The sequence below is a fragment of the Saimiri boliviensis genome, chromosome 15 (assembly GCF_048565385.1).
Source record: "Saimiri boliviensis isolate mSaiBol1 chromosome 15, mSaiBol1.pri, whole genome shotgun sequence".
NCBI classification, from domain to species: domain Eukaryota; kingdom Metazoa; phylum Chordata; class Mammalia; order Primates; family Cebidae; genus Saimiri; species Saimiri boliviensis.
This window is the reverse complement of record NC_133463.1, coordinates 61,110,207-61,182,295: the sequence shown is the minus strand read 5'-3', so window position 1 is coordinate 61,182,295 and position 72,089 is coordinate 61,110,207.

Below are 72,089 nucleotides of genomic sequence, written 5' to 3'. Positions count from 1 at the left end.
CAGGTGAGATGAGTCTTTCTATTATTTATTGCAGTATAATAAGCCATTCTTCAACTTAGTGGCTCAGTTTTTTACTGTTGTATTTCTTCTTACATTGTATGGGTTAATTCACTCAACTGTGTTATTCCTACTTGACATTTTACATATTATTTTGTCATATAGTGGATAGTGCTAGTTCTATCTGAAGGGCCAATTGTGCTGAACACCCTAGAAGGGTTTCTTTATTTATTTATGTTTTTCTTTCCACTCATATGCATAATATTTCAGCTGAAATGGATGGAGCAGTCAAGGGCTGGCTGAGTATTTCAATCTCCTTCTATCACACATCTTCACATGTGTCGTTTGGGCTTCTGGCTTCTTCACAAATACTAGTCTTAGGGTGTTCAGACTTCTTATGTGGGGACTCAAGGATTTTGAAAGTCCACAGAAGCAACTATAGCATCTTAAAACTGTAAGCCTGAAATGCACACAGAATTACTTCTGCTACAATTTGTTAATTGAAACAATGTAGCAGTTCCAGCCCAGATTCAGGGTAGAATGGGACTATGAATGGTGACTAGAAGTAGGCAATGATGTAATTGAGGAAACTTTTTTGGAAACTAGTTGTAATACTGGGCTGCTCTGCATAGTACATAAAGTAAAAACAAAATTAATATCAAATATGAGACTATTGTCAAATAATCATTTATTTATTAAATTGCTATATTTTATGTTGATATTAGCCATTGATGTTTTTAGGTAATAGAGTTCAATGAATGACACAGATAGTATTTATAACAAATAACCAGAAGACATTACCCAATTTGATTTGAAAATGTGTATGTTGTTTTTGACAGGTAATACCTATTGCTTGTTGATTCTAGAGAAAAGTTAAGCATTTTTCTGGATCTACTCAAGGTCTAGTTGCTTGCTCTTTGGCTTATCATAAGCAAAATTTTGAGACCATAATAGGACTGATTGGAAATTTAACTGTTTTATATATATATCCTTGCATTGCATTGTAACGTCGTCTTTGTGACAATTATTTAGATTGTCATACAGTCACTGACCTTCTGACTAGATATACTGAATTTATATTCCGTTGTCTTTTTAAAACATTTTAACAATCTTATAGAGAACATACATAACACCACTTTCATCCTTATTAACATTAACTACAACCCAAATCACTATCTATTCATTTCTATCACTGTTGTAATTACCTCACACTTAGTGACTTACAACAACACATATTTATGCTCCTACAGTTCTGAAGGTCAGTCTGAAGTCAGTATTACAAAGCTAAAATCAAGTTGTCCACAGAGCTGGTTATTTCTGTGTGCTCCAAAGAAGAAGTCATTCTTTGCTCCTCTTGCTTTTAGTGACTGCTGGAATTCCTTAGTTTGCAGCCACGTTATGCCAATTTCTTCTTTTTTCACACTGCATTCTCCTTACCCTGACTTTTTGCCTTTTTCTATGACTATATTAGGCTCAAACAAATAATATGAGGTAATCACCCCATCTCAAAATTCTTCATCACATCTGCAGAATCCTTATTACCACTTAAGGCAATATGTTTACATAGTCAAATATTCTAACATGGACATTTCTGAGGTGTCACTATTCAGGCTTTCTCATACTATCTCATAAACAACTATTATTATTGTCTCAGAATACGTAACCCATGGTGTTTCCATAAGATAAGCCACCAGTGACTAAGTCAATGTCATTAAAATATTAGTATCCCCAAAGGAAAAAGATGCTGAGTTATACTGTTTGGGTCCTTAGACATTATCAATTTTCAAAAAAAAAAAAAAAAAACCAAAGAAAGAAAAAAAGACAATGAGAACATAGAGTTAATTATGTACATCCCTAGGTAAATTTTTTAGTACTTCTTGATTTATCTCAAATCATTTTTGCTTGCATATTAATACCCCAAATTTATTTTGTAAATGAAATATTTTATTATTGAAATATAGTTATGTGTATGTGTATCTGTATATGTGTGTGTTCTTATTGAATATGAGTGTGTGTATGTGTGTGTGTGTGTGTGAAGAAGGGGGTAAATAATAGATTCTTACTCATTTTGTTTAAAGTAGAAAAGGAAAGAGCATGATGATATTAAAGAAAAGAAATTGAGAGATGGCTCAATATTTTGCATTACAAGTAAGAAACTGGAGAATATAGACAGCCTACAGGTTCTCAATATTTTCCTTCAGTGCTTCTCATGGGTAAGTCAATTGATGTTCAGCTGAGTGAGGCTAAATGTAGTTCTGGAAAAACAGAGAATTTTTTATCCTGCAGCAGCAAGTAGGGATGACTGTGCTTCACAAGATCTGTAAAGAATTCTGAATTTTTTGTTACTTTTTAATGTAGTTCACTGTTCTGATTTCCTTTGAAGAAGGCAGTCCCCTGGAAGTGTATATATAACTATACACAGAAGACATACATAGGCAGAGAGCCTCCACAAGCATGCTCATGTGGAAAGCCCAGATGAATTATCCTCCACTTGTAAATTTCCATATCTAAAGAGATTCGGAATCCTGAAATTTACAAGTTGTGAGGTAGTTTGTTGGTCCCCAAATTAGATCACTCTAAATAATGTTTGCACTCTACTGCAATAAAACTCTGTTCTCATGTTAAATGTAAGCAAATAATAAAAACATAGGATTTAGTGCTCATCATAATTGAATCCAAGCTATTATTACACATTAAAAGCATTTGAAAAAGTCAATAGTTAACTTCTCAGTGTAAATATTCCCATTTGCATGTGAAAGTGACTAGAAAACCATTTTTTCTATATTTTTTAAATCAATTATTAAAGATTGGTGTACTAATCAATAGACATTCTTTTATACCAAAGCTTAACTGACTGATTTTGCCTTAAGTGTTTTGTGACTAGCAGTTTCACAGCATGATATCTAAGAATGGCAACTATAATAATGGCCAGTTGTTTAAAAATCCGTCAATACATCTCATCAAAATATGATCACAAGTAAAAAAATCATAAAGTACAACTAACTGAACAGAAGAGATAATTCTACATAAATAGGGCTATTGCTTACATACCGAAGAGGACACACTCTGATTTTAGGAAAGAAAAATTAACTAAATATCTCCATCTAACTGTCTGTCTATCTATCTAGAAGAAAGCCTTATAAACTATAAAATGGCTACTATAAAATAAAAAAATATTTTATTTCTTGTTTCTATGCAATAATTTGGTTTAGAAGACAAAGTTTATCTAGATTTCTTTACTGAACATGCATATTTTTAGAAATTGCTTCAGTACAGACCATATAGGGGAAGGAAACATCAACAAAAACAACAATAACCTGACACTAGCAAAATTAATTTAACAACCAAGCAAATGTGTAAACACTAGTTAAAAATGTAATGTCACAAGTGGTCAGTGACTTCTATAGATATGCTCTAGAAGCAGAGAAAATTGAGGGAATGTTTTGTTTGGGTATTTCTTGGAAGAGGATATGCTTGAAGTGAATTTTTGAAGTATGTGGTACAGTCTGTCAACAGTACCTTTTAATTTGAGAAGGAGAGGAGATCAGTGTGGAAATATTTGTAGAGCTGAACTTCCTCAACAATAACAAAGTTCTGTTAACTTTTAACAATCCCTCTTTGATGTTATATAAACAACACAAACATGTAATCTTATAACTTAACAGGTCAGAAATACAACATGGACTCTCATCAGGCTAAAATTAAGGTGTCAGCAATGCAGCACTGCTTTCTAGAAGCTTTACGGGAGGAACAGTTTTCTTGCTTATTCAGTATGTTGGTAGAATCCAGTGATTTAATGCCATAGGAACAAAATCTCTATTTTCTTGCTGGCTGTTAATTGAAGGCCTTTCCCAGATTTTAGAGGCAACCCTCATTCTTTGGCTTCCTTCTTTCAACGCCAAAGGCAGCAATGGTGCCTCGGTCAAGCCCATCCTTGCTTAATCTCTCTCCTTCTCTTTCTCCTCCTTCTCTCTTATCTTTCAGATTTACTGTTCTGCTTTTCTCTTTCACTTTTAGGCCTCATGTGCTTAGACTGGGTCCATGAGAATAATCTGGGATAATCTTCCCATTTCAGCATCCTTACTCTTAATCAAATTTGCAAAATCACTTTGCCATGTAACATAATATATTCGCAGGCTATTGGGCCTAGTGCGTCATTAGAGGGTGCGAGGAAACATTATTCTGCCTACCACAGTTACCTTTGACTTCTAGCCTTTGACCTGTAATCTCCACAGGGAACATAATCATTTTTATATAGCCTGTAATTCTTGTTATACTTTATGAGTTTTGATGGATAGAAAATATAATGGATCTTCTTTGAGAATGAGAGTATTGAAACAAAATATAAAGAATAATCAAGTGTCACTAGACATGTCTACTGTTACATAAACAGAGCTCATGACCTCATACTGTGTTTTTTACTTAATTAAAATCTTAATAAAAATCAAATGAAATAGTTATTTTTTAAAAATTTGAGTTACAGTTTAAAAATAACATTATTTTATCTTATCTGATCCTCACCACAACTGTGTCATCTATCATAGATATTATTATTATTTATTATTATACTTTGGGCTCAGGGTACATGTGCACATCCTGCTTCCTGCAGGATTGTTGCATAGGTACATACATGGCATGGTGGTTTACTGTCTCCATTCCCCTCATCATTGCCAGCATCAGGCATTTCTCCCAAGGTTATCCCTCTCCATCCTCCTCACCCCACCACTGTCCCTCCCCTCCTCTCCTCTCCACCCCTGCACCTAACCTAGTGAGTGTTGTTCCCTTCTCTGTGCCCAAGTGTTCTCATTGTTTATCACCCACCTGTGAGTGAAAACATACGGTGTTTGGTTTTCTGTTCTTGTGTTAGTTTGCTGAGAATGATGGTTCCTAGTTTCAATCATGTCCCTGCAAAGGACATGAAGTCATCATTTTTTATGGCTGCATAGTATTCCATGGTGTATATGTGCCATATTTTTTTTCCCCAGTCTATCATTGATGGAGATTTGGGTTGGTTCCAGGTCTTTGCTATCATAAACAGCACCTCAGTGAACATACATGTGCATGTGTCTTTATGATAGAACAATTTATAATCCTTTGGGTATATACCTAGTAATGGGATTGCTGGATCAAATGGAATTTCTATTTCTAGATCCTTGAGGAATTGCCACACTCTCTTCCACAATGGTTAAACTATTTTACACTCCCACCAACAGTGTAAAAGTGTCCCTTTTTCTCCACATCCCCTCCAGCCATCTGTTGTCTCCAGATTTTTTTAATGATCACCATTCTAACTGGTGTGAAATGATATCTTGTATAGATTAAACAAATCAGGTTTGAAGAAAGTGGTGGTTTTCTCAAAGTTGGTGGAAGTATAATGTTGGTACAAAAGTAATTGATGTTTTTGCAATTAAAAAGTAATCTTGCCATACAAATGGGTGAAAACAAATACAATCTTAGATTTGTGCAGCTTCTAGATAAACCTTAGAAGTTTTTTAGTTTAGTTTTGTTTTGTTTTATGGGTGCCATGGGGAGAGGTAACAATTGCAGTCCCTTCTATATTTTACATGAGGGACAGAATAGCATTCAAATGTTTGTTTAATAATGAATCATGTTGTAATGAATAATATTGAAACTAATATTAAAATATTAAAATAAGGAGCAAAGTACATTACTATTGATTTTGAGGGAAATGACCATGATAAAAATGAAATAATTTCAATACATAAAAATTTAAGCTTAGAGCTAGTGAATGAAGTGAAAATATATCAAAATATTGAATTGTTTTATATTATTATTGGCACATGTGTATTAGGTAGTGAAGCAGAGAACTTCATTTAGATGAATACACAAAACAATTTAAAAAGCACTAAGCATGATAATGGGGAAAATATAGATTAAAAATTATAATTACACAGAAAAGAGAGGTCATTTGAAACAACACTGGCAACTTGAGTAATGTTAAAATACATCAAAAGGCCAATGTCTTAAAAAACAGAACTTGGTTTTGTCTCTCATCCCCTCAGCTAACTAGAAAAGTGTACACATGTATGCGATTTTGTTGTTGTTTGTTGCATCGTTGTTGTGAACACACCCAAATTATCCCTCTTTACAAATTTATTTTATGGACTACTTTAGTCTGGGGGATTTTATTTTGGGGGTTGTTTTTTCTTTTTTACTTTGGAGTAAAGGTCTTGACTTTTTTTTTTTTTTCATCATCCAAAGAAATAAAAATATCTGTGAAGCCATGTAATCCTTTTTTGAGTCACTACCATAGGGAATCAATGGTACAGATGAAAGAATATTGTGACTTTGGCAAGTATTGGAGTGGGAGATTTTTATAAGTATCTCCCCAAATTCATGGACAATCTAGTCTCATCATTCACATATTATGTTTTGCTAATTTCTCTACTTATTGCAACGTACTTTTGACCCCCAAATTGTAATATTTTCCTGTTCCTTGTGGGACATGCTAGAATGGCAAAGGGTTTGATTCACCATTCATGTATTTTCCCATCTCAAATCTGACAAGAGAAAGCTCCGCTTTCTTATTTCAACTCTCATAAAAGATGACCAGAGGGTGGAGATGGTAGAGTCTGTGCCAAGTAATGCAAAAAGTCTGGATCAGCTGGCTCAGATTTGAATCACAAGTTTAAGATATTCAATTTATCATTAAGACTTTAGTAATTTTTTATGTACTCTCACTACTTAACTTGTTGTTGGTGTATACACCGGTGCATGCACATGTGTATGTATGTATGCATGTATGTATATGTGTGTTTATAGTCCTGGTTAAAAATTTTTTAAAAAAGTAATAGAGATTAGTTCAGAGAGCAAGAATGCTTAACTTCTCCTAGTATTCATGTCTATCCACAATCCTCTCTTCTTAAATGTACACAAAACTTAAGACTTGTTTCTAACTGACAGGATACAGCAGAGATAGAATGTTACCCCCACGATTATATTATACACTATTGTAACTTTTGTCTTCTAGCAAACCCCATTCCTTTGTGCTTTTGATGAAGCAAGTAGCCATGTTGTAAACTGGCCTATGGAGAGGCCCACATGGCAAGAAATAGAGCCAAAAGCCAGGAAGAATTTGATGCTTTTGGTCCAGAAGTTTGAAAGAACACTATTCTTTCCAAAACCACATTAATAAGTTTAGAATCAGATCCTTCCCTGGTCAAACCTTTAGGTGGTACCACAGCTGTATCCAACAACTTTGTTACAGCCTTATGAGATACCCTGAGCAGAGAACCTATTTAGGTCACACAAAAGCTATTGACCTATAGATAGAAATAATAAAATGATAAACATATACTGTTTTTAGCAACTAAAGTTGGGGTACTACATTATGGATTAATAGAAGACTAACAGATATATATTTTATCAATATTATTAAGCAAAATCATTATATCTAAGTGTTTTCATTTGGTGAAGCAAAGAAGGAAGAAAATAAAAGAAGGGAGGAAAAGAGAGAGTATGGGAAAGAATGCTTTCGTATGTATTAAGCTAATTGTAACGATATTTAAAACTCTAAAGTGTCTTACTCCAATTTAAATCTTACTGTTATTTTGACAAAATTTCAAATTTAATGTTTGGTTTGTGGCTTCTGTTTTATTTATTTACTTATTTTACTTTAAGCTCTGGGGTGTATGTACAGATCTTGCAGGATTGTTACATAGGTATACACATGCCATGTTGGTTTGCTGACCCCATTCCCCCATCACCTACGTTAGGTATTTCTTCCAATATTGTCCCTTCTCAATCTCTCCATCCCCTGCTAACCCTCCCCTAGCCCACCACCCCCCAACAGACCCCAGTGGACTTGTGTTTTATAGAAAGGCAAGGGGATGTTAGCTTGAATTTCCTTTAAAGTGTCTTTCAACTGTGAGATCCCAGGCTTATATTTTTTCTTAACCTATCAACAAGGATGCCCTTATAATATTTCTTCTTCTACTAAAAATTAATTTTTTCATTTTTTTGTTTTTTTAAACGTGGTTTTAGATTTTTAAAAATTCTCAGTGTAGTAGGTGCAAAAAGTTAAACTATATCTCAAAGGGTTTTTCTTTTTTCACTTGTTATGAATTACAAATCTCTCTTACAATGAAAATTTTTGTTTATTTTTTCAGAATAGAACTTTAAGTGGTTTGCAAATACCACTGAATCTTGAAAATGGCAAATGCAAATAAAAGCCTTTCTAAAAGGAAAGCAAACTACTTAGACTTGTTCAAGTATAATCAAAGTGAAGATGTTTTTCCTGTCAGGTACCAGGAAAGTTTAAAAAATTCTATTATTTGGTGAATAATGGATATAGCTTTTGATACAATACAATCATAGTAAAATTGTTTCAGAGATGGTGTTGGAGAAATAATGGATTTTGAAACAATGTAATCACTGCAAAGGGAATTTCAGGTCCCTGGGCATCAAGTAATTTTATAAATAGCATTACTTACTTTGATAAATGTGTAAGCTTTAAGCAGAAAAAGAAAGTTATATAAGTAGAAAGTGTGATTTAAAATACCCTTCACAAATTACAATAAAATAATTATCATGATCAGAATCGAATTTCATAACTTTGCTATTCAACTATGGACATTTATCTTTTACTTTTAATTATATTAAAACAGAGTACAAAAATCCCATTCTCGTATTTGTAATGAATTTTATTTTCTGGACATAAATTAGGGGCAATAAAACTAATACATAATTGACTTTTGAATAGAGCTGTCTCTTGTATTGGTAAGTAATCCTTGTTTTCATATAATACAAATCTTAATTGGACATACACAAATTTACTCTCAGGTTTTTTTTTTTTTTTTCCAGATAATCCTTTAAGGAAAGTATCACATTCAATGCTTTAAAATATTATTTAACTTTTAAATTTTATATCTTTAAAGAATATGCTTTTCTGGCCGGGCACGGTGGCTCAAGCCTGTAATCCCAACACTTTGGGAGGCCGAGGCGGGTGGATCACGAGGTCAAGAGACCGAGACCATCCTGGTCAACATGGTGAAACCCCGTCTCTACTAAAAATACAAAAAACTAGCTGGGCATGGTGGCGCGTGCCTGTAATCCCGCTACTCAGGAGGCTGAGGCAGGAGAATTGCCTGAACCCGGGAGGTGGAGGTTGCAGTGAGCCGAGATCGTGCCATTGCACTCCAGCCTGGGTAACAAGAGCGAAACTCCGTCTCAAAAAAAAAAAAAAAAAAAAAAAAAAGAATATGCTTTTCTATAGCCAAACATTTGCCATCTTCCATTGCTTTTAGCTATTACTGGAGATATTACTGTGATTTAATTTGTATATATTGTTTGGCCAGAAACTAGAAACTGTCCACGCCAGATTTATTCTTCTAAATTAAAGCTAGCCCATACACTTTGTTGATACAGTTTCCTTATGTAATGCTAAATTCTTTCACTATTTATTAACTATTAAAATATAATACTTAGGACTATCTTCTATCCCTGTTCTACAATTGTTGCACTATCATCTTGTTAACTTCAAGCAGTTTGTGTCAGCTGATTCAATAATTAAATAAAATTGTTAAGCTTCTAATGGGTTAAAATAATCATGTAGTTATACTGTATAATCCTGTGTTTTATGCAAATCAGTACCAATTTTCATTCAATTTAGGATCAGTACCATATTAGACATCTCAGCGTGGAAGAAAGTTGAATAGTATTAATTAGCAACTTTCACAAAATTTACTATAGGACCTTAGGTTTCCTTAACTTCAGCACTATTAACATTTCAGAATGAGTAATTCTTTGTTGTGGGGAGCTGTCCTGTACATTGCAGGATGTTTAGCAACCTCCCTGACCGCTACCCACTATGTGTCAGAAGCAGCATGTTCATGTAGCTGAAACAAACAGAAAAAGCATTGCCAGATGTCTCCTGAAGAAGAATGATGTGGGGATCGCTGGATGAGAACCACTGCTATACAGAAATAATTCCTCATGCTGTTGTTTGAGAAAATTTTACTTTTGATTATAACCCTAATAGAATAATTGCCTGATATACCCAGCAAGTCTTACCAAGTTGCAGCAGAGTTTTAATCATAGGGTTACTGATGGAGGAGGTGAGAAGATACGGCCACTCCACCTCGGTGAAGAATTTGCGGCTAGTGTTTTTAAGGATTTGGGAGTGAGCCAAAGTGTAGAGATAGTCGATTGGACAGAGAGTGGGGAGTGAAGTCTTGGATGGGAATATGAAGAAGCTGTATTTTCATGTTGATCGCTTTCCTCTGCAGAGGTCTGAGGTCTCCAAACTAGTTGCTGGAATTAGGAAACTGAAAAATATCTTAATGTTTCCTTAAACCAAAACCTTATAATTCTGTAGTCAGAGATCCTGTTTATAGAAACAATGAAGACACTTATCAATTCTTAAACAGTCTTTTGGTCCTATTGTCCAAGATCCTATCTGTAGGAACAATGGAGACTCAAATGGTCAGTGTTTGGTTCTGTATGACATTGGGCAAAACGAAAATGGGCCAAAGCGCAGCTGGGTTAATACTTACTTATAATTACATTTCTTTCCAGAATCCAGCATGCAATTCTTGGCAACCCTGTGGAGATGCTTGTTTGATGGTTTAGGAATTTACTTAGAATTCTGCACTTAAAATTGAATACAAATTTAATAAGTTTGGAGTGACAATGCTACTTATTTTTATACTATGTTTTATAAAATCAATATGGCATTTATTTCTATTCTGATAGGGTTGGTGATGAGTTAGGTTGGCTAGACACAATGAAAGTGGTTTATATTGATACTTGATTAGCCATAGTACCATGCAAATAGTCAAATATCTATTAGATGCTATAAATATATTTGTCTCTGCAGTTTTCTTGTATCTTTACTAAACACTTGACTTTATATGAGATTAAAATTTTATCTCACATGAACTCATGAAACATTTATTACTATTTATGGAAAATATGTGTGAACAAAATAACTTGAAGCTTAATTATTTTAGAACACATTGGCCTGAGTTATATATTCTCTACTTGGCTACAGTGTTCTGTTTATACTTAAATCTATACATGTTTACAAATAGATATTATAAATATATGCATTTGGAATTTTAAAAAATAAGTTGTAATAGTTTAAATAAGTGGAATAGTAAAACTGATGAGAGTTGGCAGTTTTAGATAATAACATGTCATTTGCTGAATATGTTTGAATTAATAAGTGAAAGATGTGAGAACTAATAACAACTAAAAATAAGAGAACTAATATTCTTAGTTGAGAGTAAGGGAAAAGACTTCTCCTCTAGAATATTTACTTTAGAAAATGTTGTTATAAGAACAGTCTCCTTGTTTTGAAATGTATGTAGACTTTTGAAAACTAGACAGGTCTTTGCCAAGTTTAAGAACCAGCATTGCCTTTCTCAGGAACTAAAACAATTAAAGTTATTTTTTTCCACAGCTATATTCCATAAATAATAATAAATGTTTCAAGGTTTCATATGAAACGAGTTTTAATCTCACATCTCTTTGAAATATATATAAAAAAAAGGAGGTAACAAAATGTATCTTCCCCTTCTGTGGCAGAGTCAGAGCCTAACTTGCTCCAAATTGCAAAATTACCTCTTGTCACAAAAGATGTAGGAAGTTTGTGTTCTACCGTGGATAAGCCAATTAGTCAATTATGGTGACATGGATGGTAACCATAATTACCAGGTGAGTTTGGAACAGACTATGCATGATCAATGTTCTATTAAGTTGTCTTACTTCAAGACTACTTATTGTTTATCTTGAGAAAATGTATGCTGTGAGTTGTATCTGGTTGGCTACATAAGTGAGTTTTGTTTTTTTTTTTTTTTTTTTTGGTCTTTGCAATCTCTTAGTAGGTTTTCCTGTTTAGCACAGTACATTCTGGTTTAATGCTTATTCAATAATAAAAGTTTTTTTGTTTGTTTGTTTGTTTGTTTTACCATGATTCCTTTGTGGAGAGAATTTCTAGGTCAGGAGAATATTTTTTAAATTAAATTTCCAAAACAAAAGGGATTAGTAAACAGGAATTGAATTGATGTTATGCTACATGCATTTTAGTTTTAGTTTCACTCTGCTTTAATTCCTTTTACCTGAAAACCAGGAAGAAAGAAATTAGGTTTGTTATGCCTAGGCCCAACTGCTGATATTCTGGTGTGTGGGTGAATACTGTCAGAGAAGCATTACTGAAAGAATATTCACTTTGCTGGAGAGGGCTCTGGTTTTTACTGTTGCTATAGGTTAAAATAAGATGTATTGGGAAAGAAAATACTGGCAGATATGCCCTGGAGAATAGCCCTCCTACTGAATCCTCTGCCACCTCTACTGTTCTGCTAAATAAGTCCAGAAATAAGGCGATAAAAATAGTGCAATTGGGTCCAGAAACATTAAGTTAGAAAGTGGAGCTTTGCAGATGTCAAAGGCCTTTAGGCAAAACACCTTAAGAAGTTTTTCTCTCCATTCATTCCTCTTCTAACCCACTCTCCTTCTTTTCTCTCTTGTGTCTTGTCTTTGTGTTTATTAAAAAGCCTCAGATAAGTTAAAGATGTATTAACTTCATTGAAGCATGTGGCAATTTAACATCCAGGCACTATCCTTGAGGCTATTTCCTGTGGATAGGTAACAAAGAATTACTAAATTTATTTCACTCAAAGTAGAAAACCCTGACTTATGTAATTCTTATAAAAGCCTACCTAATATTAGGAAGTTCAGCTGGCTGGAATCTTAACTGCTTTTTAATTTACTATCTCTCCCAGTTTTCCATATCTGCTGATAAAGTGGTTTATTTAAAGATTTTCAGCCATTTTTCAAAATATTTTTGAACTTTGAAAACTATTTCTAAAATGCTATACAGTGGATTTTTAAATCCCACAATAATTATGATGTAAAAATTATTCCTGTATTTCTCCATAACACTGTACCTATGTTTCTGTTTATGGCAGTCTTCAGGATTTTCTTCCTTCCACTATGATAGAAGCAGTCACTATACCTTTTGGTGGCTGTTAAATAAGCAGAAGTAGTGTCTCTCTTGTTGTGATGTGCCGCTGTTGGCATGTGTGCCATATTCCAGACACTACACTAACATATCCTACAAGGAGAGAGGAATTTATGCAGTTTGCAGAGGATTCATATTAGTTTTCTATATTTGAAGTTACTGAAGATTATTTTTCAATAAGTTTGCTAATTTCCTTCTGAAATAAAAGCAGAAGAAGAAAAGGCAAATCCAATATAGCAATTTGAAGTAATTAAAAAATATATTTTAGTACAATGGGCTCTTCATTGTGTAGTAAGTGTTCATATTCATTTTGTAAACACAGTCTAAATGCTCTATGCACAGACACCACAAAACAAAGATAAATAAAATTATTCCCAATTTTGGCTTTCTCTGTTGATCCTAAAAACTTAAAATGTCGAGTCTGGCCTATTATTTGCTGCTGGTTTTTTTTTTTTTTTTTTTTTTTGTTTTTGTTTTTTATTGTTGTTGTTGTTGTTTTCCAAATTACTTATTCCTCAGCATCTTCATATACGTTATTTTTCCAAATAAATGTGAATACATTTTGGTCTCAAACATTATAATTTAACTCAATGTAGTTATTTTTTAAAAAATTTCTTTACTGTGTACATTGTTTTGATTTACTAATAAACATAATTTAAAAGTAATAAAATGAAAATAGAGCAATTTGCATAAAACATTTGTTTTTTGTTCGGACATTTTTATTTAAAAATTTGAATTTAGTCAAATTACTAAGTAAGACTTAACAGTGATTGAAAAAAATATTCATTCTTTATTCAGGATTTACAAAATTGCTATATTGGTGTTTTTTTAGTTCTTATTGATTATTTTTGTATTATCTTGAACCTATCTCTATGACATTGAGTTTGACAGAAAGTAGTTATGTTGATTACCTGCTGGTTATACAACTAAGGATATTTTCCCAAATTCATCTAATAGTACACTAAAAATTGATAAATTTTATTGTATATAAATTTAGCCAAATAGAGCTTATTTAAAATAGAGAAATAATAAACTGCCTATACATGCAACAATAGATATGAATCTCAAAAATGTTTATATTGAGAAAAAAAAGTCAGATGTCAAATGAAAGCTAATGTCAAACGAAATTAAACATGCAAAAATAATTTAGAACGTTAGCAATCAAAAGAATGGTTGCTGAAGAGAGTTAGGGATTGACTAGAATGGGACACAAGTAAACAGTTGAGGAAAAAAAGTCCTCATTCATATGCAGATTACATTAGTACATATATTTGTCAAAACTCAATGAATTTTATTCTCAATATTTGTGCCTTTTATCTTAACTTTAAAAAATAGTGTAAACATATCCTTTACCCACTTTTTGATGGGGTTGTTTGTTTTCTTTTCTTGCAAATTTGTTTAAGTTTTTTGTAGATGCTTAATATTAGCCATTTATCAGATGGGTAGATTGCAGAACATTTTTTCCCTTCTGTTGGTTGCTGGTTCTTTCACCAGTTAGAATGGCAATCATTAAAAAATCTAGAGACAAATGCTGGAGACTGTGTGGAGAAATAGTAACTCTTTTACCCTAGTAGTGGGAGTTTAAATTAGTTCAACCATAGTGGAAGAGAGTGCGTCAATTCTTCAAGGATATACAACTAGAAATATCATGTGACCCAGCAATCCAATTACTGAGTGTATACCCAAAGGATTATAAAACATTGAATTATAAAGACACATGCACACGTATGTTTATTACAGCACTGATGACAATAGCAAAGACTTGGAACCAATACAAATGCTCATCAATGACAGACTGGATAAAGAAAATGTGGCATAAATAAACCATGGAATACTATGAAGCCATAAAAAGGATGAGTTCAGCGCCGGGCGTGGTGGCTCAAGCCTGTAATCCCAGCACTTTGGGAGGCCGAGGTGGGTGGATCACGAGGTCGAGAGATCGAGACCATCCTGGTCAACATGGTGAAACCCCGTCTCTACCAAAAATACAAAAAATTAGCTGGGCATGGTGGTGCGTGCCTGTAATCCCAGCTACTCAGGAGGCTGAGGCAGGAGAATTGCCTGACCCCAGGAGGCAGAGGTTGCAGTGAGCCGAGATCGCGCCATTGCACTCCAGCCTGGGTAACAAGGGCGAAACTCCGTCTCAAAAAAAAAAAAAAAAAAAAAAAAAGGATGAGTTCATGTCCTTTGCAGGGACATGGATGAAGCTTGAAACCATCATTCTCAGCAAACAAGAATAGAAAACCAAACACCACGCATTCTCACTCATAAGTGGGTAATGAACAATGAGAACACATGGATACAGGGAGGGGAACATCCCACACTGGGGCATTTTGGGGGTGGGGTAGTTCGAGAAGGGATAGCAGGGGGTGGGGGAATTGGGGAGGGATAACACTAGGAGAAATACCTAATGTAGATGTCAGGGGGATGGAGTTAGTAAACCACTATGGCATGTGTATACTTATGTAACAATCCTGAAGAATCTGCACATGTACCCCAGAACTTAAAGTATAATTTTTAAAAAAGGGAAAAAGTAAAGTTAAAAAATGAAAAATAGTGTAAACAATTTTAAGAAAAAAATAATAAATTTAACTTTGTTGGGTCTATCACCCAGCTTTACAGTTCATTACCAATTCCTTAGAAACCCCTTTGCTGCCTCTGTTTAATCATCTTTTCCTCCCTCATGTTCTTATGACCTCTGGATTTTGATGATTTGGAAGAGACACATTCTCAGCCAGCCTCAGTTGCACAGATTCTGCATTTCCTGGAATTTACCTTCCTTCTAATTCCTCTATCAGTGTAGGAGCAGCTCCCTGTCTCCCACGACATTATAAACACATCCTCAATATTGTAGTGAAATCATTCTATGACTTTAACAATGTAAGTATAAAATTATGGATTCAAAATTTGGATTTCCAAATCCAGTTGGTGACAGCTAATATCATTCTCTCAGAGAAAAAGGAGAGCTACTGAATATACACTCAATTCAAACATATTTCCTCTTGAGAGACATGATTTCAGTCAACTTGCCAGATTTAAATTGGAGGTACATTTAATATCGGAGCCAGTGGTTCTAGTCCTAAAAATTACTTGAAGAATTCCACTACACTTGTGCAATTTGTGGTGATAGTACTATAAGTGGTTTTCTGATTTTGACTCTGAAGACTCCAAGATCAGAATTATGCCTGGTTTTTCAGAGCCAACTGACAAATAAGTCATATAGTCTTGCTGAAATTTAAGCAATTGACTGTGGGCCCATCAGCAGAGTCCTGCTGTTTATATTGCAACAGACTCTTTGTGACTCTGGATTTTTGTACTTGAAATAAATACTGTAATATTTGGGGCTCTGAGAGCCTTCAAATAATATTATACCCACCAATCTGCCAACTGAATTATAAAAAGGCTGTGAGATAAAACCAAAAAGGACACAGAGAACAAAATACCACCTGTAGTATTCATGAAGAAAAGCTGCCAGGTGAAGCTTAGTAGAAAAGTCAAATGGCCCATGTATTAGATGTTCACAATGAGTCAAAGTAACTCATAAGACACCAATACTCTCACTAAATAAAAAATAACTTTGGCTATTTCAAGCAGTGTGCTTCTGAGAGATATTGAGTGAGTTCTCAGGATATCTCATGGTTTCATAACAGACTTCCTTCTTTGCTCACACTTTTCCTTCCTGCTTCCCTGTTAAAAAAAAAAAAAAGTGCCGTTCTTCACCTCTGCCTACTGATATGATTGTAAGTTTCCTGAGGCCTTCCCAGCCATACAGAGTTGTGGATCAATTAAACCTTTTTCTTTTATAAACTACCCAGTCTCAGGTACCTTTTCATAGCTGAGTGAGAATAGACTAATACAGTAAATTGGTACCAAGGTAGTGGGGCACTGCTCTAAAGATACTTGAAAATGTAGAAGCTACTTTGGAAAAGCAGAGGTTGGAACAATTTTGAGGGCTCAGGAGAAGACAAGAAAATGTGAGAAAGTTTGGAACTTCTTGGGACTTGTTGAATGACTTTGACCAAAATGCTAATAGTGATATGAAAAATGAAGTCTGGGCTAAAATATTCTCAGATGGAGATTAGGAGCTTGTTGGAAACTGGATTAAAGGTCACTTTTGCTATGCAAAGAGACTGGCAGCATTTTTTCCTTGCTCTAGAGATCTGTGGAACTTTGAACTTGAGAGAGATGATTTAGAGTACCTGGTGGAAGAAATATATAAGCAGCAAAGCATTCAAGAGGAAGAAGAGCATAAAAGTTTGGAAAATTTGCAGCCTGATGATTCAGTAGAAAAGAAAATCCATTTTTTTTCAGAAGAAATTCAAGTCCCCTGCAGAAATATGCATAAGTAACTAAGAACCAAATGATAATCACCAAGACAGTGGGGGAAAACATCTCCAGAGCATGTCAGAGGCCTTCAAACCATACCCTTCCATTATAGACTTGGAGGCCTAGGAAGAAAAAATGGTTTCATGGACTGGTCCCAGGAAACTGCTCTATGCAGCCTTGGGACATAATGTCACTGCTCTATAGAGCCTCAGGACGTGGTGCCCTGCATCCCAGCTGCTTCAGGTCCAGCCATGGCTAAAAGAAGCCAAAGTACAGCTCAGGCCATTGCTTCAAAGGGACAAGACTTATCAGTTTCCATGTGTTGTTGAAACTGTGGGTGCATAGAGGTCAATAATTGAGGTTTGGGAACCTCACCTAGATTTCAGAGGATGTGTGTAAAAGCCTGAATGTCCAAGCAGAAGTTTGCTGCAAGGGTGGAGCCCTCATAAAGAACCTTGGCTAGGGCAGTACTGAAAAGAAATGTGGGGTTGGAGTGCCTACAGAAAGTCCCCATTGGGGCACTGCCCAGTGGTGCTGTGAGAATGGTAGATCTATCAATAACTTGCCCCATGCACCTGGAAAACCACTCAGTGCTAGCCTGTGAAAACAGCTGGGAGAGGGCTGCACCCTGCAAAGCCACAGGTGCTGAGGTGTTCAAAGCTGTAGGAGCCTACTTCTTGCATCAGCGTGACCAAGGTGTGAGACATAGAATCAAAGAAGATCATTTTGGAAATTTAAGGTTTAATGACTGACCTTTTGGATTTCAAATTTGCACAGGGACTGTAGTCCTTTGTTTTAGTCAATTTCTCCTATTTGGAGGGGGTGTATTTACCCAATTCCTGTAACCCCATTGTATTTAGAAAGTGACTATCTTGCTTTTGATTTTATAGGCTCATAAGTGGAAGGAACTTGGCTTGTCTCAGATGAGACTTTGGACTAGGGCTTTTAGATTAATGCTGGAATGAATTAAGACTTTAAGGACTGTTGAAAAAGCATGATTATGTTTTGAAATATGAGGACATGAGATTTGGGAGGTGTAAGGAGTGGAATATTATGGTGTGGCTGTGTACCCACAAAAATCTCATCTTGAGTTGTAGTTCTCATAATCCCCACATGTTGTGGGAGAGCTCTGGTGGGAGGTAATTGCTTGGAAATTGTTACCCCCATGCTAATTTCTTGATAGTGAGTGAGTTCTCACATGATCTGATGGTTTTATAAGAGGAATTTTCCCCTTTGCTTTGCACATGTCCTTCCTGCTGCCCTGTGAAGAAGGTGCCTTTTTTCCCTTTCATTTTCTGCCATTATTATAAGTTTCCTGAGGCTTTCCTGAGCCATCAGGAACTATGAGTTTATTAAATCTCTTTTCTTTATAAATTACCCAGTCTCAGGTATTTCTTCAAAGAAGCCTGAGAACAAATTAATACACCAGGATACACACAATGCTGAAGCACATTCAAAAGCTATGCCAATGCTCTGTATTTAGTTCTATGGCAGTAATTTTTAGGGTTCTATCATTTTTTTTTTCCTGTACAATCTCAGCTTCTCTCAGAACCTATTATGAGTGAGAGTCCTGAAATGAAAGTAATAATAGCAATTTTGTATTCCAAACTCTGCAGCAAGATTCTTTCTTTTTGTAACTCAAAACTCAAGGAAGAGGCGTGATAATGTAATGAGTTTCAGAAGTCTGAAAAGAGCTTGAATTTGTTTTAGAAATTGAATAAAAACAGAAGAGTAATTTTTGTTTTTACTGGACAGAAGAGTGAAGAAAAATGAATATTTAAGTGTGCTACATTGTTTTGCATGATCAATAATTATTTTTCTAAGATTATCACAATATTTTTTTCTTTATAAAGTTAACATGTTGTTAAAGTTTTAAATAAGATACTCTTTTTTTTTTTTTTTTTGAGACAGAGTTTAGTTGTGTTGCCAGGCACCAGGCTGGAGTGAGGTGGTGTGATCTTGGCTCACTGCAACCTCTGCCTCCCAGGTTTAAGAAATTCTCCTGCCTCAGCCTCCCAAGTAGCTGAGATTACAGGTGCGTGCCAACATGCCCAGCTCACTTTTGTATTTTTTAGTAGAGACGGGGTTTTGTCATGTTGGCCAGGATTCTCTCAATCTCTTGAACTCATGATCTACCCACCTCAGCCTCACAAAGTGCTGGGATTACAGGCATGACCACACCCAGCCCATTACTCTTGATTTTTAAAATCATCTCAATTAATTTTGTTAATATATTAAATTTCACTTCCACATGTGTTTATATTCATTTTCACAGTAAAAAAAAGAATAATGCCTTTATTAGTTTTATCTTAATTAATTTAATTGTATGGGCCACATAATTTGTAAATATAATGATAGCACACAAAACTACTAAGTGTAGAATGGCCACATGATATCAACATTAGAGATTTCTGTGTTTAAAATACATTGAAGCTCACATGATTTAAGTGCTAAATGTTATACTGAAAATAAACATTAATGCAGTAAATAATTTTATTCCAGTTGCTAGTATGACATTGTTTTATTAAAATACAAATATTTTATTATCTTTAATTTTGTTGGTTATAGCATTGCCATGTTTATAATAGCTGCTTTGCTGAATAGGACCAATATGACATTTATTAGCAAGAAATAAGAAGGAAAAAAGGCAACTGCCCTACTTTTTGACATCATATAACCATTCGCCTTTTAAGATCTTAGAGTTGCAAAAGAAGTGTTAAGAACTCAAAAAGTCATACAGCTGAGGAGTTTAAATATTATCATGACTAGCTCCCACCCTGATTCTTCAAGTATTTTAAATATATTTAAATCTTGTCTCTGAATTTCTCAACTAATAAGAAACATATGTTACCAGGTATTAATTGCTGCATAGCAAAGCACCCCAAAATTCATTAATTCAAACAAATAATGATTTATTATTTCTCACAAGTTTGTGGGTTGGGTGGGTGGTAATTCTTATGATTTTTTCCTGGATTCATTCATAATGCTACATTCAGGAAGGTCCAGGTGTCCTTACTCACATGCCCAGCATTTAATGTGGCTGAGCTGGTGCTTCTTTGTTCTGTACCATGTGGCCTCTCATACTCCAATAGATTAGACTGAGCTGCTGCTTTTGCATGTCAGGATAGCAAGGAAGCACACTAGCAGTAGTTGCAAGCCCTCAGCACTCACAGTCCCAAAGTTTAAACTTTTCTTTTTTTTTCACATTTCATTGGTCAACACAGCCCATAAAGTCAGCATAGATTCTAGTGTGGTGAAATAGACTCCACTTCTTGATGGAAGCTGTGAAATACAGTGGCTCTGTTTTCAATCTACTACAACACACTTATCTTCTCTACATTGAGACAGCAATGTTTCCTATGAGTAAATTCCAGTCGTTTATAATTTGTCATTCATTGGGCAGGGGAGCTATGGGAAAACAGAAACATTTTGCTTATTCCGTTTGGAGAAAGAGCAGTTAACCAGCCATTTTCCTACCCTCATATCATTTTACGTATTAAAGTTTCTTCAATATATGGAGTCTTTTGCCCTACAAATTTTTGAGCCAATTCTAAACAAATTAAGAAGAGTGTTAATATTCTCAAACCTAACTTCATGTGAGATTTCTGAGTGTTGTTTCTGCATATGTCCAGTGAATATTATCCTTGGTTATTACTCTGAGTATCTGTGTTCCACATTGTTTCTGCCTTAGTTGTTAGATGCACATAGCTTTGCTGGAATAAGAATTTTATCATAAGCCCTAACCCTTTGATTTTGGTACTGTGAATCTAGCCAGATGCATTTATTTGCTAACCTTAGTGACTGTTTGCCTTTACTAAATAGGGTAATATTTTCACCATTGACTCTGTGTCAATTCTATTACCTAGAGAAAAGTTTGCACACTTGTAGACTTTAGGAGAGATTTGATCTGCAGTTCTGTTTACTTTAGCCAAATTGTGTTTAAAATAAACTTCATACATTGTTAGTTTAAAATGTGGAAACTGAAATTTTAAAATTTTATACCATTTGTAATGACTTTAAATGAAATACTAAATTATAAAGCTAACAAAGAAAATACAGGGCCTATATGCTGAATATTATAAAATACTGATAAAAGAAATTAAAGAAGACCTAAATAAATAGAAAGGTATATATTCTGTGAAGTTGAAAGTTGAATGTAGTGAAAACGTTAATTTTCCTCAAATCGATCTACGGGCTTTGTGCAGTTGCTATCAAAATCTCAGGAAGATTTTGTAGATGCAGTTAGGCTTATTCTATAATTTATATGGAAGGAAACAAATCCTAAAATTGTGAAAACCTTCTTAAAAAAATAAAGGTGAAGAAATTACTATATCTGATATTACATTCAAATAGCTACACTAGTCAGGGCAGTGAGGTGTTGGTAGAGAGACAGTCAAATAAGTCAATGAAGGTAAAGAACCCAGATATAAACACACACAGATATGGCCAGCTTATTTTTAACAAAGCTGCAAAAGTAATTCAGTGAAGGAATGATGGCCTTTTCAAAATATGCAGGTGGACTGATTAGACATTGGTAGACAAAGCAATCTTAAACTAAAGCTTATAAATTATGAAAAATTAACTCAAAATTTGTCAAGTATTTAATTATAAAAAGTAATGCTATACTTACAAAAAAATAGGAGGGAATCTTTGGGACCTGTGATTAGCGAAATGTTCTTAATGTGAAATGAGAAGCAAGACTCATAAAATAAGAAAAATGATAAAATTAGACCTCATCAAGATTGACAATTTTTGCTCTGCAAAAGATCCTGTTAAAAGATTAAAAAGATAAGCTAGAAACATGAACCCTGTGAAAAGGAAGAAAAAAGAAGCCAGAGAACAAGAACCTATTTACAAAACATATTGCATACAAAACAGTAGTAGCTTGATTATATAAAGTACACTCAAAAATCAACAGAAAAAACACTAACAGTACAATTAGAAAATGAGCAAATGGTATAAACAGACATTTTACTGAAAAAAATATACACTTGGTAAATATGCACAGGAAATAGTTTAACTTCATTGACTATTATAAACATGCATGTTAAAACTGCAAAAAGAAATCATTATACATCCATTCAAATGGCTAATATTAATAATAGTAACAACACCAAATGCTGGAAAGGATGTGGATAAACTGGATGACTCATACATTGGTGGTGAGATTGGAAAATGGTACAGCCATTCATGGAAACAGGTTGAGAGTTTCCCATAAAATTAAATGGGTAACTAACATATTATCTAGCAATTATACTCTTGGACATTAATTTGAGAAAAAATGATAATTTGTGCTCATACAAAAATCTGTATACACAAATTCATATTTATTCATAATGCTGAAACACCAGAAATCATCCACATTTCTTCAATGGTTGAGTGATTACACAAACTGTGGTATGTTCTTATTGAGGGATATTACTTAGCAATAAAAATAATAATTTGAATGAATTATTGATACATTCAAAAACTTGCAGACAGCAGATCATGAGACTTCTCAGCCACTATAAATGTGTGATACAATTCATATAATCAGTCTCTCTCTCTCTTTGTGTGTGTGTGTGTGTGTGTATGTGTGTGTATACAAATATATATATATATATATATATATGTATACACATATATATATTTCCTATTGGTTGTTTATCTGGAGATCCCTGACAAATACACATAAAATTAACCATGACCGTTGGTTACATAATATAGAAACTAATTAGGAAGTAATTGTGATATATTTTGTGGAGTCATAGGGGAAGAGGATTGAGAGATGTATATGTGAAAAGCTTTGAGGGGATGGATGTCTACTGCTGTCATTCCTATGCAGTTTGAAACATAGCTGTCTTTTGCACTAGATAAGAGGTTAGAGTCCTCATTTAGTAAGTACCAGAATCTTTAAACAGAAAAATTATTTTTTGTAAGAAAATTTTAAAGTATGTTCTCTAGGAAGCCATTCGTGCATTCTTCAAGTGCCTTCAGAGCAATATTTTCTTGGGTATAAATTCTTAGGATGTGTGAATTTATTATTTAGCCCTAAGTTTATAATTTGATTTCATTATCCTTTAGTAGAGAATGCTAAAATGATTGATAATAACTTTCAGAAGTTTCAATATTTAAAGTTCTAGACTACTGGCTAAACATAATTTTCATATGGCATCATATATTTTCATAATGCTATGATGCTACAAATCAAATATGTTTATATAATACAATATTCATTTTTTTTTGCCAAGGTGATTTCTGTGTAGTCAGAGGCCAAAGTTTGTGTGTTTAAATTGAAACTCAGAATTACAAGGCTAAAGTTCTTACCCCAGTGCATAAATTACATTTAAAAATCTTCTGTGAGATGCTTTCTGATCTTAGATAAGGTTATAATATAATATACTGTCTAAACTGAGACACTATTTCAGAGACAAATGTTGAACCAGATGGGATGCTGGAACAACAGGTGTAAATTAGGACTAGTTTGTGAAAACTGGAATATATATTTATCAGAAGTGTTAGAAATATTAGAAAACATTAAAATCTAGAAAAATACATAAGATCTTAAAAATGAAAAAAATATTTAGCAAAACTGCTAAATTTTTGGTGTAACATCTTCTACAGTTTAAAGTCTCAAGTTGATTGCATAGTTGCTTATGTCAATGCAAAATTACATATAAATTTTGCTATAAACTTAGTGCTGTGTCCCTCCTAAAATTCCTGTGTTGTACCTTAATCTTTGATGTGATGGTGTTTGGAGATGGGCCTTTGGGAGGTGAGTAGGTCATACCGCAAAACCCACCTGAATGGAATGTGAGCTCTTATACAAGCTAATAATGAGATCCCAGAGCACTATGTGATGTGAGGACACAGAGAGAAGTTAGCTGTCTGTGAATCAGAAAGCAGGCCCTGACCAGACACGACAACTCCTGGCACTGTGATTTCTCAGCTTCCAGATCTGTGAGAAATACATTTCTGTTTTATTTAAGCCACACATCCTATAATATTCTGCCTTGATTTTTCTCTTTTTTAATTATACTGCTATTCTTTGTATTTCCAAATAGAATTATAACTCTCATTGTACATCATAATGGTAATGAGAAAGATGAAAATGTTATATATGGAAATTATCAGCAATAGAATTTATTCTGATACTTTAAGATCTCTCTTGTGGGCAGAAAGTTTGATAGTTATGCCTTGTGAAATTTTAGATATCAAAAGAATATATGTTAAAGATATATTTTGCTTTCTTAAGAGGGAATAAAAATAGACTTTTGGAGACAGACGTGAAGGAACCTGAGTAAACTTGAAAGCAATAAGTTGATGTAAAAATATGTGAAATGACTATGAATAAATTTAAAAAGACAGTCTCATAATTGAAACAAGTATTGAAAATGTGAAAGAAAATTAAATTTTGGCACCCCAACCTCATTTAGCCAAAGGAAAAAGTCAAGCTGGGAACTGGGTCATGCAAGCCTGCTTAGCCCTTTTGGTTCCTAAATAAGATGGTTACAAGATGGAAAGCTACACGCCTCCTCCATATTTTGCCCACAAAAAAATTCCTAGTGAGCTTTAAGATCTTTTAAGGTATTTCTGTTAAACTTTCACCATGGCAATGTAAATTTATAGCTTATCTTTACGGGGGCAGTCACTCCCCTGCCCACCAGACACAAATACATACCTAATTGCTCTCAGCCCCATTTAGTCTACGTTATCTTATGCAAAATGCAGATTCCCTGCATTTTTCCTCTGCCCCATTTGTCTCTGTCACCTTATGTAAAAAATTCAGATTCACTGAGACAGACAAAGGCAGGAATGGTTATTTTTCTCTAGCCCTTCCGTTAAATGAAATCTCTCTGCTTCTCAGTATCCCACCCTTCCCCCCTTTAAATTTGGAGCCCTCAAAATCATCTTCAGAGAAAGGCATAGACCTGACTTCTGGGTGCGCAACCTCAACTTCAGCAAATAAACTCCTAAAATGATTAAGATCTCTCTTGTCATTTTTCTCAATTGACAAAACCTATGCCAACCATAATTAAAACTGTGCAAATAAAGTTTGAAAACGTAACCTTGGGAGGTAGAATTCTTAGCAATGTGTACTGGTTTAGCAAAGACCAGATTTACTCTTAGTACTTACATCAACTTCCCTTTGTTTTATCTCTCTAGTCACATCTATAAAATACTGGCCTTATAAGGATTTTACAAAAGTTTATTTGGTTGTTTGAATCAGTAACTTAGCTTATGGCTTGCTAGCCGTGGTGCAAGTGCTCAGTAAATTATAGGTCTATTATTATTAATGAATTAGAATTATAAAAAGGATGACAACAGTGGAAAATCCTTTATGAATAATAATTGTGGTTCTCATAGAATAATTTAGAAACAACAATGAAATAAATAATAGTATTCTAAGATTTAAAAATTTTAAATTTAAAAGACATCACTCTATTTCATAGAAGTGTATTCAAAAGAGACTACTATTAAGCTGGAATTTAGGAATTTATTTTTATATCAAGATAAAAATGTTTCTGAATATCCCATCATAATAAAACTATATTGTTTTAACTAATTAGTTACTTAATTAAAATTTGCTTTCATGTCATTATTTTTAATTGATAAATGAAAATTTGTATATGCTTATGTTTCTAATGTGGTATTTTGATATATGTATACATGTGGAATTACTATATCAAACAAACTAATGATTATATCCATTAGAGCACTTTTTTTTTTTTTTTTTTTTTTTTTTCAAGATGGGGTTTCACCATGATGGCCAGGCTGGTCACCATGAAACTCCTGACCTCAGGTGATTCACCCACCTCAGCCTCCTAAATTGCTGGGATTACAAGTGTGAGCCACCGTGCCGGGCAAAAGCACTTTTTAAATAATGAAAGTATAGTTATAATTTAGATTAAATTGTAATTAATTTAATTAAAACTTCTTCTTAATACCAAATGCCAGATGAAAATGAGACAATCCTTTTTATACTTCAAGAGTCTATATTCAAAAAGGCTGTGACACCACAAATGACATATAACTGAATTGTTTCTTGGAAAAGTACAGTATGTTATTCTAAGAGATACAGTCATTCAGGAAATATATCATTTAGCTATGTTCTGAAAAAATTACTTAAATTTAATGCTGGTGCAAATTAGAAAAGAATCAGAACATTAGACATTTCATAAAACTTGGAATGCTATAATCAGGTAGAATGGGCTAGATGAAATGACAATTATAGAGAAGTCCCCATTCAGCCTGTTGTGGGGTCAGGGACTAGGGGAGGGATAGCAAGGGATGACAGGATTGGGGAGGGATAGCGTTAGGAGAAATACCTAATGTAGATGATGGTGTGATGGATGCAGCAAACCACCATGGCACGAGTATGCCTATGTAACAAACCTGCACATTATGCACATGTACCCCAGAACTTACAGTTTAATAAATTTAAAAAAGAAAAGTTCTCATTCGGGTTAGTCGGCTTTTCTAATTATTGGACCCAAAGGGACATGGAAATGTGTGCTTCATTATCTCGAGGTCCCCGTTGAAAGCACAGTTTTGTAAGTGGCATCTAAAAGAATTAGCCTCAAGGCCAAGGATCGTGTAGGTAAGGTATAAAGCTCCAAGTGTAAGAAATAATCAGGAATGGTCATCACCCTAGCAATGTAGAGAACATGTACTTCATAAGAGCAGCCTCTCCTGAAGTCTATCTCTGTAGGCAAAAATATGTAAATACAACTAATAAAACATACATAACAAATAAAATAGCAGCTGAATTTTAATATACCCAAAATTTCCAGAAAAGATTGTAGTGTTTCCAAATCTTCTAATTTTATTGAAAATGTCAAAAAATTCAGATTTTATGTAAAATGTGATTTATAAATGTAGAATTTATTTTTTTCTTTTTTAAATAAAAGTAGATACAAGTCTTTTGTTGGATATGTGGTTTGAAAATATTATTTCTCCATTATGAGTTTTTCAACCAGGTTTTATACCAATACATCTAAATAGAGTTCGGTTATTAGTTTGTATTGGTTACATAGTTTGTGTACAAATTATAACTGTTATATATTTTCAAATTTATGTATAATTAGCTTTCAATATTTACTCTTAAATAGAAAGTGTTTTTACCTGTCTCATGTTTCTATGATAGAAATCCTGGGTAATATGATTTTTGCATCTTTAATCATTTATTTTAAGTGTCAGCCAGTCAACTAACATGTTATTATGGTAAGAACAAAATGTAAGATCTACCCTCCACTTTAAAAGTGTACAATGTAATAATTTTAACTATAGGCACAATGCTTGCAGCAAATCTCTAGAACTTACTCATCTTACGTAACAGAAACTTTATACCTGTTGAAGCGAACTTCCCATTTCTCCCTGATACAGTTTGGATACTTGTCCCCATCCAAATCTCATGTTGAAGTGTAATCCCCAATGTTGGAGGTGGGGTCTGGTGGGAGGTGATTGGGTCATGGGGGCAGATTCTTCATGCATGTCTTGGTGCTGTCCCTATGGCAGTGAGTTTGTTCTCATGAGATCTGGTTATTTAAAAGTGTGTGGCACTTTCCCTGTCTCTCTATTGCTCCCACTCTTGCCATACGAGATGCCTACTTTCCCTTCACCTTCCACCATGATTGGAAGCTTCCTAAGGCTTTCACCAGAAGCAGAGGCCAGCACCACAATTCTTGGACAGCATGCAGAACTGTGAGCCAACTAAAACCACTTCTTTATAAATTACCTATTTTCAGGCATTTATAGCAACACAGAAAAGGCCTAACATACCCACTTTCTCACCACCTGAAAGTCAACATTCTACTTTCTGTTTCTATGAGGTATCTAAGATAAACAAAGAAAATGATTCTTGATATTGTCAAATTGCTCTCGTTAATGCCAGCACCAATTCACATTTCCCTCGGCAGTACACGAAGAATCAAATTTTCTGAGTAAACTCACCAAACTGGAGGTATAAATTATGTTCATGGACAAGATTTACTATCATAATAATATAAGTTTCCTCGATCTATAAATTAAACGAAAGTTCAGTCAAAATCTAAAAACTTGGAAATTGATCTATAGTCCTAAATATCCAGATGACAGAAAAAAGGTTCAATGACATATCAGATAATTTTGAAAATAATAGTTAAGAATGGGAGAGTTCCTAACATATATTAAAATGTATCATCAAGCTAAAATAAATATGTCAGTGCTACATTTTGTGTGAGAGGCATTATAACATTTCTCTCTGCAGAATTAATGGAGACAGGCAATTTCAAGGCCACTGTAAAGTTTGTATTTCTCCACCCCACCACTACTGTTCTGAGAGAAGAGTAAGAAGTCATTTGCCTAACCTTGGATCTGAAGACCCTTGTGTCATTCCTCTTTCTGTGCCCTTCCGGGGAAATGTGAAAACTTGAAGAACATGCTCCTCTCCATTTAAAGCTATCCTCTGTGTACCTGGAATTCTACAATTCCTTAAGTAGAGTTACCAAATCATACTTTGTGAAGCTTGTATAATCATGTCTCAGATTCTATCCTCCAGGGACCAGAATACACCACTGGTATTCACACCTCTGGATTATAGTGACAGTAACCATGTGAGTGTTTGCAAGTGGAGTGGTGAGAATTTTAATGCATTGGCTATCTGGCAATTGCTAGGTATAGTTATACCAATGATATATTCAATGACCAAATATTTAATCACCAGATGGAATCCTTGACTCAGTGAACTCATAATAAGCCAGCTCTGGGATGGGCTTACTTTTATTGAAAAGAAACTACTGGCCGGGCGCGGTGGCTCACGCCTGTAATCCCAGCACTTTGGGAGGCCGAGGCGCGTGGATCACAAGGTCGAGAGATCGAGACCATCCTGGTCAACATGGTGAAACCCCGTCTCTACTAAAAATACAAAAAAAAAATCAGCTGGGCATGGTGGCACGTGCCTGTAATCCCAGCTACTCAGGAGGCTGAGGCAGGAGAATTGCCTGAACCCAGGAGGCGGAGGTTGCGGTGAGCCGAGATAGCGCCATTGCACTCCAGCCTGGGTAACAAGAGTGAAACTCCGTCTCAAAAAAAAAAAAAAGAGTTTCAAAAAAAAAAAAAAGAAACTACTATGAAGCTTGAGTTTATAGATTTAAAATGGCCAGTACATGTCTCCACTCTAATACAAGGATCATGATGAAATTTTGTGTCCTCAGGTGTCAAGTCAGACTGGGTCCTGTATCGAGAAAATTTTCAGTAAAATATATTTCCATAGGTCCCCATAGGAGGAGGACTCAGGGAATCATTAACCTATTCATTTGTTGTGATATTTCCAGGTTCTTCTTTCTGGAAATCTTACCACTCCCCAGTCATTGAGCTGCAGATAAGGAAACTAGCTCAGTTCAAGAAATTGGGTAATCATGAATGCTTGATTTCTTTCAGATTTACAGACTGAGCATAAATCTTTTTGGGTGCCCACCTAGCTTTCTTCTATAGACATTGTGTTCCATAAAATACTTTCAGTGTTCTCTACAGGCCAGCTGCCACTTCAACTTTGCTATAAATAAAATTATTGAACTTCATGGTTTATGATACAACTGAGCATTACCACTTGGTTTCCATTACTTTGGAATCTTGCATACCAAACCTATTAGTGACTGTTATCTTTTACTGTCAGCCATGAGCAACAGAGAAGAGCCAGCTTCAAGATTTTACCATCTAGATCTGCTATCACTCTCACAAGCAAATTCTTTCTTTTTTCATATCATCTCCTATTTTAATGAGGGAGGTGAGTATCTTATAGCATTCCCATAAAAATAGTTATCTGGTGGTTTTTTGGATTTACGTAGAATATTCACTGTAGCATGCCAAATTCTTGGAATTTTTAAAAATTTTCGATTTCATCTAACAAGACTTGCCTTCCTCAAGTTTTGAGGAGACAACTTTTTGGTGTCTTTGCACTGTTCCATGGTCTGTGCCAGAATACTGAGTTCTTTATCTTGAGAGAATGCTACCATATCAATAAACACCCCTTCTCACACAACTTTGCATGCCATGTGTCTTGATCTAGTGTACTCAGAATACAGTTCTATATGTGCTGTCTTGGAGCCTTCTGGTATATGCTTATTAGACACTACAGTTCCTGTGGGTCAATAAGTATACCTTACCTTTCTTCCTAGGCTAAGTACTTTCTCCATAAGTCAGTTCTGTGATTTAATTCTAATTATTAATATGGTAGTCAGAAAGAAAGGTGAGAGCAGATTCTGGCAGAGTGAGAGTGTGCTGCTGTCCTGCACAAGGAAGGTGACTGCATCATTGTAAAGTCATTTAGTTAGTGTAGTAAACCCTTCTCTAGGCTTAGAGGACTTGAGAGAATATAGGAATTCAAGATTTTTAAGTATATTAACCAAGACATCTCCATCCCATTCTGATGGTCCAATTATTTACCAATCAGGGCCTTGATCTTGGTAAAACAGACACACTTATAGTAAAAATTTAATGCTCTCTGGCACTCTGCTACTCTTTATAATTGAATTTTGCTCCTGATCCCTAGCTTGCTCAGCTTTCCATCAACAAGGGATTGGTATCCCTTTGTATACTGCCAAAAAAATCTCTCTGGCTTTCACACATAGCTATTAATTGAGGAGTTTTGCACTATCTTTCTCTCAAGCATCAACTAACCCCAGCAACAGCTATCCAATTTTATTATCCTTGAAATGATTATTTCTGCCATATTTCTCGAATGCCTACTAAATCTCATTCACTAATGCATGGATCATTGAATTTTTCTGTAAGGAGCCAGATAATAAATAGCTTAGACTCTAGAGGAATACAGTGTCTGTAGCAATCAATCCAATCTGTGGTTGCAGCATGACAGCAGTCATAAACAATATATGGCTATGTTTTAATAAAACTTTTTTTTTTGTACAACAGGTGGTGGGCTAGGATTTGCTAACTCTTGCACTAGTGCATGTGCTTTTTTAGTGTAGCATAGCAGTTCATGATGTGTGGAAGTTTTAACAGATTCCCTGCCACTGCATGCTGGGGCTGTCAGCCCTCCACCCCTTACAGTCATGGGTTTCTGATTATCAGCAGATTGGGAGGGGATCCAGTTCCAACATCCAATTTTACTGCTTATTATTCAGATCCCTCTTCTGGTACCAATCAAGACTCCAGGAAACGGACTCTGGAATGGAGGTTAGCATAAAGGGAAGGAAGCAAGATTATGAAAAAAGAGGAGGCCGGCCATGATCCACTCAAAATTGTCAGCCAATTATTGGGAATGTTTGAAGCAAGGCTTTTTAGAGTTGTTCTAGTTGGAATGAAAGGAACATAGACTTAAATCTTTATACAGACAGGTTGCTAAATAAGATTATCCCTGGTCAGAGTATGGCTTTTTGCAAGGTGGCTCTTTTTTTAGCTTAGGGAAATTCCTAGAGAGAGCCTACAGCTAGAGAGCTGACAGCTAAGGACTGTCTATCCGCATGCCTCTCTACAACCAGAGGGATATGTCCTGAAGGGGTAAGTTGGTCATGTATGATGTTGCCCACTACAGATGTAGTGTCAGACATATATAGTCTGTGAGTTCCAGCTTGTCCTCAATCTTTGTTAATTTCATGCCCAGTTCTTGCATCTGTTGGGATTGTAGGAACCTCAGGTACATTGCTAGATGCTTTTTGCTTACCTACAGAGAGCCAACAATTTCCCACAGATTATGTTACCTAACCCCATTCCTTATTTTCTCTTGGTAATTGTAAGACTTGGTTTCTTGGGATGATGTTTGGAGATGAGTTTTTGATCCTCCATTTCCCATTTCTAGGCCTTTACCAGCTACACCGACAATCATGAAAGGTATAATCCATACAGCATATGGGTAGTCTATATTCCCCTGACTGAACCTAACTGGAGATTGTAGTAGTTGTAAGCAAAGCTATAGTTCCATGAAAAATTAAACTGAAAATATTCCATATTTTATATATTCATATAAATGCATACCAATTATTACTGCTATTTAACATTCATTTATTTTCTTATGTAGGTGTTCTAATTGTGGCTCATCTTATTTATCTGTACTTAACACAGATATTAAAAGTGAAATGTGAACTCATCACTACAAGATGAATGAAAGCTCTCATGAGACTTGTGTATCTACCTCTGGAGAGAGGTTTAATGTGTTTGCAATAATACAAGTAGTATAATGATAGATAAAACCTAATTTTAGTGTTATTTTATGGGAGTTAAATATGATCAGAAGAGGTGTTTATGGATGCCATGTTAAGATAACTTGGTTAAACTGGGAAATATATTTCACGGCATCACTTGTAATGCTTCTGCAGAAGAGAGTGAATGTGAACAAGAGCTGAAATGTGGAAGTGAAGCTGGGTTATTACTTTCTGGAAGTCTTTTCATACTCAGATGAAGTCTCAATGGACAGAATCAGAGGTGCCTAGTAGATTCCGTAACTCTCCTACTTTTTGCGCCGACTTTGTCCTTACCGTTGGCCTTCTTTAGTTAAAATGACCTCAGAACAACCACCAGATGCTTGGTTGTGTTTCCACAGAGGCAACAGTAGCACAGAAGCAACAGCTTCCCATAAATCTCTCAATATACATAATCTTTCATTCTGAAAGATGATAGACCGTATTTTGTCACATGGTGGCAGCAGAGTTCCAACAGGGCAAGCCCCAGTGCAAAAGGACTTACCAAGTCTCAGCTTGCACCACTTTACTGACGTTCCATTGGCAACACAATCACCACCAAGCGTAGAGTCAATGTGAGAAGGGAACACAAAAAGCAGAAGTATTAAAGACACAATGCAAATCGACTTCAGCTGAATTTTACATTTGTTTTAATTACATATGTGTTAAAATCCAGAGATCTCATTTTTCTTCTGACCAGTGAAACGTCTTTCTCTTATTTGTGTTTATATCTTCTTAGAAATAAAAATACAATTAAGTAGTGGTAAACCTATATATTTGATTATACATTCAGATTAGACCCTTCATGCAGGATCATGAGCTGCCTTTGAACTATAAATATATTTATCTACCATTGTCACTTTTTTTGTATCTTATGAGTTCGTGTGGTTTATCAAAAATGTTACAAATGTGTTAATTGTAACCCATTTTCTTTAATTCAATCAAATGTTTATATAGCATATATGCCTTCATTTTAATTGAACTAATTGTTTATATAACGTATACTGTTATTTATATGGCATATATGCCTTTTTAAATGTTAGAACAAAAAGACATCTCTTTGAAGAAGTCTATTATTACTCAGTTTGTAGAATCCAGTGTTTTTTTTTTTTAATAACTTTTTAAACCTTTTTTAAATAGAATAAAATAAAAGTTTATTCACGTTCTCTGCTATTTTTCATGTTTCAAAAAGTTCAGAAAAACAGTGATACTGAAGCATCTGTGTTGTCTGAGGTATATACCCCGGGGTTCGATATCATGTGCCAGCAAAATTCAGGACAGGTACATATAGGAGTTTAAAAGCAGATATTTAATAGACAGAAGAGAAGAGAAAGAGAAACAGCTCTCTGCACAGAGAAAGGGGTCTTCTAGCAGAAAGATTCGGAGGGATGCGGATGCGTCCAATTTTGTAGTCAGATTTGAGGAGGTGGTGTCTAATTTACATGGGGCTCACAGATTGGTTCCATCAGATTATGATGTTTACATAGTGCATGGGGAAGGCTGAGTCCCCACCCTAATCTTATTATGCAAATGAGCCTTCCAGTTGATCATCGCCGTATTGTCTACTCCTTACTGCACATCTGGCTGACAAAGAGAAGGGAAGATGGAGCCACCATTTTGAATAGGTTTATTCCAAATTTCCTGCTGGCTTTCACTCCTGCAAGCTCCCAGCTTGCTTTTTCTATGTCTGCAGCTGACTTTACAGGCTACTCTTTCTTAGAAAATGATTTGGGGCTGCTTTTCATTAAAAGAAAAGCCTTATTGAGGACTCCCATACCATTACTACCTGCCTAAGTGATTTCTTCTTAAATCCTTTATCAATACTATTATCAATACTGTAAATAGGACTGACATGTCTGGAAATTTTTATTTCCTACTTTCAACAGAGAAGCACTTAAACAATGTAGCAGGACAATTAGGAATTAACACTAAACTGAAACTGAAAATGAGACTGTCTTTGCTATCCCACTGCTTTCTTCACTAGCAGGAAAGTAAAAACAAACAAATAACCCTGATATCAAAGGAAAAATATGATTTACTTTATTATTTTATTTCTATTTTTAACATTTATTTTCTTATAGTCTTATGATTTAGGGAAAAAGATAATAATCTAGAGGCAAGAATTCTTAGCAGCTAATGCCCAGATGGATAAAATGTCTTTGGCCAAGTAAACTGTCATAAATGTAGCAAAGCTAGAGAATGAAATGAACTACCTTCCCCCTGTGATTAGATGGTTATTGATTCACAGGTGTATAATAGGTAAAGAAAATAAGAAACAACACACGCCAAGGCGAAAGAACACTTCAATTATTGTCATTTAAGTAATTTAAGTTTCTACTGATGAATTAATTTACATATACCTATTTATATAAAAGTTCTGTCATAATAAAGAAGCAGAAAATCAATGTTAGATAAGAGAATTCTGCAATGAAAGAACAGTTTATTTCCACCTTTCAAATATTTAGGAATAATTAAACATATTTCTTCATTGCATTTTTACAAAAATTGTGTTGTTTTGAGACATAGGGTTTGAAATGTGTGAACTTTTAATCTTGTTTTGGTGAATTTCATACCAAATAATTAAATTACTTTAATTCTAGTCTTTACACATTATTCATAAAACCAGGTAATAATTATTACTTAAAGTACAAAAGCTAAATGGCATTGCATTAATCTTATGTGAAATACGAGCAGGGTGTTTTTTGCCCTTTAAAGTTATAATATTATATCCTGTAAGAATGAACAACAATACCCTTTATCTTCCTAACATCAAAAGGAGTTGTTGCCATCAGTTTCAACTTTATACTTGCAATAGCTGGGCTAATCACCTCAGGCCTTCTTTGACTTCTTTCTCCTTTGCCCCCACACATGAAAAATGTTGTCAGGGCTGCCATTCTGCTCCTCTGTAACATAATTGGTATTGCACTTTTATTTTGCTATGCTAGAATTTTTATTCAGTTTACTGTAACTGGTCTAAATGACCTTTACATAGCATATATAGATATATTTATTTCTTTATTGTCTTTTCTCAAGTATGATATAAAAGATAGGAGGAATATTTTCCAGATTACTCAGTACTCTATGGCAAGTGCTTAAAACTGTACTTCGTATATAGTGGATATTCATTAAATATGTGCTGTAATAATGAATTTCCAATGTATTATCTCCAAGAAGTCAAGAATAATGTTTCATATTATATGCTGAAGAATGAAACAATTACCAAAGACTAAGACATACCATGTAGTGGTTTTTGTTTATTTGTTTGATGTTCCAACCTTTCTTTAGTTCTCCCTATTTGGCCTTCTGGCTATTTACAGAAAGTAATGTGGCTTATCAATTTTTTAATGTGGTTCGTGCCATCTGTGATGGTTAATTTTATGTATCATCTTGACTGGGTGACAGGGTGCCTATATATTTGGTCAAACACTATTCTGGGTGTTTTTTGAGGAGGTTAATATTTTAATATGTGGATGGACCTCATATTCAAGTCTGCCTGAAACTCTTGTCTCCTCTCTTAAGTATCCTTGAATAGTACTATAATATCAAATAGTTTTTTTATTGATATCCAAATATTTTACATATTTATAGAGTACATGTGAGTATTTGCTGCATGTATAGAATGTGTAATGATCAAGTCAGGGTATTTGAAGTATCCATCACCTTGAGTATTCATTATTTCTATATAGGTAACATTTCAAGTCCTTTTTTCTAGCTACTTTGAAATATACAACACGCTGTTGTTAACTATAGTCACCCGACTCTACTATAAAATGTTAGGGTTTATAGTTGTTATTTTTATGAAATAGAAATAGATATAACAGAGATTTTCACAGGAATTATTGGATCTCAATACTCTTCTTCATTTGAATAATTCATCTCAAATTTTTTCAAAGGTTTTAAGTGGGTATTCAGTAAGCAATTTGGCTTACAAACTGTGCATAGTAAAATAACTTCCCCTTTAAAATACGGAATGTGTTTCATATTTTTGCCTATTCTAAACTAATTATATATGTAAGTTGGATTTAGATAATTGTTTGGTGAAGACTAATGCCAACTATTCAAAATAATTAGACTATTAAGAATAATTATAAAGCAAGAGCTCTTTCCTGGGGCCTTTTACTGTTGTGATCAGATATTGTAAAGTAAACAGAGTTATTTAATTCGAAGTGAGAGGATTCTTGAAATATGCAAATGAAAAGATATCATCATAGGAATAGATTGAGAGTAGCAATGGCAATGCTGTTTATGTCCTTAAAACATAATAGTTTAACAATTGTCACATATATTCTTGCATTTGATTATCCTATCTTTAGAATTGTTGTAAAATAGTATCTTCATTTTACAGATGAGGAGGTTAAGGTTTTAAGATATGATTTTTCCAAGTTTCTTTATTAAAAAGCACTGAGATAGTTCCAAAGCCAAAGTTCTTTGGGTCTTATTTTAAAGCTCTTCTAGAAATAAATGTTACAAGGATAAAATAAGCAGGATAAATTGGATAAAATAAATCTGGTCATAGATTGGATTGTGTAGACTACTTCTCAGAAGAGTTAAAATTTGAGCAAAAAATCTTACTAAAGTTAAGTGTATGAGCCATACATCATCCAGATCTAGAATGTTCCAGGAAGAGAAGACGTTAAAGGCAAGTTCTTTAAAAAGGTGTTGTTTTAAATCATTTTGCTAATTTGTTAAACAGCAAATAATAACTGATATACTGAGCTTTAGTAGGGATGTTTGAAAAAATACTTCCATATAATAAAACTATGTAAGTTGCTAAAAGATTCTTTTTCATAAACTTGACTACATCTATCAAAATTTGAACATAATTTTAGCCCAGCAATTCTATTTATAGAAAAGTATCCTATAAAGAAACCCAAATGTTGAAATATATATATATATCACAAACAATGACATATGCATAAAAGGTATTTGTACCAGTTAAAAAAAATAAGAAACAAACTATTCATCCAAGGGACTGATTAAGTAAATTATGATCATTTTTATCATCTGTAGAACAGAATATAATATTCAGCCTTTAAAATCAATAAATGAACTCTCACTCTGATGCTATAAATCAGTGTCTACAATATGACGTGGGTTAAAAAGCAAGGTTTGAAAAGTATTTAAACATGAGTTTAATCACAAAGGTTTTTTCTATGTGCATATAATACAAATATTTATGAAGTACCATTTTTTAATACTATCTGGAAATGTCTGTACATAGGTTTCATGTGTATGTTTTAAAATGTGCATTTTTTCCCTAATGCGTGTATGAATGAATGAATAATCTATAATGTATGCACATAATATGTGTATATGTATGAGTATATAATGCAGATGTTAAATTGATGTATTGATATGGATATACACATCATCAATGAATCCATGAAGATCTTGTTGGTTTCATAGGCAATGGCTTGGGGTTGTATATATTGTAGATTTCAAATCACAGGACTTTGAATTAAAATACTGCATATATGAATCAGCACTGTCACCCTTTGACTTTAAGAGATCTTTCTCCCTCTCTGACTCCCCATGATCCCATATTTATGATGACATTAGCAATATTGGTGGTGTGATAAGCAGGAAATTTACATTCACTAAAAGGACTCATAAAAAAATCTTTGCAAGCCAAATAGTACATGGAAGAGAAGCCCCCCTCAACTTCCCAGGAAGCTCTGCTTGCTGTTGAAAACCCAAGACATTAAGGCATAATGCATCCTAGTGACCAGACAATGTCAAGGAGTTAGTCTTAAGTTGCTCCCTATCCTGGTAGAGAGAGGTCCTGATTGCTTGATGGTGGTGAAATTGGATAAGATTACTCCTAAGGTCATTAAGGATGTTTAGCTTATTAGTGGACAAGACTTATAAACTACCTTTGCTTATAAACAGAATATATATTTCCAGAGACTATTGTCTCATTGAGAAATAGATTATTATCTATAAAAATGTTGAATAGTTTTGCCTTTCTCATATACTTCAGATAGACCACTATCATTTTTCATTAAAATAGCTTATTTTTCAAAAGACTTAAATTAAATTTATTCAAAAGACTTAATTTGTAATACATTCTAAACATAGTGATATTTGCTAATATACATCCATTTGACCTCATTTACTGTATGAAGTTCTTTCTTATCACACTCATTCATCAAACATTTCAACTAGCAAATTCCTGTTTATCTTTAAACACTGAATATTTATCCTTACATAAATCTGGGATACCTATTAACTTGTTATATACAAAGTTGTGTGTAACAACAACTGCTTAAACTTTTCAGTGGATTGCCAGAGTCTAAAAGACAAAATCCAAATTCCTAAGTCTGGCATTTATATAGATCCCATCCCTATGTCCAGGCTTTAGGTTTCTAACACTGCTTAAAACTTTTATTTCCTGGATAAATCTGCCTCATTACTGAAGACCTTATCTATAGCTTAAATTCCTCAGAACTCCTTTTCTGAAGTTCAGAGCTCAACTGTACTCACTTCTGTCGTAGCCTATGTTACATTTTCTTGCTTTTATCTTGCTCCATAAAAATAGTAAGCTTTACACCACAAGCACTGTGATCTATATTTAATCATTACACACACACACACACGTGTGTGTGCGTGTGTGTGTACACAAGACACTCTGCTAGGCATTGAAAAGAAAGTACACAGGGGTCAGATATTGATTCTTTCCTAGCAGAACTCATGCTTTAGAAGGAAGGAGAGACATTCAACACTTTGGTTATTAAGACACAATTATAATCAGTGTCCAGAAATTATATATAAACAAAAATTGATTTCTTAATGAAAATGGCAAGGATAGTAGGAGTAGATATTATGGTGAAGAAAGAACATTGCTATTATTTCATTTCCAGGTGATGTAAACTGGAAAAGCTCTGGGGAAGTGGAGAAAAATGACATATGTTTTGCCTAATCTTCCCAATTATCTTTTCAAGTGAGTAATATTAACCCATATTTGACATATATTTAATATTGTGTCCTAGGTCACAAAGGTAAAAAGTAGTGTAGTAAATTCCAATCCAGGCCCACAGGGTTCAGAAATCCGGCTTTTTATATTAAACATCTGCTTCCTTGTAGATTACTATACAGGAGTAGTGGAAAAGATTCTTTGGCATCAGTTTTACCCTGGCAGCTGTAGTCTCCCTGTATATTCTCCAGATCTTTTTTCCTTATGCTACATTCTCTGGCTGCAGTTTTAAACTCAGAGAAATACTTACTTTCTAGAGTGCTTTGACATCCAAATTTCATTCAAAAAGATAATAGATTGGAAAAAATGAAAGTATAATAGTCACTTTATGACACTGAAATTTCTATCAATAGATAAATGATAGCATTTATATTAGCAACCCTAAAAGGAAGTAAACACTACTTATAATGTATGGGCTCCTGAAGGCTCAGAATCTGAATGTACCATCCAGGTAGCTGATAAAACTCTTGTGAGGAAAGAAGACTGAGTTGGTGCTCCGGGTAGAAGAGATCAGTTAAAAAGAAAGAGAGGCCCTAAGAAAAGGAGTGATTTTGAGTAAACTCTAAACCTTAGATTTTCTCTTGCTTTGGCCAGGTCAGGTAAATACCAGACCTGACCACTGAATTAGAAATTATATGTTACTGTCCTAATGTGGAATTTATAGAAAGCATTAAGGGGAAATTTATGCTGAACCTTTTACATTCTGATGGACTTTGACAAGCATAGCCTGGACATCTCTTTCTACCATACTGCAGATAAATTAATGGTTTCTAGACTTACCTATATATTACAATGGGGGAGTGTCTTAGTTTATTTAACTATAAAGGAAGACTAGAGGCTAGGTAATTTATAAAGAGAGCCAGTTCTTCAGGCTGTACAAGAAGCATGGGGCCAGCATCTACTCTGATGAGGGTTTCAGGTCGCTTCTACTCATGGCAGAAGGTGAAGTGGAGCTGGCATGTGCTGTGATCACGTGGTGAAAAAGGAAGAAAAAAAGAAAGCAAGGAAGTGAGAGAGAAAAGATAAATGAGAGAGAGAGGAGGTACCAGGTTCCTTTAGAATGAGGACTTGCTCAAACCCTCCCCCATAAACGGCATTGGTCTCTTTATGGGAGCTCCATCTCCATGACCTATTCCCCTACCATTAGAATCCACCTCTAGCATTTGTGATGAGATTTCAACATGAGGTTTGGAGGGGTCAAATATCTACACTATGGCAGGAAGTTAAAGTTTCTAAAAGTGCTACAGACTGACCTCTTAATTATCATGTATTGGTTCACAGTAGGATCCAGTCATGGTTTTCTATTAAAAGTGCTCGAGGTGAGACTAATATGGAGCCTGGTTTGAGTTTGAAATTCTAACCAGATGAAATATTATGCCCTCTAGAATATACCAGTAGGTTGCATATTGATCTTCTAAATGAATAGAGCAAAGATTGAGTTCCAAATTGTTGGATTACCCTATTGACAAATAAGCAAATGTTGTGCAATCTTGTCATTATCAATATGTAAAGATAGCAGCTGTTTGCACACAACTGTGCTTAAGTTTGGTGACTATAGCTCTTAGTACCATGGGTTGCTGATTTTTGGCTCCAAAGAGCAACACATTTCTAGAAAGTCCTATTTTCTTAAGAAATTGACAATATGAGAGATACACCAAGCCTCTGATATCAAAGCTGGAAGAGACAGAAGACCATGGTGCAAACCTGAATATTTCATGCTACAAGGAGTGATACCAAATATACTCTCCCTCTGGGAGGTTTTATAATATTCATCCCAAGTGACTGTGGGATAGGAAAGTGTGGTAAACCACTTAATGGGAAGAGCAGCATTTTTGTGACATAGATCGGTTTGAATTCTAAGCCCTACCAGTACTAAGCAATAGGGAGCCATTTTTAGCCTGTATGCTGGCCAGATAATTCTATTTCTGGCGAGAAAAATAAAAATCAAAACAAACTTGGAAGCTAGCTGCTAATGTCTAGTCTAGTGTTTCTCGGTTTTCTTTTTATTATCATGTTCCTGAAAAATGTTTTCAGATATTTTTTTTTCTAATTGCCCCTCCCTGCCCTACTTAAAATTTTAATAGTACAGCAATACCATGTATCTGCTTATGTACTAGAGAGCCACAGACCACTGCTATATCAAAGACTGTTTCACAGCCAATAAACCATTTTTGCTCCCTTTAAAACACTATTGCACCTCTTGAGAATGCATGCTTTAGACTGCTATATTCCATGCTGGCTATAAACATTCCTCTGAATGTAAATAACAATTAGACAATGTCACTTTGTGATCATGGCGGAAGAAGATAACAAATCCATTTATAATCACGTGTGTATATGGAACAAAACAAGGACAAACAACAAAAAATACCTGAACCTCTTCCAGCATCCCAGCTGACAGGAGTGACTACTACTGTTTTACTAGTGGCAACTGTAACCCTATTTTCTAGAAAATCATTATTAAAATGCCTAATCACTGATTGTTCCTACCTTTTGATAGTATTCAATCCAAAATGAACCCCCAACTTCTTTAACCCTTCCCCAAATAATCCAATCCAAGGCATCTACAATAAACCCCTCCTAACTTTCTCTTGGGTACCCTGGAGTTGCTGAGGAGCATCTTCCTTTGCTGTCTCAAGTTAAACAAAATCTAAATTTGTGTAGCCACAGGTATCTTCCTTGTGGTCTTTGATTACAAAACTTTTATTTTTTTTATCACAAAGTTTTAATTAGATTCAATAATTTCCTTTCTAAAGATTCATCTCTGAAATTTATGGGACTTTTTGTCCCATAATAGAAAGATATAAAATAATAGAAAAATGTACTTTTTTAACAGGAGAACATATCCTAATAAAGAACAAGGTTTTGAATAAGTTAAGAAAAAAATATATAATTTATTCAGGAGGTTTTCAGAATAGGCACTCTGGAAACTAAAACTTATTATCAGTTTTCATGTTTTTTAAATACCGTAAAAGATATTATTAGTAACTTTATCATCATCGTTCCTAAGCAACTTATGCAAATAACCTCCAAGTTCCTTTTTAAAATAACATTTGTTGTTTGAATAATAATAAAAAAAAGGAATAAAATTATTTAAGTTACCCTTTAAAGTTTCTTCTGGATCCACTTCTTCTTTATCTATTTAGGAACAGCTCACCCTTTTTAAAAGAAAGAAACCTGGGAAAGTTTCTAATGAGTCCCTGGGAAGACGAGAATTAAATTTTCTCATGAAATTTAACCTCTGACTTCTCAGCTTCACTTCTATTTTTTTTTTTTTTAATACACAAAACTATCTTTCATTGCTGGAGCCAATTACCTGATAATTCTGTTCAAACACATTCAAAGTTGATATAAAACACCAAATGCGGGTGAAGACTGATGCCAATATTTTTCCCTTCACGGGTATTGGGCATTATATTTAATAAGATATAAAACTTTGGTGTAAAGATTGATCATTATCTATTTCTAGCAATCAAAAAATGTTTATGCCATGGTGAGTAGAAGAATCGAAGTATAATGTTCTCTAGCTGAGAAAAAGCAATATTCTGTAAATTTTGGCAGATTCCATAATGAAGCAAGTTTATGCAAACCGCCAAATAATAGATTTTTTTTTATGCTCAAAACGTTATAAATATTCATATTAACCTAAGAATTCACAATACAGCATTGAAGAAAGTTGCATTAAAATCAATAAAATAAACTTGTTTATTATCATTATTGCATAGTATTATTATTGCATTAAAAGTTTAAGCTAGGCTGGGAGTGGTGGCTCACACCTGCAATCCCAGCACTTTGGGAAGCCAAGGTGTATGGATCGCTTGAGGTCAGGAGTTTGAGATCAGCCTGGCCAACATGGTGAAACCCCATCTCTACTGAAAATACAAAAATTAGCTAGGCATGGTTGTGCTCACCTGTAATCGCAGCTATTCAGGGAGTCTGAGGCAGGAGAATTGCTTGAATCTGGGAGGTGGAGGTTGCTGTGACCTGACGTGGTGCCACTGCACTCTAGCCTGGGTGAGAGTAAGACTCCATCTTAAAAAAAAAAAAAAAAAAATACTCTTTTCCAATCTAACACTATCATATTAGTAGAGTGAATATTGTATTGGATGTAATAAAATCTTCCATAAGTATAAACAATAACATACTTGAAAAAGCTTAACTGAATAAAATGGAAAATTGTTCAAATTAATGAAATATTATATAAAATCCAGTACATAAATATCAATCACAATTAAAATACTAATATATCTAAAATATTAATGTACTTTCAAAAGATAGTTCCATGATTAACATTTTTGAGAAAATACTCATTTAAAGGAGCTTTAAAAATTCAGCATTCTGATAGTCTTACTAAGCTGGTGTGTATTTCGAATCTCCAAGTTGAGTTTTAAAATCATCAGAATTCCTTATATTAAAATTGTTCACATCTCTGAACATCTGACAATACCAAACAACCTCTTGAAAAACACTCCTGATTTTGGAATACAACTATAAAATGCTGAAATAGAATATACAAAGTAGAAAGAAAAATATTTTATGGCAAATAATTTTTAATATTTTCCAAATCCTTTCTTAAATTTTTCTGAATATTCTCTTGAAAAGCAAAATATAAAAAAAAAATCCAGAGAGTGAATGGGGAAACCAGGAGGATGAGAAATTGGTCAATGTATACAAGGTGATGGATATTAATAGTAAGGTATTGTATATTTACAAAATAGCTAGAACAGAGGCTTTTGAATGTTCTCACCACAAAGAAATGGTAAATAGATGAAGTGATAAATACACTAACTACCTTGATTTGATCAGTATACAACATATGTATCAAAATAAATTGTTAAATATGTACAACTATAATGTGTCAATAAAATGATAAAAAATTTAAAACACAAATACAAAACTAAAATAGCAGAAAAACTGATAAACAGATAAATACATTTCTAAATAATCTATCCTCCATAAAAGTGCAGTAAAATTTAGGAAGAATAATTCTTTCAACTTACCACAAGCTTTCTGCTTTCTTGTCTGCTTTGTACAGTTCCTAGAAATTCCTTGAAGGTTGCTAATCAATCAGTGGAATAGAGTTGAATCCGGGAGGTCAAAGATAGTAGGAATAATTTAGTGTACTTTTGTCTCTGCTGCTGCACCTAATTTAATTTGATCCCTTACTGGATATTTTCTTCCTTAACTAAAACATAATCAGTACCTTTGCAGACTTAAACTAAATCTGTGATATTCTTTCACTCCAACATCTAGCTCTTGAAGATTTAATGAATCATGGAAATGAAATTCATAACGTTTGGATTCAAATATCTCTGAGCCTCCATTTCACACCAATGAATATCAAAGTGAAGACCACTAAGGTCATTTCTGTTTCTGACATGAAGATTTTATTTTAGTTAGGTACAATGTAAATGGTTCCACCAGAGCCCTTAAGGTTGGTAATCTAGGTATTTTGATGCTCTTTGTGCGAGCTAATTCAATGGCAGGAGGGATAAGGACAGCAGCCAAATGTTATAGTAGGCTGAGGATGGATGAACAGTCATGAAAAGAAGATGAAGTGTGTAGATAATTTTATTCTGGTAGTTGAGAAGAAAATTAGAAAGTAGTATTGAGTGGGTTATGTAGAGTGATAGAAAAGTCTTATTTCAGGTGAGGGATTTTAGAAATCATTTTTATTAGCTAAGAATAATACTATAAAGTATGACAAAGAGTAACTGATGCAAAAATGCAGTAATATAAATGTTAAAATATGGGGTATAATCATCAAGCAGAGAGAAAATATTCCAAGTGAGGAATAAGAGAGTTTATGGATTGTCAAAAATTATCAGTATGCAAGGTTCAGAATAATGTGTTTTGACACATTCACAGTGAAACCCAAATTGTGGATCCTGCTTGTTTCTTCCTCTTTAAACTTGTAATTAAAAGAAAAGAGATTTCAACCCTGTGTGTCAACGTCAAAATGTGCATTGTATTAATAAGTAGAAATTTTTAAAGTTGCGTTTTGGAGTCTCGGGATTGTCTGTTTTCAGGCTAGCTGCACAACCATTTTCCTGTGATACCACTGTGATGGTTAATTTTACATATCAACTTGGCTGGGTCATAGTACCAAGATATTTGTTCAAACACCAGTGTGGAGTTTGCTAAGGATGTATTTTCTCAGATGAGATTAACATGTAAATAGTAGACTGGGTTAAGTATATTGCCCTTCATTATATGTTTGGGCCTCATCCAATCAGTTGAAGACCTTAAGAGTAAACAGTCCGAGGTTTCTTGATAAAGAGGGAATTCTGCTTCCAGACTGTCTTCCATAGTGAACTGCAACATCAGTTCTTCGCGACCTACTAGCCTGCCCTTCAGATTCTGGATGAGACAGAGACAAAGACAGACAGAGAAGGTTTATTTTAAGGTGTTTATTTAAGAAATTGATCCATGTGTTTGTGGAGACTGGCAAGTTCACAGTAACTCACTGTGTTTATTTTCCATATTTTACTTACCTTTCCTCCTGCAAATAGGCAACTAATTTGTCTTCAGTTTTAGGATCATAAGGAATCTGCAAGGAAAACTCTTATATAAGATTCCTTATGAAAATGTGCATGGTAGTGTGTACCTGTAATTTCAATTACTCAGGAGGCTGAGGCAGGAGAATCACTTGAACCTGGGAGAGGGAGGTGGTAGTGAGCAGAGATAATGCCATTGCAACCCAGCCTGGGCAACAGAGCAAGACTCTGTCTCAACAAAAATAAAATAAAAGGAAAGTAAAATATGCAAACCATTTCTCAGGTTTTATATACTTAGAGAAGTGTTTGTCATAGAATATGCAACTTCACAAAATACATTTAGATGCCTTCCTAATTAGGTTTTTTTTTTTTTTTGACATGGAGTCTTGCTCTTTTGCCCAGGCTAGAGTACAGTGGGAGGATCTTGGCTCACTGCAATCTCTGCTTCCCAGGCTCAAGTGATTCCCCTGCCTCAGCCTTCTGAGTAGCTGTTAATACTGGCACGCACCACCACATCGGGCTAATTTTTTTGTATTTAGTAGAGACTGGGTTTCACCATGTTGGTGGAGATGGTCTCAATCTCCTGACCTCGTGATCCATACTTCTCGGTCTCCCAAAGTGCTGGGATTACAGGCGTGAGCCACCGCGCCCGGCCCTGAATAGCTTTTTAAGTTTATACTTTCTTCAGCAGTTCATGAGAACTCTGGGGTTTTTATTTCCAATATTCTTGATATCATAATTACTTGATGTTCTTACTTTGGCCAACTTGATGATGTTAATTTTGAATCTCATTGTTTATCTGATTACTAGAGAGTTTGTACTTCTCCTTGTATTTTTATTAGTCAGCCTTTCTCTGTTGTGAATGTCTTACTGTCATCTCTGTGCGTGTTTTCTCTTGCATTCCTTCCTAACTTTTGAGTGTTTGTATATGATCCTTGCACTGTCTAAAAAATAATCTTCCAGTTGGTTTTCTGTGAGTAAATTTCTGTATTGATTTTAAAGCAGTGGTTTTCTTACTATAATATAATGATCACCAGAATGTAAATGTTCTATTTTTTATGCTTCGTACTTTCTGTGAAACAAAGCAAAAATATCCAAATTCTTAAAGTACATATATCAAGAATTATGACAAAAATTTCAACATATTTAGTATTTTGTTTTTAAATTCTAATCAAGATTGTTGAAAAAATAAAAGCTTATCTTTTGAGTCCACTTATGCAATCCAAACACTCTGATATATCAAACACAGTATAGAATTGAGTTTATTAAGTATAAATAAGCTCTTTAGTTATCCCCAAACATGGCTATACTGAGGTTTAATATCTTCAGAAAACTCAGTGAAGAGCAGCACTTCTCTAATAACATGCACACCTGCCTGCTGAGATGATCTTTTCAACCACTCTTACAGATATTCCTGTGATTAGGAAATGAGATGAGACTTGGGCCTAGGACATGTACTCCACCCTGGATGTCCATATGTACACTCAACACCTTTTTGAATTTGAGGAATCATTTCCTAGATCACAGACCAAAATTACTCTGTAGAATCACCCACTTTCTTTCTTTTTCATTGACCCAATTTCCATCCATATTTCCCTATTTCTTTCCATTCTTTCTCCCCATGGTGTGTTCCTTATGTTATTGCACTCTGGTGGCTTCATCTGGATATGACCCCAGAGCTTATCCCAGAGCAAATTTGGCTGGGTGCAGTGGTTCATGCCTATAATCTCAACACTTTGGGAGGCAGAGGCGTGTGAATTGCTTGAGGTAAGGCATTTGAGACCAGCCTGGCCACTGTGGTGAAACCCCATCTCTACTAAAAATACAAATTTTAGCAGAGCATGGTGGTGTATTCCTGTCTTTTCACTTACTCAAGAGGCTGAGGCAGGAGAATTGCTTGAACCCTGGAAGTGGAGGCTGCAGTGAGCCAAGATCACACCATTGCACTTCAGCCTGGGTGTCAAGAGCAAAACTCCATCTCAAAAAAAGAAAAAAGGAAGTGCAACCCTGCAGAGATAATTCTCAATTACAGTAAATTCCAGAAGGTTTAGCTGAATTATACTCAGGGGACAAAGAAAATCTAGTAGAAAAAAATAAATTTTAAAAATAAGTAATATTTATATCTAAATCTTTGCATAACAATAAAAATCATATACAAATGTTATCACAAACCAGGAAGGAGAAAGAAATGTCAGATATAAATGTACCTTTATGTTATCTAAAATCAGTAATAAGAAAATTGGAATAGCTAAGAAAATGATAAAGGGTTTGAAACTGTAAATTAATAGCAGAAGGCAACTATATATGGCCTATAAAACATAAAATGATGCTCAGTTACCACAGTGACTTGGAACATGCAAATTAAAATGAAAGCAATGCATTTCACATTCATTAAATCATCAAATACTAGCGATCCTAACACTATTTACTCTTAATAATGGCATGCATTATCCTGAAAGCACATTCAATGATAGTAAAATGCAAATTATAACAAAAATTTATAAAGTTATTTGATGTTATACATTTTTAATAAAATAACTATGCACTATGACATGGAAATCTTCATTCTAGGGAAATATCACAGAGAGTCTCTCAAATACATGCATAAGGATATAGAATAAGCATGCCGATTGAATTAGTTTGTAAAAACAACAAAAACACAAAAAGCAATTTAAGTTTCTTTAGGTGAATAATTGATGAATAAACTGTGATGTATTTATGCCATAAAATATTACATGTATATGCTGATAAACCTCAAAAACATCGTATTGAGAGAAAACAGCCAGATGCAAAAATAAAGAAATATTACTTACATAATTTTAAACTACAAAACAGTAAGGTAAATAATTTATGAGTATATAAATATGCACTCGAATTAAATATGTGTTAATATGAAGATATCTACTATTTTCATAGTATTTACCTCTAGGCTAGAAAGGAGAGAAATTGAGTTACAGTTATTGGGGTATGTTATTATATATAGTTTTAACTTTTTTAAAAAAAGCTAGGAAGAAAATATGGCAATATTTGAACACTCATTAGTGCTGAGCCGTGGTCTAGTACTTTGTCTTACTGTTGAGCTACTTATCATTGAACAGTAATAAACACAATAAGTAAAGAAATGACAATGACTGTGTATTTGCCAAACTTGTTTAAGAAGAAAACGACAGAGAAAACAGGTTTTCACTGTGCTGGATTGCAAGATCATTAGGACATTTTTATATATGAATAACTTTGAAGACATTTAGAAGAATGATGGAGCTCTCAAAGAGAGATTGTGGGTAAATAAAGGAGAAAAGGGGAACAAGAGGCACATATGTTTTGTCCAGCCTGCAGAAAGTGAGGTAGAGTAGCTCTTAGTATTGCTCAGCTACAGCATTCAGGGAAACTGAAAAACCCTGGGAAACAAGCCCTGGAGTTTAGGGTGGCAATGAAAAAAATACATTTGTGTGTTCCAAGAGGGAATAATTTAGTGGAAGTGATGTACAGCTCTGTGAGGGGAGGGACTGTGGAAATAGGCTTCACTAGCTGGTCCAGGACGTGGGGAGAGTAGAGTCAGGGTTAGAAAAGGATAAAAGTCTCCCGATTCCAAAGTGGCTGAAACCAAACAAAAGAGCTAGAATTAGCACATTTGCTTATCTTACTGAAGTAGGTGTTGAACCTTAGAAGCAACCTGACACATCACCCAACCTAGTTTGCTCTAGCCTCTGAGAAGAAGCTTTGTGAGAATGAAGACTTTTTCCTTCATGTGTATCCCACTGACCCTTGCCCTCCAAAAAGGTGTAAGAGCCCAGGGAAATAAAATATTTTGGAGTACTGAAGAAGAGTTATCAATGGTTAGGAAAACCTGTCTTTGGGCTCTGATTTCCAACCTGGTTGTAACCCATTCCCTGGGCTCTGGTAGATACATCTCAGAGTGATCAGGCAGGATTTGCCAGTTTATTAGATGTCCTACAATGAACTGGATCCCCTTGAAATGGGAAGTGCTTAAGGCTAGAATAAGACTGTCAACATTGGTCAAGGAGAATATGAGGTAGGTCAGTGATCAGCATTTGAAAGGTGAAGTATTCAGTTGTTATCAGTTAGTGTCAACTGAAAGAGCAGTGAGATTGTTAAAATGTCCAAGGTGAAAAGGCCAGCTCAGCCAAATGAAAATGGAAAGGAAAGAAGAAAGGTACTTCAAATTTTATAAATCACACAGTGGGTATAATTTATGGGGGCTCATCTGACTATGCTGGATGGAGATCATAGTTTGAAACTTTTAAAAGAATATATTTTTAATATTACCAATGCTTTGATATACTAATATTATTTGTAAAATGTCAAATAAAATTCTCCTTTTAACGGCAAATCTGTTTCATACAATTTACAAATAGAAAGTTAGAGGAAAACAAATTATGTACATAGAGTTAAAATACCAAAATTTGGTAATTATAGTAATAGAGGTAAAAACAATATGCTAGAGAAATTCAGGAGAGACTCATCTATTCATCCTGAGAGATACTGGGAAGATGTTGTAAATAGGTTGCCAATATTCTATGAGAGTTGTAAGATTTCAATCCTGACAGCTGATTAAAGTGTGTTCATTGAGAGAAAGTCTTTAATTCAGCACCTATTAGATATACTGTATTCCTGTATTAGATACTTCCTAGGAAATCAGACAGGGAGACAGCAAATAAATAAGTTATAAACAAGAAAGATAAGTGCAAGTTAAGATAGAAATATTTTATATAAAAGTAGCATAAGATGGAAAGAAAAATAAAGCAAAAGCTGCTCAGAAGATACAAAACTAAACTTTAAAGAATGAAGAGCTATTTCCCAGATAAAAAGTTAAAAAAAATTTGGGGTGAGCATAACCATAGTTATTAGATATAAAAGAAAAGGCATTTCATGTTAATAGTATAGAATTTCTATTCCTGAAGTAAGATCTTTTTAAAAGTAAAACCAAAATAGCAAAAGAAAAGATTGATTAATTTGGTTACAGACAATAAAAATTTTTGCACGAGCAATGAAGTGCTATTAAAAAATCACAATTCAAATTTTAGACTGAGAAAATTTAGTCCTTATATGAAAGATAAACATTCCTCTGATATTTCAACATAAGAATATTTTTCAACAAAGTAAAAACTGATAACTAAATAGAAGCAGAAAATAGACATTAGGTAGTTCAATGAAAGGAAAAATAAATGTGTCTAATGCTCAAAATTTCATATTTAAAGAGTCAGAATTGGAAAAGAGTTATTTTTTCACCTACAAAATGATGAAGTTTAAAATGACTAAGAACACTCAGCACACAGTCTTTCTTCAGAGAAGTAGCCAAATTCACTATTCTTGCTTTGGTCTTTTATGGAAATGGTTTTAAGCACACAGAAGTGGACATCTAACCATGGATTTTCTAAAAGAACTCACTTGGTTAGAGATAACCGACTTGTTTAAAAAAAAGGGAGGGGGGTGGTCAAAAAGTCCTGAAACACACTAGTGCAATCATATTCTTTCTTTCTAAAATTCACAATTTAGGAGAAAAATGCCCCAGAGAAGGACATTTTCTTTTGAATTTCACAGCAATACACACACACACACACACACACACACACACACACACACACAGAGAAACCACTCTCAGCAAACTAACACAAGAACAGAAAACCAACCACCACATGTTCTCACTCATAAATGGGTGTTGAACATTGAGAACATATGTACACAGGGTGGGGAACATCACACACTGGGGTCTGTTTGGGGGTGGAGGGCTGGGGGAGAGTAGCAGAGGGTGGGGAGATTGGGGAGGTACAATATTAGTAGAAATACCTAATGTAGGTGATGGGAGGAATGGAGGTAGCAAACCACCATGGCATATGTATACTTATGTAACAGTCCTGCAAGATCTGCACCTGTACCCCAGAACTTAAAGTAAAATTAAAAAAAAAAAAAAAATTTAACTGTATACTCTCAATGTTGCATCACAGAAAGAATCCCTCCATTCTTTGATTCTTTTCTTTTCATTCCCAGAGATACACTCGGATCAAGGCCATATATTCTTGTCTTTTATTTATGAAGTCCTGGTAGGGTGAAGAGAGACAGAAAGTATTTCAATGTCAGCTTGTTGGCAATATCTACCAAATTAGCATCATTTTTATTTATTCATTTATTCAGAATCTATTCAATTTTACATGAATACAAAAACGGAGATGCCTGGATATTCCTTGCAGAATTGTAATAGAAAGAAATATGAAATAACCTATTGAATGGAATGCTACACTCTCCTTCAGAAAGTAAGAGGTAGATAGAAATCAAAAAATGATAGCATTCTAGAAACATATTTATGTTTTAGTTTTGTGCAAAAATAATTAAGCTGAACAATATAGTACAAAGAGTAATATTTGGTAAATTTTGTACTTTCCTTTTTATATTATATCTTGCCACCTTATTTGCATATATTTTTCAGTAAACATGAGTCATGCTGTAGAATTTTTATTCAGGTTTAATATAAATACATAGACATGTACCAGTAATAATTAGTCGATGGAAAGAATGACCACAGCGTATTAGTAACTAGAACACTACCAATACCAAAGAAGTCTCCATTATATTAATTCTCATTTACTACCCCTTCTCTCATTCATTCGTAATTCATATTTTTTGGCTTTGAAATTTTATATACATTAAATCCATACCATGTATCTTTTTTTATCTGGCTTCATTTTTCCTAATTTAATTTTTTATTTTATGTGACAATAAATTCTATGTGTTTATCATATACAGCATGCCACTTTGACATATGTAGACATTGTGGATTCAGCAAATATAAGATTCAAAGTTCTCATGTACAGTTTTATTTGTAAGCTATATCGAAGTTGCTTTTGGAGCTATAGTTGTTATATTTTATTGCTGGAAAGTTTGTAATGTTGAGATTCTAAATTATTGATCAATTTTACTGTTCCTGGCTATTTGGAGTATTTCCAGGTTTGGCTTTGAGAAATACCCTGCTATGAACCTTGTTCAACAAAACATCTGAATTTATACATAAAAATTAGGGGGATATATACCTGGAATTAAGATTGTTAGGTATACTTTGTGTGCATAGTTTTTTAACTATTGAAAAAACTGCCAAAGTTTTTCCTGTTTGTTGTATATAAAATTTTATACTCCCATCAGCATTACAAGAGAATTCCCACTGTTCCACTTTTTCGAGTGTCATTCAGTATTATCACTCTTCAATTTGTGACATTCTGGTATGCATTTAGAGGTAGCTAATTGCTGTTTTAATGTGCATTTCCCGGATGACTAATGAAGCTGCATGCTTTTTCACAAATTAATGACTTTTGGCTATAATTCTATGCGAAATTGCTATTCAAGTCCCATGCCATTTTTTTTCCCAATTGGGTTGTCTGATTTTTTTTCTTATTATTTGTGCAAGTCTGTCAGTGAGATGTGTTGCAAATATATATTCCCTGTGTATGTGTTACTAATAGAATTATTTTTCTTGTCTTTTATTTCCTGAAATATTAAACATAATTGCTTTGAAATTCATGTCTCAAAACTCCATTACAGTGTGTCTGAAGCCCTTATAGTTCTATCTCTCTTCCTTACCAAGACACATTCAAAAGGAAGTAGGAAATATTAAATATAGGCATGTGTTGCTTAACAGCAGGGATACTTCTGAGAAATACGCCATTGGGCTATTTTGGCATTGTGTGAACATCATAGAGTGCACTTACACAATCCTAGGTGGTATGGCTTACCACACAAATAGGCTGTATGGTATAGCTTACTGCTTTTAGGCTAAAACCTTCTTCTGCCCATGTGTTGCTCTTGATGTCCAGCCACTCTTGTCTGTGCCTGCTAGGGACTTGGGTTTTCACAAGGACAAGACAGGGGGCATGGTGGGCCAGAGTCTTGGAAAATGCAACATTTGGGTGTGAAAACGGAAGTGCCTGCCCTCACCTGGGTTCCTGTGCACAGACCCAAGGGTGGAGCCCTCGCCAGAGACCCCGCCTTTCTCCTCCCGGCACTTCCTTGCCCCCTTTTGGTATCATTATTACTAATATCCAGCATTAGAATGTTATATTTGTCAGAATTAATAAATCAATATTGATACATTATTATTAACTAAAAACCATCTTTTATTCAAATTTTCTCAGTTTTTACCTAATGTACATTTTCTCCTTCAGGATACCACATGACATTTAATAGTCATATCTCTTTAGATCCCTCTTGACTGTGAGAATTGTTGAGTGTGTTCTTTGTTTTTCACGACATTGATAGTTTGGTCAGGTAGTTTGGACTAATAGGTAGAGTTTAAAATTTCCTCAACTGGGATGTGTCTCATGATTAGACTTCAGTTATATAATCCTGAGAAAAAGACCATAAAGGTATAGTTTCATGTTATTTCACCATAGCCAAGGTACATATTAACAACTTGACATCACTGTTAATGCTAATCTTGATCACATGTTTGATGTTTCTTCACTATAAAGTAACTCTTTATTTTCTCTTTAATAATATAATCTTCGGAAGGAATACTATTAGAATAACTTATTATTTATAGTCTACACTAATAAATAGAGTTTTTCTTTACCTCCTTGAGGGTAGAGTAGCTACAAAAATAATTCATAATTATTCTGTATAAAAAATTTATATTTTATTACCATATATATTGAATTATACATTTGCATCAAATAGATTGATATTTATTTATCTTATAGCTAAAATTATAATACAATACTATTTTTTAAATTTTTAAATTGTTTCAGCTTTGGCTATTGGAAGCTTTTTAGTTGGCTTTGTTAGTTGGAAGCTTTTTTAGCTGACTTCTGTGTCCTTTGACATAAACTCGTGGTTGTGTGTTTTATTGCATGTTTTGTTTTGTTTTCCTAAGCACTTCATTATTCTCTGGTCTTACAATATGGTTCAGGTTCATCTTGTATATTTTCTGCCCTAGACATACAATCAGTCATATCTCCAATAATTCTGGTTCCTCTTATTAGGAAATAATATTAGCAATAAGACCTGGGTCCTAGGTAGTAGATATATCTATACTTGTTGCTACTGTGGTGTTATTGATTCCAAGCACACTTATCTAATAGAGAAAGGAAATATATGTTTTTATAGTAACTTTTATATATCCACTTATCTATAGCTATTTCTGTATGTAAAAATCTGTATCTATATTAAGTGTGAGTTCATACTGCTACTCCAACTCTAATACATTGCCACATGGATCACCCCACTTTCTTTTGCTTAACCATAACCTCCCACTTCAACTTCCCACTTGAGATATCTGTTGCATTCCCCATTCAACAGACAGTTACTTGTTTAATTCCAATATACATACAGAGTAGAAAGAATGCTTTGATTGATCAGAATTGTTAATCTGTGGGAAAAAATTTACAAACTAGAATGTGGTACTTACATGCAACTTCTTTCATATTTCATTTTACAGAATCCATTCATTTCCGAAGTTACTTAGTTAGCTTATCCATATCCCCATCCTCATTAGTGACATTGTTTTACATGCTTATATTAATGTTAGATTGTTATCCCACATTATGCATTCTATCTTGGGTACTGGGACCTTCTAAAGCAAATTTTTAACATTTGTATTAATTGATGCTCACTCTTTTTGATAAAATGGTTTTTTGGTTTTGATGAATGCCCAATAATGTCATATATCAACAAGTAAAGAATCCTATAGAATCGTTTCACCACCCTAAGAATCTCCTGTTCTTCAATTGTGAAATTCTCCTGTTCAAAGCCTACTCATTTTACCATCTCTACAGTATTACTTATTTTGGAATATCATATAATTCGGATTATACAGTACATAGCCTTTCTTGGCTGGCTTCTTTTACATAGCAATATTTATAAGAAATTTATATATAATTTTGTGACTTGATAACTTATTTAATTTTATTGCTGAATAATAGTACATTGTATGGATGTACCAGTTGTTTAAAAATGCATTTGTTAAAAGATGTCTTTGTTGCTTCCAGTTTTTTGGTAGTTATGAACAGAGATTTGATAAACATTCACATGTGGGTTTTTGTGTGTTCATAAATTTTGTAATTAGTTGTGTAAATGCCTAGGAGCAAGATTGTTGAATTGTATGTTAAGACTGTTTTTAGTTTTGTAAAAAACTGCCAAATTTTCTTCCAAATTGATTGTGTCACTTTTATTATTATTATTGTTATTATTATTATTATTATTATTATACTTTAAGTTCTGGGATACATGTGAGAAACTGCAGGTTCGTTACGTAGATATACACATGTCATCATGGTTTGCTGCACCCATCAACCTGTTGTCTACATTAAGTATTTCTCCTAATGCTATCCCTCCCTTAGCCCTGCACCCCCAACAGGCTCTAGTGTGTTCTCATTGTTCAGTTCCCTCTTATGAGTGAGAACATGTGGTGTTTAGTTTCTCTGTTCCTGTGTTAGTTTACTGAGAATGATGGTTTCCAGCTTTATCCATGTCCCTGCAAAGGACATAAATTCATCCTTTTTATGGCTGTATAGTATTCCATGGTGTATATTTGCCAAATTTTCTGTATCCTGTCACTGACGGGCATTGGGGCTGGTTCCAAGTCCTTCTTATTGCGAATAGTGCTGCAATAAACATGTGTGCATGTGTCTCTATAGTAAAATGATTGATAATATTTTGGGTCTCTCCCTGGTAATGGGATTGCTAGATCAAATGGTATTTCTTGTTCTAGATCCTTGAGGAATTGCCACACTGTTTTCCACAATGGTTGAACTAATTTACACTCCCACCAACAGTGTAAAAGCATTTCTGTTTCTCCACATTCTCTTTAGCATCTGTTGTTTCCTGACTTTGTTTAAAAAATTTTATTATACTTTAAGTTCTGGGTTACATGTGCAGATTGTGCAGGTTTGTTACATAGGTATACACGTACCGTGGTGGTTAGCTACATCTATACCCCCATCGTCTACATTGGGTATTTTTCCTGATGTTTCTCCTCCCCAATACCCCAAATTATGCTATCCCTCCCCTCCCCTCCCACCAAGGCAGGCCTCTGTGTGTCATGTTCCCCTCCCTGTGTCTATATATTTTCATTATTCAACACCCACTTATGAGTGAGAACATTCAGTGTTTCATTTTCTTTTCTTGTGTCAGTTTGCTGAGAATGATGGTTTCCAGTTTCATCCATGTCCCTGTAAAGGACATAATCTCATCCTTTTTTATGGCTGCATAGTATTCCACATTGTATATGTGCCACATTTTCTTTATCCAGTCTGTCATTGATGGCCATTTGGGTTGATTCCAAGTCTTTACTATTGCAGACAGTGCCACAATAAACATATGTGTGCATGTGTCTTTATAATTGAATGTTTTATAATTCTTTGGGTATATACTCAGTAATGGGATTGCTGGGTCGAATGATATTTCTAGTTCTATATCCTTGAGGAATCACCACACGGACTTCCACAAAGGTTCAACTAATTTATACTCCCACCAACAATATAAAAGTGATCCCATTTATCCATATTCTCTCCAGCATCTGTTGTCCCTTATTTTTTAATGTTTGCCATTCTAACTGGTGTGAGATGGTAGCTCATTGTGGTTTTGATTTGCATTTCTCTAATGACCAATGATGATAAACTTTTTTCATATGTTTGTTGCCTGAATAAATGTCTTCTTTTGAGAAGTGTCTGTTCATATCCTTTGCCCACTTTTTGATGGGATTGGTTTTTGTTTGTTTTTTTTTTTTTTTTTATTGTAAATTTGTTTAATTTCCTTGCAGATTCTGGATATTAGCCCTTTGTCAGATGGATAAATTGCAAAAATTTTATCCCATTCTGTAGGTTGCCTGTTCACTCTGATGATAGTTTCTTTTGTTGTGAAGAAGCATTTTAGTTTACTTAGATCCTATTTGTCAACTTTGGCTTTTGTTGCCATTGCTTTAGGTGTTTTAGTGGTGAAATATTTGTCCTTGCCTATGTCCTGAATGTTATTGCCTAGGTTATCTTCTAGGGTTTTTATGTTTTTAGAACTTACGTTTAAGTCTTTAATCCATCCTGAGTTAATTTTTGTGTAAGGTGTAAGGAAGAAGGCAGCGGGCTAGTGGTGGGAACAGGTTCCCCCAGGTGGAGCCTGGGCACAGGGGCCAGGCATCGGCAGTGGCGGCTCTGGACACCAGCCAGGCCCTTCCCATGGATTGCCACAGCTGCAGCCTGCTATGAGGCCACACCAAGAGAGCCTGGCAGGAGATGCTGGTCCCTGAGGATCTGCCCTTGCGGTCAAGGTTTCCTGCAGTGCCTCCCCTCTGTGGGCACCTAGCAGCTGACTTAGAACTGATGCATACCAGGGGAATCTGACTGTTTAATTAAAATAAAGCATTGCAGAGTCCCAAGGTGGTTGTTGAAGTGTTGTGATTTCTGCCCAGTGCTCTGAATGTCAAAGTGAAGATTGTATCACTTTCTTCATCAGTGTGAGATTTCTGCCTTTCAGCATCCTTGCTAGCAATAGTATTTACTGTGGGTTGAATTGTGTTCCCCACAAAAGTTATGCATGTCCTAATTGCTGGTATCTGTCAATGTGACCTTATATAGAAATAGGGTCTTTACAGACATAATCAAGTTAAAGTAAGTCAAGACTGGTTTTAAAAGGGATCTAATCCAAAGACTGATACACTTAAGAAAAAGAATATTTGGACACAGTGAGAATGCCATGAAATGATGGAGGCACTGTAATAAATGAAGTGTCTACAAGCTAGAGAAAGCCAGAAATTGCCCAAAACCACCAGTAATTAATGACAGTCAAGAAAGAAACCTACCATATCGGCTTCAGAAAGAGCATAGAACTGCGGTTGCTGACACTTTGTGGCACATTTTTATGGCAGTCCTAGGAAAACAATACCTAACTACAATTGTTTTGGATTTTGGCTATTCTAACACATACATTTTTGTATCTCTTTCATGTTTGTTTGTTTATTTAATCTCATTGGTGTTTTAACTTCTAATTCTTTAATGACAAATAGTATTCAGTATTGTCTTACATGCTTATTTGCCATCTGCTTATCATTTTTGATAAAACATCTGTTCAGATCTTTTGCCCATTTTGAATTGTTCTCTTACTTGGAGTTTTTTGTATCCTATGTAAATATTGGATACATGTCTTTTATCATGTATGTGTGTTTTAAATATTTTCTCCCAGTTCGTCAGGTGTCCTTTCATTCTCTTACTAGTATCTTTCACAGAACAGAATTTTTTTAAAACTTTAATAAAGCCTAGCTTTTATTTTTTCCTTTCATGTATCATGGTCTTGATGCTAAACATAAAAATTCATCACCAAACCCAAGGTCACATGAACTTTTTTCCCATTTCTCCTAGAAACTATTAATGTTTGTGCAAGGTATAGTGACAGTTTAGCTGTATAGTTCCAGCTTCTTGCATATGGAGTCCAGTTGTTCTAGCACCATTTGCTGAAAAGAATGTTCTTACCTTTTCAAACTGCCTTTGCTCCTTTGTTGAAGATCAATTGACTAAATTTGTTCAAGTCTTTTTTCCCCCCCCCCTTTGGCCATTTATTCTGTTCCATTGATCTATGTGTCTCTTCTTTCACTAGTAACAGACTGCATTGCTTTGATTATTATAGCTTTATGTTGTCTTGAAATTGAGTAATGTGAGTCCTCCAAATTTGCTCTTCTTTTTCAGTATTGTGTTGACTGTCTTAGGTCTTTTGTCTTTCCACATTAACTGTAGAGTATATATGTGGACAGCTGCAAAATAGCTTGCTGGGATTCTGATTGGAATTGTACTAGACCTACAAATTAATTTAAGAAGAATTGAAGTCTTAACAATATTAACTCTTCCAATTCATGAGCACATACTATCTCTTCACGTACTTTATTATGTCTTCTTTCCTTTATTTTCAGATAGTTTTTGTAGTTTTCAAAGTATGTATTCTTTACACATTTTGTTAAATTTATGGCTATTTAGTTCAGTTTTTGGTGATATCGTAAATGGTATTCTTTTAATTTAAAATTCCAGTTTTTGTTATTGATACACAAGAATGTAATTGGCCATTGTATTTTAACCTTACATTCTGTAACCTTGCTAAATTTATAAACTAGTTGTAGGAGGGTGTTTTCTTCTTCTTTTTCATTCTTTGGATTTTCAGTAGACAATAATGTCATCTTTGAATTTAAAAGGTTGTTTCTTCATTTCCAACCTTTTTAAAAGAAAATAACAAGTATATTCTTTTCTTTTTTGTTGTTGTTTGTTTTACTGAATCAGCTAGATGTTACAGTATGTTAAGTAGGAGCAATGAAAAAGAATAGCTCTGCCTTTTCCCCCTTATTAGAGGAGAAGCATCCAGTTTCTTGTCACTGATTATAATGTTAGCAATAGGATTGTTGTAGATGTTTGGAACTTAAGTTGAGTTATTTTAAACATTTCTAGTTCATTGAGAGTGTTTCTTTATTTATCATAAATGAGTGTTGAATTTTGTCAAATTTTTTTCTACAGAATAGAAAAAGTCATATGATTTTTTTTTCTTTTTTAGCCTATTTATATGATGGATTATACTAACTGACCTTAGAATATTGTCTCAGGCTTGGATAACTGACATAAATACTACTTGGTTGTGGTGTATACATTCTTTTTAAACATGGTTAGGTTTATTTTTCGAATATTTTGTTGAGGATTTTGCCATCCTCATGAGAAATATCCTACCTTATAATGTCTTTCTCTGATTGGATTATTGAATAACTTAGAACATGTTCTCCCTGCTTGTATTTTTTCAGAAATATTTTGGATACTTAGCATCATTTCTTCCTTAAATGTTTGGTAGAATTCACCAGTGAAATCATCTCACCTGAATGCTGTCTTCTCTGAAAAGTTATAGACTATTGATATTTTAATAGATTGTCTATGTCTCCTTGCATGAAATTTGTTTTCATTGATTTTTCTCTATTTTTTTTTTTTTTGCTTTTAGTTTCATTGTTTTCTGCTCTGACATTAAGTTTTTCTTTTCTTTATCCTACTTAGTTGTAAAAATTTCTTTGTTTTCTAATTTTCTAAGGTATAGATAGATTATTGAATTCAGATGTTGATCTTTTTATACACACTTAACACACTTAGAAAATTTACTCTATGCACTGCTTTCACTGCATCCCTGATTTTTTTTTTTTTTTTTAGATGGAGTTTCACTCTTGTTATCCAGGCTGGAGTGCAATGGCGTGATCTTGGCTCACCGCAACCTCCGCCTTCTGGGTTCAGGCTATTCTCCTGCCTCAGCCTCCTGAGTAGCTGGGATTACAGGCACACGCCACCATGCCCAGCTGATTTTTTGTATTTTTAGTAGAGACGGGGTTTCACCATGTTGACCAGGATGGTCTCGATCTCTGGACCTCGTGATCCACCCACCTTTGCCTCCCAAAGTGCTGGGATTACAGGCTTGAGCCACCGCGCCCTGCCCGCATCCCCGAAATTTTAATGTTACGCTTTCACTTTCAATGAGTTCAAAATATTTTTAATTTTTCTTGAAAAATCTTTGTCCTATGTGCTACTTAGATGTATTTCCTTTGTGTGGGAGTTTCTTGCTATCTCTCTGTTATTAATGTCTAGTTTAATTGCATTGTGATATAACATACTTTGTATGATTTCTATTCCTTAGAAATTTTTCAAATATGTTATGGGCTAGAGTATGGTCTCCCTTCGTGATTGTTCCATTCGAGCCTGGGAAGAATTTTTTTGATAGATTTAGATATAATTATTAATTAGATCAAGTTAATTGATAATGCTGTATTGTCTACATGCCTGATCTTTCTATTAATAGAGGATGGGGAAGAAGTCTCCAACTGTAATAATTCTTTTTTCTCTTTATTCTTATTTCTCTTTGTTCTTACAGCTTTGTGAGGTTTTACTTCATGTGTTTTGATGCTCTGTTATTAGGTGAACACATATCAAAATTATGTCTTTTTGGAAAATTTATCCCTTTATCAGTATGCAATACTCGATTTTCCTCATAATCTTCCCTTTTCTGAGGTTAAATTTGCCTGAAGTTAGCATATCTATTCTAGCTTTCTTTTGATCAATGTCTGCATGGCATAGTTTTTTTTTTTTTTTTTTTTTTTTTTTTTTTTTTTTTTTTTTTTTTTTTTCCAGTTTATTTACTATTAACCTATCTGAGTCTTCCTGGAGTATTTTCTTATAGAAAATGTATACTTGGGTTTTGTTTTATTTTATCTATGTGACAATATTTCTCTACTAAATGGTGCATTTAGACCATTCATATTTAAAGTAATTATTGATGTATTTAGACTTTTGTATACTATACAACTCTTCCGTTTGTTGCATTTGTGTTTTATTCTCCCTCTTTGCATTTCAGTTTGAAAATTTGTGGTTTATCTTCAAGCTCACTAATTATTTCAAGCTATGGTTAGCATACAGATGAACCCATAAAATATACATTTTTATTTATGTTATATTGTTTATTTCCAGCATTTATTTTGGATTATCTCTTAGAATTTCCACCTTTCTGCTTAAATTACTATCTATTCTTTATTCTTGGGTATTCTCTATTTGTCTATTAGAACACTTGATGTATTAATCACTGTTAGTTTTAATTATCTGATAATTCTAACATTTGCATTGTGCCTCATCCTGACTATGATACTCATTTTGTCTCTCCAGATTGTTTTGTTTCTTGATTTTTGGCATGCTTTGTAATTTTTTGTTTAAAACTTATCTTGCAATTGAAAATGTGGTAAATCAGCCTTTAATTCGAGAGTTTATGCTACTTTGGGTAGGAACTGTGCTGTGTTTAATATTTATTGTATCTGCAGATGTCTTACGTTTCAAATTCCTCGAATGTTCTTATTTTGCCTCCACTCTTGGATTTGCACTTCTTTATGTATTCTTCCTTAGAGAATATCTGCAGTTTGTAGCTCTTTAGCTGAAACTCATTGTTCTTGTATTGGAGGCTTGTTGGTGTTTTGATAAAATGTGGGAGAAAGAAAGCATTTTACTGTATCATGATTAAATCTTAGACCTTCAGTAGGCCATTTATCTGGACTTTGACCTTCGTAAGCGTTTCTACAATGGTATTTCCTTTTCCTTCTTAGATGAGATGGGAAAGCTAGATTGGGATAGAGGAGGAGTAATGAACATCTCATAAATGAAATAGGCTCTAGAAAATGTATGGAAAATGCTCTGAGCATATTTCACAGTGGTTTACCTTCAGTTTTCATTGTTGGTGTCATAAGGGAATATTTCTAGAATGTTCACCATGAGAAATAAGAATTGGATAGAGTTCCTGGAATTAATATCCAGGAAAGTGTGGACATGTTCCTAAGAACATACCTCCCTGGTGTCTTTCCATTATCATGTTTGTCTATACTCAGCCTCCAGAAACATATCAAAATTACCAGTCAAGTGTCCCTACTAAGTCAAGTCTCTAGTAACTTCTGTCCTAGGTTAGTAGAGCTCAGCTGTGCATTCATCTGTCTCCAAGATTTCAGGGTGGCAGTTTGCTATGCTCCTTCAGTTCTCTAATGGTTCCAAATAAAATAAATGTTTTTCAGTTTTTTCTTAGGTGTAGGCCTGACAACTTCCAAGTTCCTTTTATATCTATGTATCTATGTTGCAATCAGAATTCCTAGATATTGATTTTAATTGGATCAAACTTCCATTAAGACTATTGTTGCGGGTTGTTCTAAAGTAAGACTATAACTGTATTTTTTAAAATAAGAAAATGGCTGAGAAATACACCAGCTAGTCTTTACATATTTAGAGATGTACCAGGACCTGCAGAGTAACGTTAGTGGATTGTTATCCACCTGCATTAAGAAAGTGTTTGGACCAATAAGAATCTGTTATCAGAATATTGGGAAAAAAAGTAGAGAAACTTGACTTACTGTCAATACGATGCATTTGATGGAACTCATGACCAAATACCATGTGGTTTAGAGATGTCCAGAAAACCATTATTAACACTGCATTTATTGCCTAGGTGATTTTGTGAAAATGTGAGTATGCTTGTCTTAATTTATAATCAGAGCATTGTGTGGACACATGTTTGTTCTTACACCAGTCTTACTGCATTTAAAATTCTTCATAAATAATTTATATGTGTTTGTTCTTATACCAGTCTTACTATATTTATAAAGAATTAAAAATGTAAATATAATTATAAATATAGTAAGACTGGCATAAGAATAAACATGTGTCCTTACAATGCTCTGATTATGTAGTTGCAGAAGAGATGTGATTAATCTTGACAGTGGGACATTTTGAGAAGGCAGGTTAACAAGATCTTAACTGACTTGGTGAATTGAATAAATCTTACCCTTCTATCACATGTTGATTAAGCCAAGGTTTGGGGTATTAACTTCAGTTTAGAAGGTTTATTTACAATAAAATTCTGAAGTGCAAGCAACATATTTGTTGTCTGGCATTATCAAAGACTTATTTTTTACATCTAGCCTTCGTAATTCTTCTGAATGGGCGGGTTCTTGCCAAAACAAGAAATCTCACTGTAGCTAGAAACAGAAGTCAATAGTTATACACATATATATTTTTTCTCTTTTACACATAAAAAAAACTTGGTTTGGGCCCTCTTAAACAGATAATTGATGCATAGAAAGGAGTAAACAAGATAAAAAGGAACAAGGAATGAAGACTAAGGAACAAAATTAATGTGTAATCTCTAGGTACTTCATAAGTGAATGTGCAGCATTAGAAAATTTAACGTCTTGATGGAAAGCAAAATAAACTGATTCAAACTAATTTATGTGAAAGAAATTTTTGTGAGGAGACTAGAAAGATCACGTCGTAGATAGAAAACTTGAAAGTTAGCAGAAATTAAGGACACTGATAATGGAGATGGCCCAACTAGAATCTTAACAGCTATTTTTCTAGAGATCATTGTACTCACTCCTGTTCAGTTTTCAAAGGCTCAGGTGGGAACATTATATTGACTGAGCTTAATCTACTAATTGATTGTGAGGCCATCCTGAAGATGGCCTATTATGACAATTTACACATCTATGTTCCTCACAATCTTATATGTGCAAGAAATATAACTTTTTAACATTTTTCTGTAATTCAAGATATTTTGTATTTCAAGGTCACATTCAGGTGAATTAACAAGAATAATCTCAATGTTAATAAGCTTTCTACCACTCTTTTGCCTCTTATAACATTTGTTTTTCTGGTGCAACTAAGTAGGGACAGAGTATGAAGGAATCCCCGCCTTATTCTCAGTATCCTCACATGGTAGAAAGAGATAAAGCAAAATTACTTTCATCTTTCTATAAAGGCACTAATCCTATTCATAAGGACCCCGCCCTCATGACCTAATTACCCAAAATATCACCTCTTAATGCCATCATACTGGGGGTTAGGATTTCAAAATATGAATCTGGGGGTTGGAGGACAAACATTCAGTCCAAGGCATTTTTTTTCTTAATTTTTCTTTATTGCAAATATGACAGCTCCGTATCATGAGACAAACCCTTTCTTTTTTCATTCATTAATTAATTTTCTAAATTGAGAAATGAAAATCACATATATCTATCATGAACAGCATGTTTTGAAATATGTATATCTAGTGGAATAGCTACATTGAATGAACTAATGTGTGTATTACTTCATACACTTATTATTTTTTTTTGTAGCAAGAACACTTAAAATCTACTCTCAGTGATTTTCATGGATACAACACACTGTTATTAACAATAGTCACCATGTTCTACAACAGCTCTCTTGGACTTATTCCTCCTAACTGCAATTATTAACCTTTGGGTCTAACATCTTCTGAGTCCCCACCTCACTTTAACTTCTGGTAACCACCATTCTACTCCACTCCTGCAGAGTTCAAATTTGTTAGATTCTACATGTAAATGATTGTAAAGGATAGCAATTTAACACCCTGTTCTATTTTTGCTTAGAATGTTTTTAAAGAAGGAATTCAATACTTATTTATACAAATGGATACACTCCTATCAAGCTCCAAAATGTCTTCTCTGTTTCATATGTGTGTGAAAAGATATAAGGTAGAGAGCAAATGTTTTAAGTTACTTAAGTGTAAAAAAGAAAACTTTACAGTGTTATAAACAAAATAAACTATTATCTGCTTAGGAGGTTGAAAAATGGTATGTTTTGTTATATATAAGGCAAGAAAACAGAAACCATTATGTAAAGGTTGAAAACATTGTTTTAAACAGAACTCAGAAATTTCACTTGTATTCATGTTGACATAGAAGTATGAATAAGCTTGCTTATTGACCTATTGTTTTCATAGCAAGTTATAAAAGACTCAATGCTTATGTAGGAAATTAATTAATAAACTGCAGTGTGTTTTGGCAATGGAATACTATACAATAGCCAAAAACGAGTGACTTAAACCACATATACCAATAAATAAATCTGAAAATTAACAGTGACAGGATACATGACTATATTATCATTAATAAAGTGATGAATCTATATAACTACAATATTATAATGTATGAAAGAAGAATAATTAAAGTATGATAGATTGCAAAGAAAATAATACTAAATCCATGATTATATCTGGATTAGAAAAGAGGAAATTTGGATCAGAGAAAATTGTCTTGGAGATGAAGACAAATATGGTTATTTATATGCATAAATATTAAATTTCTCCTGAAAAATGTATATTTAAAAAGGTATTATAAAAGATATAATATTTTATAATATTTGTCAAAATTAAACCTGGAGCCAAATTATATTAGACTTGGATCCTTTTTTCTTGAATTATTTCACGACATGAGAAGTAAATGTTAATATTAAAAGTAGAAATGGCAAATACGCACTCCATAACCTTACCTAAGAAGGAAATGAGAGACTTCACAGTAAAATTGGACATAGGATCAAGGGAGAACATTTGTGTGAATCAGGAGACATTTAACCATATTTAGGAGAAGAGGGGCTGGAGCCAACAAAGACAATATAGTTCTGGTAGAGGAGAGACATGAAGACAAGACAGGCTTATTGATTGTCTGGCTTAGGAGATTCATCATGGTTAGTTGAAATGCGTGTGACAGTGGTCTATAGTTTTCACAGTAAAGGCAGTGGAAAGGGGGTCAAAAACAAATTTTGGAACTTTTGGTATTCCTTAGGAGTAGGCCAGGAAGGAAAGGGACATTTTCTAGTAAGAAAAAGTAGGTTTCTGTGAAGGCCAGGACCATGAAACCCACTCTGAGAGGCTTGTGGTGTTCTTTGGGTGGTTATATTAGCTCATGAGTGACAGGAGTGAGGCTGGAATTTTAAGTGCTCACTTCCTATTCAGGTGTAGCTTTGAGGCAAGAAATGAGGAAAGTAATGTTTGGATAAAGTAGGTGATGGGGAATGGATGCAGCAAACCACAATGTCATGTATATACCTATGCAACAATCCTGCATGGCCTGCACATGTACCCCAGAACTTAAAGTATAATAAAAAAATGAAAGAAGCACTCAATTTCCATCCCTGAAAGAGGCACTCACTGTCACTCTGTGGTCACCTGAAACAGCCATTTTTGTTCAGGTATTACTTTGATATTATTCCTGAGGAGATGCATTATCAAGGAGGATGAGAATTACTTTCATTATCCCAGGCCCTATCTTCATTTCAAAAAAACATATTGCCATGGTGTCTGGAAGGGAAAGTATTATATTAAGTTCGGGAACGTTCAGGAACTGTCAGAGGCCTTCTGAAACACCTAGAGTTTTTGGAACTGGTTTCTAGACTACATTTTTTTGCAGGCCCTGACTACAAATTATTCTCTGTAATTCTTGCAGGAAATTCATCTCAGACTGTTAGAGATGATGTGTGAGCTACTTAAAATTAAAAAGAGGCCTTCCTGGCAGACAGAAAAAAAAAATGAGTAAGTACTTTAGGTCAATATACAGTGTTGCCAAGGGGAATGTGTGAAGAGATATGATTGAGAGGTGGTAGTGGTAGTAACAGATGGTGGTAGTGCTAACTGAGACTGTGCGTGATGAAGATCAGTTAGCAAGTGGCTAAAATAATCAAAGTGGAAATACATTGAATTACACTAGTGAAACCAGAGAGGAATGTAAAATATATACTAGATATATTTTAGAACCATATTCTAAAATAAACATTACTCTAGTTTGCTTATATTTGAAATAATTGTAAAGTCTCAAATTGTTAAATTTTTTTTAAGAATTATAATGCACAGCAAAGTAAGATATATACTAAAACTTTTTTCTTTAAGAATAGCTTCATGGTATTTTAATGAAGATGGATCTGATCTAACCCTTCTTTGGGGCCGACTAAATACAATACAAATTTTAGAAGACAGTAAAAATAGGAAAATACATACTTTATATAAAAATTTAAATGTTATGATAGAAGTAAAAACAGTAATTCAGTAGAGATTACAGGAGTGATAGATATTAATTTTGACTGAGAAACTGAAAGATATACATGGATCTTTTTTTAGGAATTCCCAAGCTGATTCAAAATTAATATGGTATTGTAAAAGATCTAGATAGCTAATTCAGTTTTAAAAATAGAAAAACAGAGTTGGAGAACTTCTACTTTAAAAACTTACAACAAAGATATAGCTAATTAGGCAGAGTGTTATTTTTATAATATAGAAATTTAGATTAATGAAAAAGAATAGCAAAATTTTATCCCACATTGGATCAGTTGAGTTTTAACAAAGAATACATGGTAATTTAATAGGAAAAAGATAGACTTTTCCTCAAATGGGTTTGGAACAACTGATAATTTGTATGGAAAATAAATTATCCTCCATCTTTACCTTATACCACGTAAAATATTAAATTATATTTGATCATATACTTATGTGATGAATTTAAAACTCTAAGCTTTTCAAAAGAAAAATAACAGACTATATATTCCACTATGATTTACATAAAATAAATTGATCATACTAAGCACAATACACAAAGTATAGAACCACATTTGTTGATGGAATGCTACCATGTCTGCTTTCAAGGAGACATAACACATCCTTGCTAAACAAACACACCTTTTTCTGTTACCAGTGTACATAGAAAATCCAAAAGAAAAAATATAAGAAAACTGTGTGGTAAACATGGAATGAAATCAACAAAATATTTCAATGTTTTTCGAAAATATGTCTGTTAAAGATCCTAATACATCTGTTAAAGAGCCACCACATCTGGCTCCTTTTTGTGCTTTCAGTAGTGATGGGGTTTCACTATGTTAACCAGACTGGTCTAGAACTCCTGACCGCATGTGACCTTACTGCCTCGGGCTCCCACAGTGCTGGAATTACAGGCATGAGCCACCGTGTCTAACCAGAAAATATTTTTCTTGAACAGTCTTCTGTATCCTTAGATTTATTCTCCATTCTTCTTGAGCTTTATGATATTTTCAATATTAAGTGCTACTTTTCTATTTTATGAAGAAAGAAGTATTACAAACATATTTTAATATAATATATTCTCTTAATAGCAATTTTTAAATTGTTTATAGAGACACAAAAACCTGTAATGATATTAATAGCCAGAATTTAACCTTCTTAATTATAAGGACTATACCTCACACCAGTAATACTTAGAATATTTTTAGTTGAAATTGTAGAGAAGTCCCCACAAAAATCAAGACTCTACAACAAGACAGTTAAGCAACCACAAGGGAACATCTTGGAGCAGACAGAAGTGTGGATTCTATAGACAGAAAACCTGGTTTAAAATCCTGGCTCTGCCACTTAAATATGGTGCAATGAACAAGAGTGTAAGCCACTCTGAACCTAAGTTTTCTTATCTGTAAATGAGAATAACTTTAAAAAACCAACCTAATAGGACTTCTGTAAATATTCAGTGCATTTATACTTGAAAACAGCTTGTAGAAATGCTTTAAAAATAGAGGGCACAAAGTATGTGTTTGTTAAAAATAAATAGCAATAAAGAGGGTTCTCTACCCATAACAACCCAATAAGATAAGTTTCTCTCTCTTTCATTTTATATTTCTTTACATTTATATGCAGATCAGTTCACTATTTAAAGAAGTCTGAGTCATTTTGCCTTGTGACACAGTTGCTTATTCTAGGACCTGGCAAAGCTCCAGCTATCAATCAACATAAACTGCTGAAAATGAAATCTCACAGATAAAGCTGGGTTTGGTGTTCTGTCTCCTCTGCCATCTCAGGACAATGAAGCGTAGTGAGGGGCCTGCTGATAACTTAAGACTGATAAGTTTCTGATATTTTTACTTATTTACTTTATCTTGAATGCAAACATATGATTTCTAAATTAAAGATGCATTATGATTACTATACTTACACAAATAACCACATGCGTCATTCCCCATCCATCATTCTTCCCTTAGAATAATGAGATGAGTGCCACATGGATCTGTGCATGCAGAAAGATTGTTGCACCACAGAAAAGGAACTCCAAATTAAAAATCTGGGAGTTATACAGGTTATGCATTTTTAGGTTAACTTCTAAAAATCCAGGAGTTATGCAGCTTCCTTTCTCTTCTCCTGAAAAAAGAAGAGAAACCATATTTCTCTAAGATAAGTAAATCTTCTGTGGGGAGAGAAGAGGAATTTAAAGGAATGCCTCTGAGCTGTATCTTTCTTCATAATATGAACACATAGCTCTAAGGGGAGCTGAATTCTCTCGGTTTTGCTGATGCTCTCTTGCTCTCTGTGGGTTGCTATTCAGTTTTCTTCCCCAGACTTGGCCTGCCGGTTTATTTGCTCAGAAAACCCTAATCACTCAGAAATGTGGACATACGTTTTCAACAGTTCCACAAAGTTCTTCCATAGTGCTACGTTTTCTCGTATGATGAATATTCTCTTTACATGTTAACATATGATCATAAAATTGGGGACATCATTCTTCAAAATCACTTCACTTAGCATTCATTTCTAGAACTATTTAGATAGATAGCAGATTTGTTATGTGTTTATCAATACATCTGGGATCTCATATCCCATCTTTAAGATACCTTATTTTGGCAAATATCATCGTGACCCTTTCTGTATTTACCTATTTTTAGAAAATAAATAGTAATTGGTTCTAAATTGATTGTATTTGAAGAGTGGGACACATTTGATGACCTTTGAGAGAGTTTTTTTTTTTTTTTTTTTTTTTTTTTTTTTTTTTGAGACAGAGTTTCGCTCTTGTTACCCAGGCTGGAGTGCAATGGCACGATCTCGGCTCACCGCAACCTCCGCCTCCTGGGTTCAGGCAATTCTCCTGCCTCAGCCTCCTGAGTAGCTGGGATTATAGGCACGCGCCACCATGCCCAGCTAATTTTTTGTATTTTTAGTAGAGACGGGGTTTCACCATGTTGACCATGTTGGTCTCAATCTCTCGACCTTGTGATCCACCCGCCTCGGCCTCCCAAAGTGCTGGGATTACAGGCTTGAGCCACCGCGCCCGGCCGAGAGAGTTGTACGCATAGAAATACAGAGATTCTATGGACTGTGGTGAGGAGTAGTCATTTTGAACTGAAAGGAATTGCAGTTGTAGCTGAACCCACCAAACCTTAGAGTGAAACAATAGTTTGCATGTATATAGGAAATTCCTTTTTGTAGGAGGAAATATCTGAAGTTTTTATATCCTGAAAGGCAATAGCGAAGAGGAAGAATGTGAGGATAATTGATAAATAATCAATATAGAGAGAGTAAAGGGAGGAAATGGACAAAAGTGAGTGGAAATGAACAATTATAATGTGATGATTAAGCTATTAGCTTGAAGGTTTAAAATACAGTCCAAGGTGTATTTGGAACCAAAATTATAGAACAATGAGATTTGATAACCCATTTAACCTCCTCTCCACTATCCTTCAGACCTTAAATAACTTTATCGGAGGGTAGAGAATATCACACATATCTTTAGGTTCCCAGAATGGAGGCTTTATAGTAGTGGTTCCTATCATACCACAGGCACAATCCTGGACTTTTCCACTATGTTTACTCTCTCATTTAATAATAATTAATATTATCTGATCCTTTCCTCTTCTTTTGCACTGATACTTAGATAACTTTATTAAGCTACAATCTCCAAATTCCCAGACAGCCAAAAAAAGTCTTCCAATCCATCCTCCTTTCTCTGATTCACAGCTGTCCATTCTGCTCCACCAAAATATTGTGTAAAATGCAATTTAAGAACTTCCCCAATGATATTCTATTGCAAATATATTTCTCAACAGAATAGC